Below are 68,742 nucleotides of genomic sequence, written 5' to 3' on the forward strand. Positions count from 1 at the left end.
TTTTAATTCATTGACAAGAGTTTTATCCATAGGTAGTCACTTATGTAAGAGGCTCTCCTGTTCTCAACTCCGTGCAGCCTTGACTTTGATCTTCCTTTCAAACTATGCACGCACCGTTGTGGGGAAAATATGTTCAAGCTTGACTTGGGCTCTTACGTCCCATTTTCAGCAGCTTTTTTTCTCGCTTTCATTGAAACAAGGGCTCTTAAGCGACTAAATAATTTCAGGAAATGGGACTCCAGTTTCTAGGTCACTTAGGCATTTCCTAGGTAAAATAATGCGTTCTCTAAGGCTTGTCATGGCTTTCTGGTAATTATCTCTGCTCAGTAAGAAACAGTGGGTCTCTTAGGTTTTTCCTTCCTTTCTTAAACTTGAATTATTTCTCTCTCCTGTAGTAGATCTCTTGCAGCGTGTTGTCCCTGCTGTGAAGAAGTACATAGCCGAAGATGTATCGCCGCTAATGAAGAAGCACAAGGCGACCCGAGAGCTGTAGTGCCGAGATCCGGAGGCTGCCTGCGTGCGTCCCGGAGGCTGCTGGGTAGAGGGTCTGTTTTGCTCCGTGTGCCGTCCTGCTGCAGGTTCCAACCTGCTGGAGGCGAGGCCAGCAGCGTTTCCCACCCGGTGATCTCTGCTCAGAGCTGCTTTTTTTTCTGCGGGCTGCGAGGGTTCAGTTGGTTGTGGCGTGAAGGGGGAAAAGAAAAGCTTTTTGCTTGAGGTTGTGGGGAAGGTTTGTGCTGCGTTGCTCTGGCTAGAGTGGGGTACAGGGCTGCTCTCGCCTGGGTTTGTGCTTAGGTTGTCACCTTGCTTCTGGTGACAGATGTACCCCTGGGTCTGGCCAAAGACGCGGGCTCTGCTCTGATCTTAGAGGTGACAGCAACGGTGGGATGTAAGTGGAGGCCTGTCTGACCTCAGTGGAGAGGCTTAGGGGCTTCCCTGTAGTTCCTCCCCTTTCGGAGGAGGTCTTGGAGCAACCAGTTGATGACAAACCGTGCCAGGAGCCTTGCTGCTCGTTGCAGTGTTGTGGCTGGATGCTGTATGTGATGAGAGCTGGCTCAAATACTCTATCTGGGTCCTACCAGTGAGTCCTGCTCTGTCCACTGTCAGCTTCTTGCAGTTTGGTCTCTCCCTTAGGGACATCCTGCAGAGTCCATCTTTCCTCCACAAACTGGGAGTGGAAGCCGAACTTTGGCATGTGAGTGATTTAGAGATGGTCTTTCTCCATGTTCTTGCCTGGTGAAGTTGCTGACTTGCTGGTTTATGTTGGATGTTGTCTCTCATTCATCAAAGGCTTCGAAACCCTTTGGACAGATGCCTTTTCATATTCGAAATCTGATACTTGGCACCGAACTAGAGAAACCTTGCCTGCGTTAAAGCACGTTTTGCCAAGCTACGGCTGCTTCGGTGGTGTTTGGCAAGGGTTCATTAAAGTAGGTATTTGAAGAGCAGCAGCTACTTCTCTCTCGGGAATGAGACTGTGAAAGGAGGAGCAGGAGGATGTGTGCTGTTAGTGAGATGAAATCTACTCTCCTCACACCTGGAAAACACCGAACCATGAGGCATCTGCATGCCAGGGGCCCTCAGCTTGATACCAGAGAGCAGAAGGACCTTCTGGAGACAGTTCCAGATCACTTGTTGGGGTTGGTCTCGCTTGCTTTTTTTCATCACGGTGTTCTGCAGAGATGAAAACCCCCCAAGAATCCTTCCCTTCGTGCTGCCTGTGATGTACGGGCAGCCCCGCGGCTCGGCTGGCGCCCAGCCGTGCTGAGATGACACGAGACTTTCTCTAACACCTTGCTCTGAAGTCGGAGGCCAGGCCAGATCTGATCTGGAGGCTGGCCAGTGCGAGGAGGCTCTTGGACAATGGAGCTTCTATAATAGTTTTTATCCTGCCAGACCCTAATGTGGGGGCAACGTTAACAAATTACACGTTTTGTTATGGTAACGGTAAACTCGTGGCTGTTTATAAGAGGGTTATAAACAGTGTGGGGTGTGTAGCTGGGAAGACTGGTGGAAGCAGCGCTGGGAAAAGCCTTCTGGCTGTCAGAGCTCTCAGCCAAGGGGGTTTGTTGCTCTAACTGCAGGGGAAAAGCTTTCCTGGTCTCAGCAAAGTCTCTCATGGCTGATGCGCCGGTTTGGGGCCCGTGTTATTCCTTTCGCTGGAGTTTGTTTTACGTCTGACGGGACACTGACAGTGCCGCCCTATCCCATCGCTCGCGCGCTGAGAGGAGGAGAGCGACTCTTGTTCGGGGCTGTTGCTCCGTGTGAGGTTTGACCCTTTGTCCAAAGCACATAGTCTTTGTGGCCGGGCTGTCGATTTGCTGCTGTGTGAGCCGAGGAGAGCGGCTTTTTTGAGTCACTTTAGGGCCAAATGTCACGCCTGGTAGGAAAAGGTCGTTCTTCTGGTAGCAGCAACTGCAGCTCGCTGGGGTGGTGAAGCTCCAGGGCTGTTGCAAGCGAGAAGCAAGGGTGTAGTGCATTTTTGATGTGCAATCGAGGAGATAGTGTCGCAGTTCTTTGGGGATGCTCCTGTGGATAGGGGATCCTCTACAAGCTTGGGAGCAGCGCGGAACACCGAGAAAGGTACAGTCAGATGGTAAGTGGTTGGACTTTGCTTTCACCCTGTGCTGTAGGTTAACTCGTAATGACATGTTAAATACCGTATGTCTGTTGGAGATTTACTTCAAGCACGCTCCTTGCCAATATTCCAGTTTATACAGTTGGATTTGCTTTATCAAGCTTATAAAGCATGAGGGTGTTGTGCCTCTGAAGCAGATTTTATAGCGTCGGCTTTTGGCCTTCTTTCCCAGATGACAATTTTAAGCTCTCTGGTAGCTTTTTGGTTACAAAGCAAACATTCACACTCCTTCCCTCACACCCCAAAATAACTTTAAAGTCAAAGCTTAGGGCTAAGAGCAGCCTGCACATTTTCACTAAGCTCGGTGATGGCCGCTCCCTGTAAAACTGAGACTCTTTCGCAATAGCTTTGGGTGTATAATAGCTGGCGGTAAATAGTCAAAAAGAGATCTGGGCACCCAAAGGTGCAGAACAAGCTCTGTTCCGAAGTCCCTGCAGGCACCTAATTTAGTTTGAGAGTCAGCAGTCATTCAGCAGTGAAAATGACTTTACAAAACACCTAAAAGCTGGTTGGGCACCTGGCCCTGTCTTGTAGCGCTAGTCCTGCCACAAGGAAGCCTGAATGGTAAAGTGGCTTGGTTTTTTGGTGGTTTTTTTTTAAGGAAGTACTTGACCTATTCATTTTTACCCCACTTTGCAAGGGATTATTGTGCTCTGAATCATCACTGCAGTCTTGTACGTTAATCTGGGGTGGATGGGGAATGCTGAGCTAAACGTCAGCCCAGTGCTGTGGAAGGACTGGGTGCCCCTCGGTGTGTTTTCTGGGTGCCGCTGCCTCTGTGACCCTGCTGATCCCAGCCTATTCAGAGCGGTGCGTGCTGAACGCTCCTTTGGATGGTCAGGAAGCTCGAGGCAGAGAGCTGTTAATGACTGCACTTAGAAAAATAATAAAGAGCCTTTCCTGGAACGGTCTCAAAGCAACATGTTTCCTTCCTTGCATTTTAGTGGGAAATCTCTTACTATTTTTGAGAGCTTGGGGCAGTGCCTTATGCTTCCTTCTCTTCTGGCTAGTGGAGTAGAAATGGCCCTCTTAGTCTGGCTTTATTTCCCTCGTACTTACCAAAAAGCAGTTTGGTTTTTGATTGCAACCAACCTCTCTTCCAGTTCCAGCTCCCAGCGGCAATTACGGATTCTGTCTCGAGTCTGCCTGCGATCGTGTATATTTTCCTGTAGTAAGAAGTATGCTGCAGCGCAGATTCTGTGCAGCCATCTATAATAATCTAGTTTATTGTGGTTTTATCTCTTCTTCCCAGTAGCAGTGTACTGCCTGTCCTTGGGGCTTGGTCTAGTGTCTTGAGCACTATTTGTGTTTGAATAGGCTTGTTTGTATCGCGGCTCTGGTTGTTAATGCTCTTGGCATGGCTCCCAGGTCTCAACAAAGTTACCCAAATTGATCTGGGATGGCCTTGCGACTCATTAGTCTCTGAGAATTAATCCCATGTAGCTCAGTCTCATAAAAAGTTAACTCCTAGCTCTGTTTTACCTTTTGCATTAAACCGGCATGCCCAAAGTAGAGGAGTAGCGAGGAGCAGAGCGACTTGATGGAGGAGAAAACAAGCTTTGCTTGCCATAGGCGTAGCAGTACTCAGGCTGTACCTCGTAATAATCTCGGGTGCCGAAGCCTTCTGCGGGAAGACTTTGTTCTCTTTTTTTGGGCAAATACGGGCATTATTAGAAGAACACCGTTTCTGATCCCGTTCTGCCTTTGCCATCAGCTAAGTACTGTAATTTTCCTGCAAGAGTCACAGCCCTCCCGGGATCCTCCACCCTTCTTGAAAACTCTTTGCCCTATTTAATAGCCTGGGACAACTGCAAACAGGTTTTCTGTATTGCCTGTTGGTAGAAAGACATCTTACCTTTAGCTGCACCTTTGCTTGGACTTGTTCCTGCACGCCTGAGGCTGGTGTCTGTGATGGGTTTTACATCTGACTGTGAAGGGTGCTTTTTCATTTTGGAGAGTAGAACAGTTATAATCTCTGTGCCAGTACATGTCCTGCAGTGATACAGGACGGGGCAGTTGCACTGTGCCGTCTGGTTATCCTCTTTGCGCTTGCAGATACCATCGCCCGTCTCCGATGATCTCCCTCATCCCAGAGCCCCTGGCAAGAGCCTTTTTGGGGTGCTGGGTGCCACAGTCACCGTGGTGTCGGCACTGATCCTGACACCGAGGCACCAGTGCCGTTATCCTGTGTGACTTGTCTGCTTTTCCTCGCCCCCTCTCCTTCCATCGTTGCCGTAACTCTTGGCAGGCTTTTAAAACCGTTGCTGAAAGTCCCTAAATTGTCCGTTTTCACAGTGCAGCGCTCAAGCGATTGTTTGTTCTTTTGGAGGCTGCAAATCTGAGGGGTAAGAGAGCACGATGGGAGATGGGAGCTTTTTACTGGAATCTGAAAAATAACTAGAGAAACTCATGCACAGACAGAATATAGAGCGAAAGAGGCTTGACCGTACCTGCAGGCGTCTCTTCCTCTCTTGGAAGCTACCAGCCCTTTTGTTTCTGCACCGCACCTTTCACTGACAATCTTAACTTACAGTTGGTTCCCTAGGTACGTCTTTTCTCTTGATGTCCCTCTCTCTAGCAATTTTCTTTCTTCTAACTCATTTTGCAGCTCCTTCTTCACTCAGGTCCTCCTAGGTGAGTAAATCCTAACAGAGAGAGACTTCTGTCAGCAGAGCATGCAGTTCGCTTTTGTTTGCCGTTCTACTTTAAGCCTATTTTTAGGAGGTTGTTCTGCAGCTCTTTTGGTTTTGTTTCATAGCTGGTGCAACCTCTAGCTTTAATTTTGTGGTCATATTAATGTAAAGTTTATCCTTATGATTTATGGGGCTAAACCATAAATGTGCTTGTACTGGTGTGCCAGTGAGTGCCTTTGTACTGGAGAGGGGAGCTGTGCTGGCAAACTCCAAGCAGAACAATTTTTGTGTACGCCCAAGTGTTCATTGGGATTTGAAGTATTTCAGCTTGTCTTGCAAGGCACAGATGCAAGAGTGTTGGGCACAAGCATTCCTGCAATAACAATAGTCACATGCAAGTACCACAATAGAGCCTTATTTTTAGAGCATTTTTCATACCGACTCTATCCCCCAACGTTCAGCAGAGTTAATGACCTGGGAGTTTCTTCCATCTTAACACTGAGTTTTAAGGAAAAGGGTTTTTTTTTGATGGAGATTTGAGGTGACCCAGGAAAAAAAAAGTGTTTTCCAGTTGGTGGGACCTGTGAGGGTGAGCGGGAGATGTCAGACCACCACCGAAGGCAGCTGGACATAGAAGGGTAAAAGCCCCAGCAACGTCCTCGGAGGGGATGAGGGACCAGTTGCTCGTGACTTTTGCAAACCAGAAGAGGCATGACTCAGACTTACAAATCTTGGCTTGAGACTGCTTCCAGACCTCAGCTACTTGTCAGTAGTTCAGCTGGAACGGGTCCGCAAGAGCTTCACGAACACGAACACCCTGCACTGCTCGAACCTGGATCCTGACACGTATCAGGGCGGTCGAGTGTACTTAGCACTGGGGTGTGGGATATTTGTGGTGACGCACGCTCGTGAACGCGTGGCTGTGGGTAACGATGCTAAAGGCAATTAAGAGTCTGACTGTGACCCTTTCTGTGGCATCAGGCTAACGCTGCCAACCCAAACCGTGACTCGTCCTGTGGCTGCAGGCGTACCTCGGAAACTCTTTTCCTCTGAAAAGCCAAACTGGTGCATTTGAAAGGCTCGAGAGCACCTCGGATGGAAGGATCCATAAATGCCAAATGTGCTTTTGAAGACGTGTATCCTGCTTCTCGTGTCTCTTCCTAAACTGTTTCCAAATTGAAGTTTTTAAAATGGGTTCCATGAGGTGCCAACACGCGTCCTGGGGGAAATCCTTTTCAGGAAGGCTGGTCTTTCATTGCTGTTGTTGATGCATGTAATATGTCTAATTCCTTTTAAGGGAGTTAAAATATTACCCCTCGGTGTCTGTCTAGACTAGGATAACGGGCTTAGTTTTTTCTTAATGGGTTAGTTAACATGCTTTGGGACCGCTTCACTTTATGGACTGATGTACCAGGGGGAAAGTAGCATACGGGCTGACTTTAATATCTGCAGGCAGAATTAAACTTTTACATAAGTGGAAATTGCGATTATTGAGGTAAGCAAAACTAGCTTATCTCCAGACCAGTGTCCCAGTCAAGTTCTTCATCATAAACAGAGGCTCTGATGGGCAGCTCGGTTCGTTTGGACAGGAAGGGAAGGTTTCAGCTTTTACTGGGTACCTGCAGCCTGTTCACCTCCAGCTCTTGCAAGTACCAAGAGGCTGTTTAGATGGCTAAAACGCATATTTTAATTGTAAAAATGACGACATCATCTTGTCTATGTATGAAGCTGGGCATCACTTAACCTCTCTAGAACTTCACACCTAGATTGTGGTTCATTGCTAAGTTTAAAATTACACCTTCTGTTGGTGTTTAATGTACCTGCCAGCTCATGCCCTTAGCCGGGGGGGCAGCAGGGGACTGGGAAGAGTAAAGCTGTGTGCATACATGGATGTTGGTGGGGAAAAGGGATGGTTGAGAAACTCGTCAGTGATGGTGGGAAAAGGCAGAACATTCCTATGAGACTGGGCAGAATTGTGTGCCAAAGGAGGGGGGGGGTGTGTGCTGAGCTGGGGGAAACGAGCTGCCTGCTGAAGAGATTCCCAAGTCCTGGACAGGACCCTCTTCCTGCTTCCCATCCCAGCAATTCATTTGTTTCCTGACGGACTCCCGTGAAAAGTCATAAGGAAGAGTAACAGCAAAGCAACCTCCAAAGCACCCATTTGAAAAATGGGTGGAGCTTTACCTCCCCAAAATGGTGGTAGTGGGGGGAGTGTGTGTGGATCTCCTCCAAATTACGGCATGCTTTGTCATCGCAGAGGTGGCAAAGGCTTGTCCAGCTCTGCCTGTGGCCTTTACGCAGCTCTTTGGGAAGACCCTTCCCTTCCTCTCGTGTAAAAGGAGGCTCAGTGAATATCGTGCCATGTAATCGCCCTGTGCTGGCACTGGTGCTGCTGGCAACACTCTTCACTTCCCTCTGTCTGCCTTCCCTTTGCAGGGGCTTGCCTAGATTAGGGATCCTCGTGGCTACCTCGGATTACGGTTGATCCTGTCTACCCCAGGCATTGCAAACAGGTTAGTTAAAACATCATTCTGAACGCGTTTGATCCAAGGTAACGGGTAATACTCTGAAACATGGAGAAGACCTTCTGTCAGGTTTAACCTTTGAGAGGACAAAGCAGTTCAGAAGTGGTAAGTAATCTCCTCTTCAGCTGTATCAAAGCCTGTAGGTCTCCTAATACCTGTTACAGGGCAAATTGCCACCTTCTTCATCACTGAGAGCAAGCTCTTGTGCCAGGTTCAGCCCATGAGAGGCTTTTCATTTATGAGCCTCCATGGTTCTAAGGGGATTTTGTATGGTTTGGGTCCTGCAGGTGCTAATTTGATCTTTTGATTTGTTTGAGGGGGTTCTTTTTGAATTCTCTGGACTCTTCACCAGGGAATTGTTCCAGCAAGTTTCAGGTGGGTCTGCTGACTGAATTATTTATTGAGCAATTTGCAGCAGGCTTGGTGTATTGCACACAAAATTGATGTGTGTGCACCGCCGCGTTCACACGCTTGACTCAGATTTTCCAAAGCCTCAGAGTAAAGTCGATGGTCTCCAATTCTTTCTTCATCAAACCAAGAATCGCCTCCGAAACAATGGCTTGTAGTCCTTCTGAACTCAGTAGAAGCCCTGTGCTATCAGTAAGGCCTCAGGCTGCCCCAAATGCTCTCTGGTTAATGGACATGTAAAACATGCGGCCTCATCGCACGCACAGCAGAATATTTAACTTCGTGACGCCTCAGCTGTAATGCTGCGATGCTGCAGCTGCTGCGGTGAGGAGTTAAAGTTGCGGTTGAAGGTGGGAAGGAGACCCACAGCAGCCCTGTGTGCTGGGACTCTTACTTTTCCCTTTAAAAATGCACGCGATCCCTCCCAGCGAGGGACCTGAACTAACAAAAGGCTTTCCTTGTGGAACCAAAACTTTCAATATCTTCCTACCCTGCAAATACTATTCACGCAGCCGTTGAGTAAGTGGCGCCCACGTGGGTGTGCGTTTAATCTCCAGAGGGTTCGTTTTTCTCCAGCCACAACGCCGTCGTGAGTGGGTCGAGATGCCCACTCGAGAGCTGGGAACAGGACTTGGGTGACGGTTGCTCTGGGGCTGTGCCTCTCAGGAGCCCCTCATCTCTCGGATGCTATCACAACCCGTGCCTCCCGTGTCAGCTCGGTATCATCCCGGCATCCTGGCACGCACTGAACCGCTCCACGTAATATTTCTCATTTATCTCCGTGCCAGAAGTAGGAAGAGGCGATGGCCCAAACAAATCGAGAACGAGATTAACTTCAGGAAAAAGTCGTTGCTCTGGCAGCGCTGACGCCCTCGGATAAGCAGCGCTGGAGAAGTGGTGAAGTGCGGCCGTTGTCCTGGCTGCACTTGTCCGGCTTTGCAGGCGTCCCCTTGCGGTGCTGCGGTTGCTTTGGTGAGGAGCTGAAGTGGTGGTTGAAGGTGGGAAGGAGACCCGCAGCAGAGCAGATGTGCTCTTGGATGCAAAGCTCATGTTTATTCTATTTTTTTTTTCCTGCATGCTGTGCGTGCTCCAGAGGAGTTGCTCCCGTTGAGAGCGCTGCTCTGTACAAGCTAGTCTTCAGAAAATTTGTATTCTTAAATACCCTGTGCAGACTCCAAGGGGTGCCTGATTATCAGCACAACGCAGGCTCGAGACTGCTGTGAAGTGTGGCTTTGGGTTCGCTTCTTTTTACAGGCAGCCTATAGGTTATTTGCGTCGGTTAATAAGGCAAGAGAGAATGAAAAACACATAGAGGCTCGGGGAGCACAGTTTATTTTGCTTGAAAATGTCTTTTCAGCTTTCCACGAGACGGCAGCTGCTTGTCAGGTCTGTGCTGACAGAACTTTGAAGCACGCTTCAGTAATCTGTCTGCATTTCTTCGCTTCCCCTTGCTGTTTCCAACATGCTAAAAATCATCAAAACAGTGAAATACTGTCCCGCGGCTGCAGGAAGAGGAATGAGAATGTGTTCCCAGTATCCAATCATCTGCTTATTCTGCCTGTTCTTAAGAATAGAATTTATTGAAGCAATTTATCCTGACTAAATGAGATATAAATCTGAGCACATGTATGTACATACCAGTCATATTCTGTAGTGAACGAGCAGCTAAATCTTTCTTTAAAGAATGAGTGAATCCTCCTGACACTTTGCAAGATCAAGTAAACTGAGGTTTTTGCAGCGTGTTGGTCCCGATTTTTTTAGTAGAGCTGCTTGTTATGCTATCAGAAGTAGCTGGCAGGCAGCCTGAAATGCCATTGGGTTTTTGTTTTGTTTTCCTGCTCTCCGTTTCAGTTAGTGTTAGCAAAGCCCCGGGAGTGACAGCTGATCCATTTCTTTAATTTCTCAAATAGCTTTTATATGCATCGGAAGCATAAATGTGAGGTAGAGAGACCCTGAAGTTCTTCATCCTGGCGAAGGCAGCAGGCTGCTTAAGTGCCAGCGGTAAGGACAGATCTCTGACCTGTGTTAATTAAAAAAGCAGAGGGTTGGCTGCCCTGTGAAATGCAGCAGGCTCCCTCCGTAGTAATTATGCTGCATGTTTAACAATAAGACTTGTTTGTTGATGGAATAAACACATCCCCAACCTCATCCCCCGCAACCGAGTTTAAACGTAGGAGGGTGATTTAAACAGCCTTCGAACGCTTCCAGCACCAGCCTGACTTTGACAGCAAGGGGCATTTCAGCTGTCCTTTAAAGTTGTGTGACTGCCGCTGTCTGCGTAACTTGGAGCTGCTCTTACCACTCGACGGGTGCTGGGCTGGCAGAGGACTTCTGGGTTTTGTGATTAGTTTGAGAACAAACTGTAAAAACTGATGCCCCAGGCTCCCTTTGTAGATCCGTTCACCTGCATACCTGGCTGCGAGGACTCCGAGAGGAGCTTTCAGGCTCTCGTGTGGCCAGACATTTCACTTGCCAGTGGCCAGTGTGGCCAGTCCTGGTGCTATTTACACCGTCGAAGTGCCCTTCAAACACAAACCTGTGAGCCCCCACGAGTGCAAAGCTGTGCCCCTCACTTTGTAGGCAGGTAATGGGTCTGTCAAAGCCTGCACGAGTCAGTGACTAAATAGGGATTAAGAAATCTGGAGCTTATGACTCCTGCTTCTGCCTTCAGCTTGCTGGGCACTGGCTGCAGCTCCCGGGAGCCTTGGCCGTGCTGAGAGCCGTGGGACAGATCCCGGTCTCTTATGGGTAAGGATGACAGGCGGAAAATGAGACTGGTCACCAGTCTGACTGTTGGGAGAAGGAAAAACAATGTCCAGGCTGCCCAAGACAGCAATTATTGACTTTTATTTGGTTTGTGTCCTGATACCATAGTCTTACCTGCCACCGTACTGCCCAGGTGGTGGGAAAAGAACTCTAGCAGTCATCGAGCTGATGTTTCCTTTGCGTCTGATCTGATTTCTCCTGTTATTTTCTTACAGAAAGAGTAGTAATTAGCCTGCCCTCTGCCAGGAGTGGGAGATGAAGGACTAAGCCCTGTCTCTTGGCTCATTCAGAGCTTCAGCTTTTTGTGGAGCTGACTGGAAGGTTTAGGTTGAAGTATCTTTGCACCTCAAGTGCAGGCGGTAAAAAGTGTTTAATCAGTTTTGTGCTTCTCTTCTTTGCAGTGTCAGGGAGTTGATCTGAGCAGTGATTTGGTATTACAAGAATCATCCCTCCTTGCTAGAGACAGCTCTTGCATGTTAAAACTTCCTGAGGAAGCCTTGGGCTCCTCTGTGACTTTGGAGCAGGCCGTGACAGCGGCTGGTTTAGGATGCAGCAGATGCTTGTAAGTCAGCTACTTCAGGGCCTGAAGGAGATTCCTCTTGGAGGAGGATCAGTTGGTTGTGGATGGAGGTGAGATCCCCATTTGTTTAGCAGGCAAGAGCAGTGGGTCAGTATTCTGGTTTCTCGAGTTCCCAGTTCGGAGCTTTGGTCAAGGTTCAGAAGGATGGTACGAAGAGTCCCGTCTCTCTGACATGTCCTGGTTCAGGCTCATCTTGTTGTCTTCTGCACCCAGGTCGCTTCAAGGCTAGCCTTCACCAGGGTTTAATCTTCCTGGTGAAAATACAGAGCTGCTGCCATCTTCTGCAAGCCCCACGTCGCTTCTGTGGGCTTCTCTGGGGGGCTGCCCCGGTGGGTAGATGCTCCTGGCCATCTTTATTGCCTTTATTATTCTGCTTGTCCTGTGCTAGGGAGCGTTTTGGCTCCTCGCCTGTTCCATTTGTGAGAGGGCTATTTATCCTTTATGAGTTCGTGTTTGCATAGGCCCCAGAGTTTTGCTTAATAAATCCAAACATAGTCTAGCGTTGTGGACGTCTCTCCCCTTTTTGTGGGAGAAGAACTGGCAGCTACTTTCTCATAACTCTTGGTTGTTGCTGTTGTGTGCTGCGGCTGAGCCAGCGCTCGGGGAGGGGAATTCCGCCTCTTGTAGCCACCCATTTTAGCTGCACGCTGCCCTAGCACATGCTCATCGAAAAAGAATCTTTTTGTCTTATTAAGCAAGAATTGATTTCTGTGTCTCCTCAACAAAAGCAAAAGGGGACTGTTTTCTGTAGCACATGCGTTCACCCTCCGCTGCAAAGTCGCATTCTTGGAGCGCTTTCTCATGTAGCGCCTAAAAATAACAAGTCTCCCCACCCTCTCGCTGCTGCTCAGCCTGTGTGTCCGTGTGTGTAGTAATGGTTAGAAATGCCGAAAGCTGACTAAAAGAGCCTGTGTCTTCGTGAACGCGTTTTGGCCGCCTTCTGGTTTCATTTCTGCTCTTGGCTGTAACAAGCTGACGTGCGTCGCCGGAGCCAAGTGCTGAACTCGGAGTAAGAGATGCTGGAAGCAACGTGAACAGCCAGAACATGTTCGCACAGTAAACCCCCTGAAGAGATAGCATTTGCTTTATTATAGCTTTTTAAAATCCTGCTATAAAAATATCAGTGGGTGGAGGGAACCATTATTTCTTGAATTTGAGGTGGTGGGGGTTACTTTATTTACTCTTATTTTTTATTAATAAGAATAGCTTCACTTGTAGCATAATAGGACTGAGTGTTTTGTTATCCTTGGCTATAATCTGTGATAAACTACCCCTGCCATCAGCCTTGTAGTTTACCCACTAGGGAGCCAGATTATTGCCTTGTAAAACGGAGCACCACTCCTATAATCCCTTAATTAATTAAATGACAAATTTTAGTTCTCTCCCATTGAAAATATAACTTGTACATAGAGAGGACTTGGATTTATTTGATCGCTTCTTGCTTGCACTTCTTTTTTTTTTATTTTTCCTCCTGTAGATTGTCGCTGTCTTTCCTTATGTGTCTGTGCTTCCTTCTGTAAATACTAAGGGAGGGTGAAGCAAGCTGGGCTCTTCCTCGCCACCCTCCGTCTCGGGGGGGTGTTTTGTAGGTCTTTGCTGCGCCGGGCGGTCCTTTGCGGGAGACGAGCGTTGGCCCCGTCTTGCAGGTGGTGACGCTGAGATGCAGAAATTCCCTTGACCCTCTGGAGAATTGGTGGTGGGCCCTGGTGGGAGCCCAGGCGTGGAAAACTCCTGCTCCTTTCTTACCCGTTGGCCCGCACTGTCTCCCTGTCACGGTTCCCAATGAGCCCTTCCAGCTGCAATGCCGCGCTTTCTCTTTCTACGTGAAAAACCAACTGGGCCCTCCAAAGTCTTATTGAAACTTGGGTTGGATTAATTCCTCTTCCATGATTGTGTCTAGGGCGCAGAGAGATCCTCCTTCTCTGGGAGCGTGGTGTTGATTAATTACAGCTCTGCAAAGGGCAGCTTCTGCTCTTGATATTTTTAATTTTTGTAGCTTATTTAACAATTTCCTCTTCTCTCCTCTCTCCTCAGCTTAGCTCAGCTGCATGAAATATGGGAGACGACAGGCCGTTTGTGTGCAATGCCCCCGGCTGTGGACAGGTACGTTTACAGTATACTTTATTGTGAATGTGTCGTTGTGAATCAAAGTGGCTGTTTTATCACTGAGGCAAAGAGTTTAAAGCCGGTGTTTTACGTGATCACTGGAGGTAATCAGATCAGAGGATTTGCAGTGTGTAAATCCAGGTTATGAGCAAGCGCAGGCACTCCAAAGTAATGAAATCTGCCTTGCTTTCTGGCGTATTGTTATTCTGCTGGTGTTTTCCCTGAGACCCACACAGCCCAGAGAAAACATGCTGATATCCCGTTAATGTTTTCTGATAACATTGCTCATCTTCTTTCAAGGCTGTTTAACCAAAGGACAGGCACTCGTTCTCTGTCGGGATGAGTTAGCTGCTATAGCATATTCTGTAAAGCAGCTGAGAATGTGACAGTTGATGGTTTGTGTTACGTGAACCCCAAACTGCCGTAGTCTATTTTGGGCTTGCAAAAAAAAAAAAAAAAAAGACCCATTGTGAATTTTTCCCCCATGGGCAGGGGGCTGGAGTTGGCTACGGCCTTGCAAAACTTTTGCTGGCTTTCCTAGGGCCAACGGTTGTTGCTCAGAATGAGTCACGTCGCCTTTTCAGTCCTACGACCTTTCTGGTCGCCTCGCCCGCCGGGGAAGGCACCTTCCCGTTGCGTTTTGCTTGGCTTTGCCATGAAGTTTGGTTTTGCATTTTTGCTTGGCTTTGCCATGAAGTTAGCGCTTTCCCACAGCCGAGCTCGGGCTCTCTCCGAGGCTCGGCGGCGCAGCGTCTCGGTGGCTCGCGCGCCGTGTTCATGGGAGCAACAGGGGGATGGTGCAGTGATTGCTGGGGCTGTTTGAATGGGAGCGATTAGAAACTGGGGCTTCTGTGGCAGGACAGCCCAGTGCCGAGTCCAGGGAGAACTGGGTTGGGCTGTTCTGAAGCGTTTAAACTTCCAAGATGCTGAGGTGCCTTTTGTAGGGGAAGGAGCTGGCGGTGGGGAGGGGGGGGGATTGTGGCTTTTAATTAGATATCAAGTGATGCGCGCACGCTTTGTTTCCCTGGCTGCAACCGTTGGATGTCGGGTTGCCAAACTGCGATGGCTGTGACGCGTTTGGGAGCTCTAACCCATCCCAGGGTGCTCCCCCTGGGTGTCGTGTCCCCCCCCCAGTTCTTCAGTGTATTTAATACCTTAACGACTCTTGTGGGTCTCGCAATTGAAATTAAAGATAATTCTGCATCCCCAGGGCACGTCCTCCGAGACTGCGTGTGAATTCTGTGACGCATTTATTTTTATAGCACAGAAATGGGTCAAAAAAAAATTCTCATCTGGCAGCTCTTGGGGGCTGGGGCTCTTTAAAAAGACACAGTTAGGACTTCTCTGCTTTTTGGTCATTCTAGCACTAGTCTCATCTTGAAGCATTTTCTATCCACCTGCAGGTGATCTTCCTCTTTTTTCTTCTTTTTTTTTTTTTTTTTTGGTAGGCTGCTTTTTATCTTGAACTTCTTTGCCTGTGAAATTGTGCAAGTCATTTATAAAATGTATTAGCTGTATTTGAGCACTTAATGATGTGAGGACTTCAATCATACAACCTTAAAATCGGATTCAAACAAGCAATTAAGGCAAACAACAATGTATTTAAATTTAATCTCCCACAATCTCCCACAAATGACATATAAAGGTGGTTGCTTCCTCCTTTCGCTGTTCCAGACTGCTGCTTATGGGTAATTCTGACAATTCTTCATGTTAATATTGAAATGTTAGAATCCGGGTAATTCATACCGGTATGATTCATTGTGATCTAACCTGACCTCGTGCACAGTTTCCTAGAACGTCCTTCAATACCTGTTCAAACCAGAGCATGTATTAAATAATGATGATCCAAGCTTGATTTAAAATATTTCCAGTGATGGAAAATTCACCACAGCCCTTGGTTAAGTTGTTCTAATAGTTAATTGCTCTTGCTGGTAAGGAAAAATTATGCCTTATTTCCAGTCTAAACCTGTTCAGCTGCAGCTTCCAGGCTGTGGATCTTGTTAATTTTTGTTTGTTAGACAGAAAGTCCTTCCTATCAAATTTCTGATGTCTGTAGGTGTTTACTGACTGATCGAATCATCCCTTAACAATCCTTCGGACTAACTAAATACACGGAGCCCCGAGCCTCTCCCTGTAAATCCTAGTGGAATGTTTTTTGTCCTCTCTTCTGTACCTAAGCTTCACATTGAAGGTTTTTAAGAGCCTTTACAGATCCTCCTCACGGCTAATGCACAGCAGTGGTACCCGAGAGCTGTACGGACCGTCGTGGAAGGATCATCAGCTAAAATTAACGTTGGGCGAGCTGCGCTTTTTGGGGCAAGCGGAGTAAAATTGGATCGTCGTGATGGTGTAGCGCAATGGGTAGCTTTGAATATTAAAAATAAATCCGAATTTGAAGTCGGGCGGCTGATGGCGGCCAGCAGCTGTCTGCAGGGCTCGACCTCCGAAGCACGTGCTGCATTGTTTCCCCAGCAGCTTGTCCTGCCTTTTGGCACTAAACCCTGACCCTTGACAAGCCACCGTGGATCATCCCATCAGAAATGGCTTCTTCACGTGGACTCGCGTTAAAGTGAAGCCTTAATAAGGGTCAGAGGTGGCTGCCCCTATCTCGGTCCCTTCCCTCATTCCTAAAGATTGAGACCTTTGTCTCCCAACGCAGCGGATGAAAAGGGGCAGTCAGCTCTGCGTGACCTGCTACAGAAACATCCTGACCTTCCCACAGGTGCTGAGTGCCTACAGCTCCCGTCAGGGTCTGTATGATCCAGGGCTTTGAGCTTTCTAGAAGGTAATCTGATGGGTTTTTTTTCACCCAGGCACGCAAATACCCGCCCAGGGGGTGCTGTGCTACTGCTTACAGCACAGGAGGCTTTTTCCCACCTCAAAACCAAGCCAGGCTGTGGCTGGCACGGGAGAGGGAGCCTTCCTTGCAGGATTCAGCCTTTTTTTTTCTGATTCTTTAAGACCTTTGGGTGCATCTTGCTTAGGAAAAAAGCCATTTGAATGGGAGGGTGTCGGTGGCTGTTGAGCCTCTTGGATTATCAGGGTCAACATTTTTGGGATAACGCCTGGCTCACTGGGTCCCTTCACTACCGTAGCTCATGTTGCTTTTCCTTTCTCTCATTTCTAAACCTTTGATCCTGTGCCCAATCCCTTGGTGTGGTTTTATCCCTGCGGATTCCTGCTCTTCTGGGTATTCCCCTCTTTGAGAGGTGCACTCCGGCTTTGGTGGGCTGCTCCCACGGGAACAGGCTGCTTTGGTCCTGAGTAAATCGGGGTGGGCTTCTGGATTTCGCCATCAGCTGGGGCAGCGGGCACGGGCACAGATCGCCCAGTCCTTTTTCCACTCGCTAAATCTGCCTCTTGCAAACCCTGCGTTGAGACGTGCAGGAGCACGGGAGGTCACGGGAGAAGAAGGGACAGCAGAGCCAAACTGACTTGAACAGGAGACTGCAGGCAATTACTGTGAAACCAGTGGTGATCTTCCCAGTTTAGTTTAAAGGAGGAAAAAAAAAAAAAAAAATTTTGCTTCCCAGTGTAATTTCTTTGAACCATTAGCTGCTGCTTCCCCTCTGTAGCTGGCCCTTTTTTTCCTCCTTTTCCTTCACCGTTTCTATGCAGAAAAAGGCTGTAAAGCCAACTTTTCAGGGAAGTGAGGAGGGGGAAGAGGGAGCGGCCACCGAAAATAGATGAGCCGCTCTTGCCGTGTCCCCGTCCCCCCCCCATATCATCACAGCTAGTGGGCTTTCGGTAGGTATGTAAACATGTTTTGGTTGCTAGGTCTTTAATGGCGGTTATTTTTGGATTCTGTACGCGATCGCTTCCCAACAGTGAGTCTGCTGTGACACAGCTGACTTCTAAATGTGCCGCATATACCGCTTTTAAAACAGATTCTTCTCAAGGTCATTTGTTTGGTTTCTTCTCTAAGAGGGCAGGTGACACGTTTTTCCCTGACCCCCTTCCCCCTGGCCCTGCCTGTGTAGAGGGAGAAGAGCCGTTCTCTAGCAGGGACGTGCCGCTGAAGGTGAGGAGGTGGTGGAGGCAAGCCCCTGCCTCTGAAAGGTCTGCAGAAGACGTAGCGCAGTGCCTCGAGTCAGGCTTTCATTGAATCTGTTCGGTGAAACTAATCTGGGGGTGGCGTGCGCTGCTAATCGTTATTAAAATCTTCTAATCCCATTTAAAACACACAGAGTGATGAAAGGCAGCCTTAGCGCAACCAAGTGTTGGCTGTAAACTTCAGCGTTGCCATTAAAGTTGAAAGGTATTAGCTAAGTCTGTATAATGAGACAGCTCTGACTCATTAACACAAGGTAATTAAAACTTCGGCCGTCCTGTCTAAGGCATCCAGAGCAAAGGTCTGGAGGGAAGGCGGGGGCTCGATGCTCTGGTGCTGCTTCATTACCGTGAGCCAGTGGTGGCGGCGGGGAAGTCACCCCGTGTCGGGCTCCCTATCCTCCCTCATGAAACCGGGTTAAAGCCCTCTCGAGGGTGCCTGATCTCTGGTTTGGGCAGGCAGGCTGGCAGCACGAAATGCAGGTTCGTGGCTGGACGTGCCTCTCCAACGGTTGTGCCTCTTCTGCTCCGGCAGCACTGGCTGCTTGAGGCTTTATGAAGTGTCATAACAGAGGAGCATCTTTATTAATAAAACTGTTTGGACCACTCCTGTTGCCCAAACTAATGGAGGGGCCGTAATATTGAATATATTCTACTGGGAGCAAGACTTTCTGTAGCCCCTGCCTCCCCACTCCACACCATTTCACTTTTTATAAGTGACACAAATCATCACTCAGGTCCTAATTCCAGCGCTACAGTTATACAGGCCATTTCCTCAAACAATCGTTTGCTTTTTAAACCCACCCTTAATTTAACAATTTATTCCCCTTAAACCCGTGCCACGGAGGTGATGCTCGTGCAGTGTCCGAGAAACGCGGAGCCCAGAACTTTCACGAGGCCAGAAAATGATTTTTCTTCTTTGTGGTTTATTGTATCCTCTTATCTTGTCATATAATAGAAATAATGTTTATGGCATTGAGGCCTCAGCATCACTTGGCATTTAACCAACCTCAAAAGCAGTTTATTGCTTTGTATACTCTGCCGCCATGACCATTATCCCTTAAATCTCTATTGCTTTGTAATATACGAGGCAACAAATGGCTTCTGCGATTGGTTAAATGTGGAACTGAAGCTAAGGTGTGTTTTGTAGCTTGTATAATCCAAACGAATATAGATTATTCCTTTTATATGAGTCCCGGTGTAGAGTGGAAAAACTGGCCCGCTTCTCTTGCCAAGAAGCCACGAGCTCTCCTTGTCACCGTTCAAACTTTCCGGTGGCCCAGGACAGGCGCAGCACCTTGGCCGTGGGATTTCCAGCCGTGGAGTTGTCGTTCTTGGCAGCCTGAGCTACGATTTGTACCGCTGTATCTTCATCCCAGTTTCAGGTAGGGACCAGCTCCACCAGTAGGAGGAACGAGTCTTGCCCCTGTCTCTGCAGGTCTGTCAGTGGCTGAATGTCCTCAGTGGAAGCAGATGGTTCAAGATGAGCTGTTGTGATTAAAAGAGGCAGAATAATATAGTGAAGCCAGTAGGTAGGTGGGAAGAGCAGCCTGGAGGTGAGAGGAAGAAGGTGCCCGTGGCCATTCGCTTTACAACAAAGCCTCTTTCCTTTGCTCTGATGACAAAGGTTTGCTTTGTTACCGTCCTTCTCTCCTTCCAGTTACGGCGTAAAGCAAGAGGTAAGGCAATATTTAGTGTCTTGAAGCTGCCAGGAGCCACCTGTACTCACATGAGAAAACCCAAAGGGATGTCTCAGCCCTGCTGGAGCTTGCTGCCAGCCCCGGCCAGGGCCACGCGTGCGCAGGACACGAATGTGTTCGGTTTAAATATGAGCACGTATAGAAAGAAACACTTGTGCGTTGATTTAACAGCCTCCTTAGGGTCTGCCTCTCGAGACTTTGTTCCTGAAGCTTATGAAGGGAAGCCAGACAAACTGCATAAGAAATTCAGAGCGTTAGAATCGAATCTTTGAGAAACTTCAGCCCAATTGGCTACCTGCTGTTAGAGCAAACAGGAATTTAAATGGTTATTAACCAGAGTTATGACACCCTGTCCTCCAGTAGAAATTGTTACTGTCCTGGCACGGGAACTGAGTGGGAATGGACTTGGACACAGGCGCAGGGTGTTTTTTTTCCTAAAGAATTCAGCTCCTAACACCCACTGATTTAATGAGGTGGGAGCCGTTGTGTCTTTGGAAATCAGAGCCTTATTAATCAGGAGAATGGCTTCTGTGGAGCAGGGTGGATGATGCCAATCACCGAAGCTGGACGGGGCCGGTGAAGTGGCAAGCCAAGAGCAGGACTTGCAGCAGCCCCTGCCAGGGTTCCGTGGCACAATCGACGTCAGGTCTCAGCTCCAGGGGCCCCCAGGTGACGCAGGCACCCCGATGCCGTGGGGCTGGATGTCGTGTGTCGGCGGGGGACCCAAGCGAAGGGCTGGATCGCGTGGGAAGCAGCTCCCATCCCCCTGCAAGCCCTTGCAGGTGGCCCCAGGCGGTACGAAGCCTTCCCAAAAGGGTCACCTCCTGTTGGGGTCGAGCTGTGGCTGACGCCCCCCCCCCGTACCAGTCAAATATTAAAATGAAAAATTATGTGATAGCGAGAATAAAATCCTTCTCTGAGCTTTTGTTATGCTTGGGCACAGATACCCCTGGTCTGTAGTTAGCATGCAAAGTCACGTCTGTGTTGCGTCCCTACTGCACCCAAGTGATTTGAAGAGCTGAGCCATAAACTAGAGTTTCTTTGCTGTTTTTTAAATTGAAGGAAACGTCTGAAGCTCTGTGGCGAGGAATTCCTAGCTGTATACGCCTGCTTGCTTCACATCTGCAGCTTTTTATTTGAAGCTGCCATAGCTGAAATAAAATTCTACAGAGAAACATCTTAGTTAAAGGTCTTCTGTTATTTTACAGGAATGCAGGTTTCCAGAGTTAATTATTTATTTCAAATTAAGGCCTTTACAGCTGCAGTACCTGTACATCAAGCGCAAAATGGCAGATGCTGCACAAATCTCGGAGCGTTTACAGTATGTAATGGGTCTGCGTAAAAGTAGTGGTTGGTTATAGTAACTCTTTAGGTTGTTAGCATCAAAAGAAGTGAATTAATTTGAATTGTAACTCATGTATTGTCAGCAGAGTAAAATGATATCTCCCACCTCTGGCTGAAGGTATTTTTGGAGGTGGGGAGAGGAAAGCTAATTTTGAATAATAATAAGCTTGAGAAGGCATCTGAAACCAGTAAACGTTTATTTTTTACACTCCTATAACTTAAAAACGGCCAAACCAATTTAAACCAAATTGGATAATAAAAAATATTGCTCCTAGGCTGAGCCCCTGTATGCCAAGTTCCAGTCTAGAATGAATTTTTATGACCAAATTATAAACCCCCTAGAAATGAAGGTTTAAAATGGAAATGTTGACAGACCTTTAACTACAAAAGCACTATAATAGAACTTCTTTTTTTGTAAAATGGCTGTTTTAAAATATAATTAAGACTTAAATATTATTTAATAGCAGCATTTCCTGTAAGTTAAAATCTTTATCATTCCTATGGCTGGGATTCATTGCCAGTTCTGAGAATGCCAGCTCTGCTTTGCATTTGAAGCACGTGTGCGGTGCTGAACCGACACAGACACTTGTCTGTCAAATGGAAATGGGTCTGGACAGCTTTCCAAATTCCCCTTTTCTAAATAAGAGCCTGGATGCCAAAGGACTCGCTGGACCTCCACGCAAATCCTGCGGCTCCGGGAAGAAACTGCCGCGGAAGCCTCTGCCAAAGACTCAACTTTTAATAACGCGGAACGCCGGTGGTTCGTTCTTCGCAGGGAAACACGTTTGCCTCCCCTCTGGCTGATTAGGTATTAATTAGGAGTTGTGCTTTTAGCACGACGGCTGCTTTGGTGTTCTCATGCTGACGGCCTTCCGGGGCGCTTTGGAAAGCCGGGAAGCGAGCAGCCGGCGTGGCCGTGGTGAATCTGGAAGCCCCTCGCGCTGCGGAGCAGTGGCTCGGGGACCCGTCCTCGCAGGGAAAAGGCTTTTTTTCTTTTTCTTTCACAAGGGCTTCACGCAGGCTTCTCCCCCCTCCCCGAGGGGTGCTCATGCCGCCGCGGTCCTCCCCGATGCCCGTTTGTCGGCGCTGGTGCCGGGCGATGGCCTGGTGCCACGGGGCAGGACGGTGCTGCGCAGCTGTCACCCCCCCCCCCAGCCCCAGCGTGGGGCTTGGTTTCCATCCCTGCCCCCTTTCTTGGACTTGCTAATCCCTCTCTTTTGCTGCCTTTCTTTCCCCCTTCTCCTCACGTGAAATGCTGCCGGTTAAAAATAACCCCGGGGTGGTTGCTGCAGTGCCACAGATGCAGCGATTGTTGCAACACCCGGTTTCTGGGCTGGCACGTGGCCGGCTTGAAAGTGGAACTAGCAGTGGGAGGGTGACAGTTACTGCAGGCTGCCCTCTCCCTTTTCCTGCTGCTTTGCTTGCTCTCTGCTGTCCTTTTTGCAGGTGAATAAGCTTCCTGGCTTGAACCCTGCTGCCAAGTACCTTCTCAGGACAGCCTTTGTTCTCAGGGGGTGCTGATAGCAGGATGCAGAGACCCGTGAGATCTTTGCCTTACTCTGTTGGGGTGATCTGTTTTGTATAAGGGTTTTTTTTAAAGTGTTCATGGGAAGATGACGCTAGGTAGAAAGCAACGTAACCTGGAAATCGGGAAATTCTGCGGTGCCACAAGCGCGCTCGTACGTGCACGCTGTCGCTCGCCCTCCCTCTCCTTCCTCGTGGGAGCCGCCGGAGCTGCTCTCCCTTCTGCAGCCCCGTGTGAAGGGCTGGGTGTGCAAGAGCAGCTTTTCCCTCCTACGGAGGGATGGCCCCAAGCTGGGACATCCACCCCTAAGGCCATTCTGGGAGGGGGCTATTTTAAAGGGCAGGGGTTGAAGCAAAATTCATCCAGAAACTGTTCTTACACGTATTTTAGGGTGTTGCAGTGTCCTCCTCCTGCGAGTACTGCACGTGCAGCGCTAGAATTTGACTGGCAAAGGTCTCTGGTAGCCGCAGTGGACATGCTTGACAAGGCTCTGCTGCATATTTCACTAGAAACCTCCCAGATGTGGTTGATGAAATATATCTGTGGGGGTATTTTCTGTGAAGTAATTGCTTACTAGCACGAATTGGTTTAATGCGTACATAGAGGAGATAAGTAACTTCAGCTCACGTTAGCTCCTTTCTAGTTCAGATTTTCTCAGAAAGGTCTGTCCTGTGACTTTGGCTTCTTGCTCTGGAGATGCAGTGAGGTTTGGCAACGGCTTTTACCTTTCTGTTCGGGTGAATGCTTGTTCCAGAACAAGCCCTCGTTAGGGTTTCTTAGCCATATTGGCTGCTGCAGCAATTAAAATGAAAAAAGAGCACCTCTGGATCTGAAGAAATAGCTTCATGGTTTTCCCCTCTGTCGTCTTAGAGATGCTGTGCCAAGGCTGCAGAATACCTAATAATGGCTTAAAATATGCAGGAGCCGGCTTTAATGCAGGTCCTGTCAAAGAAAACGCTATCGGAGGATGAGCTGTGCTGCAAAGTGTTGGCTCGCCAGCCGCTGCCGCCGTAGCAGGCACGCTCTCCAATCGCTTCATTAGCATACTCGTTCATTTTGGCGTAAAACGGAGTAGATGAGGCGGCACACAACTAGTAAACCTATTTCATGTGGCAATAGAATAGCCGGTAATGGATCTAATTGCCCTTTTGGAGCACCTCTTGTCCCAAAGGATTCTTCAACCGGTCACAAATCACATCAGAAACGCACCTACCGCTGGGGAAGGTGCGTTTCTGGTCTCCCGTGCGAAGGGAGCCCCTCCTGCCCGCGAGACGGGGGCTGAGGGCGCGGAGGCAGCGGCACGGTTTTCTTCAGCGCCGCTGAAAACTTCGTTTAACCTTCCTCGTTCCCGAGGAAGGGCGCAGAGTAGCGCTGCGGGGCGTCAAGCCTTATTTCCAGGGAAAGCTGGACTGCTCAGCCATCTGCTTTTCCGTGGGTGACTTGCAGACTCAGCAACTATAAATGTATAGAGAGAGCGAGAGAGCGCGCACGCCAGGATACGTTCCTGTATAGACAGTCGTGTGTGTGTGTGTCTACGTATGTATTTATATGAATGTGAACGTATCCTGGCTACCAGTCCCCCTTTATTGGGGCTGTTTGGTGCCACGGATTTGAGGGCAGCAGGGAGGAAGGCCGGAGCAGTCCTTCCTCTGGACGTCGCTGTGGGAGAGCGTCCCCCGCTTGCAAAGCGGGCTCTGCACGGCGCCGGGGGGGTGCAGGTTTTGCAGGGTGCCGGCTGACGCGTGTGGTGCTTTCCTGGGAGGGGGGGGTCTCGCTGTTGCAAAGAGGGTCTCGCCCTCCTCGCCTCCCCTCTCGCAGAGCCCCCGTGCCCAGCTCGCACCTGCAGCACCGGTTGGTCGCGCCGCTCGCAGGCCAGCGACGCCCAGCGAAGCGGGTCTGGAGTTTTTCCGATGCTGCCAGGTTTCTAATGATTTCAATTTCTGTTTGTTTGGTTTGTTTTTCACTGAGCCGTATCCTCATTGTTCCCAGCTTATGGGATGGTTTCCACTTTCTGCAGCCAAGGGGGAACGAGGAGGGAGGGTTTCCCCTTTCTTGGGAACATGATCAGGGCTGCAAAAATACCCACAAAGGAACATGGCCGTGTACTCGCAGGGAATGGTTTCTTCTCTTTTTGATTTAAGGGAGTTTCACAACCGTGGAGTTTCTGCCTTGAACGAACTAATCTCAGCCCAGTCCTTACCTAAAGCTCTTGCTCTATATCAGAAATGCAAACTGCGTGTGCTGCGAGCACGAAGCCATAAATTGAGCCAGGCTCTTTTATTAACTTGAAATTAGACGGATCTAAAAGCTTGCTTGTGGTCTTGAGCTTAATAGGAGCAGAAAGCTGCCGGTGGCTGCACGCTCCTGCAGCCGAATGCGAACCTGCGAGTGTTGCCACGTTGACCGTGGCTTGTGAGTTTAACCTCCTGTGATCTTATCTCAAGAACTGCAAAACCTGTTTTTCATCCGTGCTCTGTGGCAGCCGCCGGGCCCTCGTAAAGCAAATGAGAAATAGGGCACTGGGTTTGGAGGTTGGAGAGGGAGGAGGGCTGGTTAGGAAACGAGAGGGAGATCTTGAGGCACAACCAAAGCCGGCCTTACGCTCAGGATTGAATTTTTCCTGCCTCTCTTGAGCTCTGGGTTTTTCCTTGGCCAGTAAAATATTTCCTTATGTTAAAAGCAATCTTTTGAAGACAAGACTGTTTGGTTTTGTGGGGTTTTGTTGTTGTTCAGAGCCTCACTTGCTACCTGTCTGCTAATCTCAGAGAAAATTATGAATGCTTTGTGTTTTACTGCATGAACAGATAACTTATTCCCCAAGTGCGGATGCAGCACGGAGCTTTGACAAAGGCCTCGTTGCCATGCCATCACAGATCCATTTAATTTTCAAAAAGATGCAAGAGTTTACAGGATTTTCTGTAAACTTCTTGCATAAAATCCAGCTGAATTGTTACTTAAGGACGAAAAAAGCAAGTAGGGGGGACTCTGCCTGGGTCTTCCTTCTCCTTCCCCAGCCAAAACGATGCTGAGGAGGCTGCTGAGCCCCTGCACGGAGTTCTTAGTAACCAACAAGCCTGTGACCTGGTTTTATTTCAATATCTAAATAACCGGGGGGATGTTTTTTTTCATGGTCTCACTTCCCCTGTTCAATTCTCTAACCCCAGAAAGACACAACTGAGCTTTGCAACGGCACGAGGAGGCAGCTAGAGATGGCTCTCGGTAATTGGAAAGGCAGCTAAAATCCTCTCTTTTTCTCCCAAGGATGCTCTCCGGGCCGGAGCCGGGCATTGTTGGATGGCGGAGGCCGCTCCGCCCCTCTGCGGCAGCCGGCGCGGCTGCAGAGCAGCGCGTCGGGCGATCGATGCGGCTCTCGGTGGTGGTGGCGGCGGCGGGAGCGGTGATGCCGGAGCACGGGCAAGCGGGAGACACCGTGTCCTAATGCACTTGGTGGGGAGAAAACCCCCCGAGCGTCTCGCTGCTGGAGAGCAGCGTGGGGAAAAACCCTTAAGCAGTAACATCTCGGGTCCTTTGTAGAGATTTCGTGTGAGACCTGAGAATGAAAGCAGCGCTATTGATAGAAGGGATTTGTAGTCGTGCTTTTTTTAAGCTTTAGGGGGTTTTTGGCTCCTCTTCTCTCCCCTCGGTGGTTGCTGCTTTGCATGAGAACCTTCCTTAAAGAGTCGGTTCTTGGGTTGAGGTGTAAAAGCTCACAATAAACGCATTTATTTCTAGGAGCTCTTTTGACGCGGGAGGAAACGTGAGGTTTGTAAAGGAGTGATGGATTCTTTGGGCAAGCGCTGCGTTATCCTGCCGCTGGGGGCTTGCGATGCTCTGGCTGCACAAAGGACTGGCGGGTGCGTGTCGGAAAGAAAAAAAAAAAAAAAGTACGTTTTGGGCTTTTTCTTCCCTGTGCGTAAAGAACGGGGCACGTGGCCGATGTGCAGAAGTCCCCTTTGTGTACAGAAGGTAGCAAGCGGGGATTTTTTTCTTCCCCTTCCCTGGGTTAGTGGTACTGTCTGGAGGAATTTAGGCTAAAGTAGGTCCTGGGTGTCTTGGCAGAAAAGCGAAGGTCCGTGCAGGAGGTTTGGTAACATCCCTGCCGTGCTTAAAAGATCCCCTGCCCGTCTCCGGCCGTGGTAAATCTCGGGAGGAGCGTGGCATCGTGTTTATTTAACACCTGCTTAATGATGCAAGCTGAGAAACTGCACCACCACTTTCCAAGCACTTCTACCAGCTGTTTTGCTCAAATAATTTTTTTATATGCCGGATTAAAACAATAAAAACATTAAAGGCCTAAAATTCCCCCTGAGAGTAAACATCTAGACAATAAAGAATTGTGTGTGCATAGGGGATGGGGTGGGAGAGTTTTGCAGCAGTGCAAAACAGGCTATAAATTAATCTCGGCTGTAAAGCCTGCTAAATTAAACCATTTCATAAAATGAAGTTCTTGCAAAATGTTGAATCAGTCTGTCTTTGGGGCAGTTAAAGATTTTTGGCTTCTTAACTTCTTCCGGTTATTTATAAATGGTAAATGTGCTTTGTGTGGCTGTGTCAGTCGCTGCTTTTAGGCGGAGAAGCGGGGTTTATTTTGGGGGACAGACAGGGAGGGTTTTATGGTCCCTGGAATAATTGACAGGAATTCAAAGCATCAGCCATCCCCTTTATCTGCTTAAACCCCCATAATGTGGGCTTCAGACAGGGAGACGAGCGATTCAGTCTCAAAAAAAAGCTCGTTTGTGCGAATAAATTTTCAAAGGACTGGATTTTAAGCAATCCAAGCTAGACTTCAAAGTAAGGAGCAGATCGTTCCGCTGCTGCTGCCTTGCTCGTCTGTGTCTTGCTGGCGCTTTTCTTTGCTTTTTTGTGTTGCGAGGCTCCTGCCTTCCCCACCGCTGCTGCTGCCCCAGGCACCTGCAAAGTCACTGCGCGGTGTGTTACCAGATATCGCTGAAAATACAGGTGCGAGCTCTTCGCTGCGCAGCATCGCTGTCGACATCTTAATTCGGGCTTCTGCACTTGTAAAAAATCTGCTAATTCACCTGCTCGCTGGGGTATTAATCCAAGCTTTTGTTTCGGCGGCTGGGGGAGGCGTTTCCTGCGCACGTTTTAGATATTAAAACCAGTTTGTGATTGCTGTGTTAGCTTGTCTCCCTTTTAAGAGGCTTGTGTGATGTTTGCTATAAACCTCAAACATTTGTAAGCTTTAGAAGAAAATTTAAATGCATTTTGCTTTGCCTGCATGTGAAATTTTATTATCTGCAGCCCATAACGAAGGCGGAAAAATTGTTAAGACCCTAAGGATGCGAGTAAAGCGATTTTGGTGACCTCAGCTATATATTTCTACATCGCTGAATCATCACCCAATTGGCACCTCAGCGGGGGTAATCTCTGCTTGCGGGGCTGGGAGCACAGACGGGGCTGGGGAGGAAGGCTGTAGATCAAACGACGTGGGGAAAGGCTTATGGGCAAGCTGCTTGCGTTACGCTTGGCTCTATCTCGTCTGATTTTTCTTGCACTTAAGAGTTTATCCACTTAATTTTTATTAAGGGCTGCAGGTGGAAAGTAATGTTAAAAGGGTTTACCATTAGCCAGGAGTGGCTAAGGAGGCAATTAGAAGCGAGCTAGAGCCCTGGGCTGGTGCGAATTGCAGCTGGGGAGTCCGCTTCAGCCGCAGAAAGGCTTTTGCTGGGGATTTTGTCGGGTCACTAAGTACACAGCCCAGCGCCGGAGAGCTGGGGGCGCGTTAATGCACTCCTCGAACCTAATCCTGTCGTGTAGGCGGCTGAAACACCACCCCACCCCCCCCTCCCGTCGCGAGCTCCCGTCGCGGCAGGCGTCGCGAGGAGTTTGGGAACGGAACGTGAGAAGAGCAAGGAGACTTGCTTCCCCGTAAACCTGACCTGACTTGCTGGGGAAAACTTGGCACCTTTTGAAAGACGATGCGGTTGCATAATGATTGCAGATGATTTGGGGATTAAAACAAACAAAAAAAACCAACAAGGATCCAGGTCCTTGGTGTGGGAGATCTCCCTGCACTCTGGGTGCAGGCTGGAGTCAGGCAAAGAGCTTGAAGAGCTTGGAGTTAGACCCCTCTGCAGTAGTCTGCTCTGAGAAATCATAAATCTCGAGAGAGAAGAGGGTCACTGAGAACCTCATCAGGGTGGGAGCAGCAGCGCCGCGTTAATATGCCCATAAATCTACCTGTTACGATAAAACAGGTGGCTCTTCCAAGAGACAAAAATAGTCAAACGCCCGGAATTTTTTTTTTCTGCTGCTGCCTATCTCCTTTTAAAAGCTTAATTACCGCGGTGCACTGACATCTGACAACTTATCACGGTCCTTTGTAAAATACAGGACTTGGTTTTGCATCCGTGTCTGGAAAGCAGGGGCAGAAACAGAGCGAAGGGGCTCCGCAGGGTAGCCAAAATCTCCGGGAGAAAAGTGTGGAGTGGCACAAAGAGAGGATGAGTTTCCATGCGGGGTGTTGGTGAGATTGGTGCTATAAAGCTGTTCGTGCTTTTAAGGGCTCCTTTGAAATAAAGGTGATGAAGGGAGCTGCGGAATGGGTTAGTCGTGGGGGGAAATTATGCCCTGGGATAAGATCTGGGAGCTCCGTGAATAAGGATGGATGGAAGGGATGCGAGGGCAGGACTGGCTCTGGCCTGACGGGAGTCGCTGCAGGGGTTTGGTGGATTCCTCCGTCTCTCGTTTCACGTCTTGCACCGGGACGTGTGTGGAAATCGAAGCCAAAGCTGTCCCTGCTGCGCTGCTGCCGAGTGCTCGTACCTCTCGGTGTAGACACGGCGGGGTCAGACCCCTCTTATTCCTACAGCTCCTTTCCAAAATGCCCCGGTCACTTCTCAAGGTGACCAAGGATCCCCAAATCTCAATTTTCCTCCTGCTGCGTTTTGTCCCTCTCCACTTGCTGTTGTCCCATCTACCACCCTCAGTAATGACCCTCCCTCTTCTTGGCCTGCACGAGCGTATTTAAATCCTTCCCCCGCACCTCAAATTTTGTGGGGCCGCGCTTCCTTACAGCTCGTTCCCTCTAATAGCAAATGCCAGCATTGAAGGGGGAAAAACTCTAAGCCACTTGAATTCTGTCTTCATTTAACATGGTGCCCTCTCCAGGCTGTTGCTGTTGGAGCTTCCCCAGGAGAGATCCTAGCTCAGGTCCACAAAAAAACACCCCTATTTTTTTTTAATTTTTTTTTTTTTCAGGCAATAAAGCCCGTAAGGAGAGGCTCGCACACCATGAATGGGTGGGCGCATACCCAATATTGCAAATGAATTGAAGGAAATCACCCTTCCAGTGCATTAAAAACCTGAATGGGGACCATGGCATCCTTTTTCTAATTGTAGTGTTGTTCAAAGGTCAAGGCTGAGTCACGTCGACTTTTTCAAGCTGCAGCCTCCTGGCACAATGAGCGCTTTTTTCCATTGGAGCTAACTTTTTTTTTTTTAGGGTCGGCTTTTCTCGTAGCCCTGAAACAATAGCGCGGCGGAGAGGATCTCATTAGCTTGGGTGCAAGGCATCCTCCGAGAGGACAAGCACCAAACCTCTCGGACGAGACCAAATTTAACGGCCCTTGAGAATTTGCTTTGGAAATGACCGTAAGGGGGTTGGATTGGAGTTGAGGGACCGGCTGCTTGGAGCAGAGTCCGCTGCTGGAGTCCCGCTCTCCCAGCACAGCTTTCTCTTATGCTCTTCCCAGGGTAAGTACGGAAAGGGAGACGGCGCCGTCCCGCGCGTGGGCACGGCAGCTCCCTGCAGCCCTGTCCTGCTGCTCGAGGACCCGACCGCAGACCCTTGCTCTGACACGGCTGCGTGGGGTATCTCAGGTCCCACGGAGACACCCGAGTCCTGCCTTTGGCTCCGTCCCGCTGGCTCAAACCACTCTGGTTCCCTTTACCTACGTTTGGAAGCTCGCCGCCCCGGCCCCGATAGCGCTGCCTTGCTGGGGGAGCATCGCCGCGGCCCCGCCAGGTGCAGGGGACGTGCAGGCTGCAAGACTCCCCGTTGTCACCCCCCGGGCTGCGTTTCCAGCGAGGCCGAGCGCTCGGCTGCGATGTATGGCTTGGCCGGGAGCGGGGAAGCCAGAGCGGTTTGTACCGCGGCGCTGCCGGAGCGGCGTGTGCTCCGGCACCTGCTGCCAAAGCCTCTCCTCGCCCGTGCCGTATTGACAGACTTGGCCACCATCCAGAGACTTTTTAAGATCCCCGTGCAGCCTCCCAAAGCACAAATCCTCAGCCCTGTAGACAAATTAATCGACTCCAGTTCGGATTTAATTATTTTTACGCATACATTCTTGTTTCTCGGGGTATGCGGAGAAGGAGTTTCCTGTTATTCTTTTCTTTTCACTCTATAAATTATCTCTCGCATGCATGCCTTGCGCGGGGCTCGCTGCCGATGCTGTTTGTTTGCCGAGAAAGGAGTCTTTGCTCCCAGATTATTCATTCAGGAGCTGTCGAGCGTTCAAGGCAGGAAGGGTGACTCATTTAGTAAACAGCAGAGGCTTGCAGGGGAAGGCAGGAGCACAGATTGGGTTTCTGTGGTAGATCCGAAGTCTTTCGGGGGGGATTTTTTTTTAAATTTATTTATTTTCCCTCTTTTTTTTTTTTTTTTTTTTTACCCTTTCTTCTCTACCACCAGCACCAGGGGCTGACAGCTCTTCCTCCGCCTGGCACGAGGGCAGGGCCCCACGAATAACGCAACAGCGCGGCTGCACAATTCACCCCTTTTCCTCCCGCAATGCCACAGAACTTCCTAAACCGCTCAGCCCCAGCAGCTCGCTGCGGTAGGGCAGGGCAGGAATTTCGCTTAGCCTGAGCTCCCTGCCCTCCGCCGTGCCTCTGCCCGTTTTCCTCGGTCTCTATTCCCCAGCTCTGGTGATGGGAAGAGATGCTGAGCTCCTAATGAATCACCCAGCGCCCGCACTTGAAATACGGTTAGGGAAACACAGCTGTAATTGCCTTTGTTAATACAATTTTTTTTTTTCTCCTGCAGTGTTTCTCACATGGCTCCCGGTACTTGCATGCGCGGTCGGCTTCCTCTCCTAACGCCCTCGTGAAGTATGGTGCCTTTTCCCTTTTTATTTGCTCTGTCTGGTAGGTAGGGGAAGAATTGATGGCTTGCCCAAGGTCACACTGAAAACCTGTGGTGCTGCTGGGATTCGAGCCGGGGACGTAATAATGATTCACATCCACACTGGAGCTATCTGGGGGTTCCCATGGGGCAGGCGCGTATCCGTAGGCACAAGCTGTGGAGGCGCTGACGCTCCGCAGCTCCACCCCCTCGCTCACCTCTGTTAATTACCGCTGTGCCTCTCCTCTTAAGTTATGTGGCAGCGGTAATTAATACATGGATTTTAATAACCTTCACTTTCATCGGAACGAGGCTAAAAACGCTCCACCGTGTGGAAGTCAATAATTATTGCAGCTCCGGGTTCCCAGCGAGCGCCGCAGGCTTTGTGCGGCTGCGGGCAGGTCCTCGCAGCGCTCGTCCGCGTCTGGCTGCAGAGGTGTGCTGCCGGTGCCTGCGGCCGGAGCGCTCGGGAGGAGCGGACAGACCCCTCGAGGAGGTGTCTTAGAAAATCCTGCCTGCTCTCACGTAGTGTAGACCCGTTGGAGATTCAGGAGCCTGGTCTTCCCAGTTCAGGTTTGCGTCCCAGGGTTTGGGCTGTAATTCCAGCGGTCGAGCCAGAGGAGCTGTGACTACGAGGCACTGAGGGCTCCTCGTCTGCGGGCCTGGGTGTACTTTGGGCAAAACAAGGGGCTGCTTTCTTCCCAAGTGCTCCATAAACCACCTCAACCATCTGCTATTTTTCTACATAGGCCCCTATTGAAAAAGGAGAGAAGGCTGGTTCACGGCCCTTCGTGGCGCTGCAGAGAAACGCCTCGGTAGCCAGAGGGTTGGGTTTAAGAGCTGGGATATTCCCGGTGTCCAACCCAGGTTAAATCCCTCTGGGATAAATGCCTTCCTGGCCAAGCAGGTTGGCTGCCCCAGAGGGTTGGCAGTTGGTTTTGTCCGCAGCCAGATGTGCTGATGCTCAGCTTAGGTGCGCTGGAGATAAAGGAGAGGCTGTGACTACCATGTGAGACTTTATTAAAATAAATTAAAAAAAAAAACCACCAAACCCAAAAACGTAAAGATGCATGTAGAGTTTATTAAAGAGTTTGCCCCGTATGTCCTTGGCCGAATGCTTCCCTCCTCACCGCTACACGGTGTGCTGTAGGCCAGATGGTTGCTGCCTTCCCCCCTGCTGAAACACCTGCATTTCAGTGGAGGGGCATGTGTATGAGAAGCCCTTTGGGATAAGTGAAGCTATAGAAATGTAAATTAAATTATTTACCTACTCCGAGTTAAATGCTCTGCCCTTCTGGCCAAGGAGGAAAGGGATGGGATGGGCTCCAGAACCTGATTAACTCTTTGTTTAAATTGCAGGGAAGTTTGTGGAGCAACTGGCGTGTCTCGGCGCTAGTTGTCAGTGATTTGGTGGGAGCTGAACACTGAACTGCCCATAAAAATCGGCCGGGTCGTCGTTACCTTATAAAAACGTAGCTGGGTGTCACCTCCCAGGCGCTGATCTCGGGGAAGGCGAAGTGTCCTGTGTCACACGTTGGCATCTGAACCTTGCTGCTGCTCTCCCTCGGCTCGCTGGCGATGGGAGAAGCCCGACGTGGAGCTGTGTGCGTTTGGAGGGCAGGTTGTGTGACACAGAGGAGATGCTGCCGTGCAGCGCCCATCTGTGATAACTGACTTAAAACCAGAACGCAGGGTCCCTCTGAAAAACGAAAATCTGAAGGTTCTCTCTAAGCAAAAAAGGAAAAAGAGAAGAAAAAAAAGGCCAAACAGTTGTGGTTTGCACAACGTTCATCCCAAACAAAGTGCTCCTTAAAGGGCTTGGACGTGGCTTCCTACCACCAGCGCCCAATGGTGCCTGTGAGCGGGCTGAAGTTTCTGATTATTATTCTTTTTCTTTCTTTCTTTTATTTTTTGTATTTTTTTTTTTAAACAAGGAAAGGAACGTGAATTAATCACAGGGCAGGATGTAAGCAGATTTTTGAAGTACAAGGCATAGCCACATGGGTCCTTGGAGTTGGCCTGAGCCAAAACCAACATTTCCAGGTTTAATCTTGATGCAGTTTGGGGCAGGGGGGGAACTGCAGGGGGGCATTGCACAAAACGCATCCAAGCCCGCTCCTTTCCAAGGTGACTGAGCTGGCTGTGGCCTTTCTGACTTTCACAGGACCTGAGCGAGCAGAAATAAGCTTTTCCTGCTGCCTGTGACTCGGGAAGGACACCGGGCGCTTGGTGCCCAAACGTTTTGCAGCCGAGCATCTTGCTGCAACGCGAGAAACGGCCTCGCTGCGGCAGCGACAAAGCCAAAGCCCTGAAGCGGACGCTGAGCTGACGGCCCCGCGGCCGTGGAGGTTACCTCTCGCCCCTCTTGCAGGTTTTTGTTTCTCCTCAGCGTGGGCTGGGGTGAGGTGACCTTGGCTCAGGGGCGTTCTCGGTGTAAAGCCTGTGCTCGCAGCCCACCGAGCAGCCGCTCCCCCTCCTGCAAAAGGCTTTGTGCTCGAGCGAGGAGCGACAGAGCTCTCTTTGAATACCTATACGTGGCGTTTTTTGTTCTTGATCACTCGTAAACCTTCACTCTTCCTCTCGTTTGTCCTCGCTCAGGCTTGCAGAGGTGCTGTCTCTTCCCTCCTCTAGCGGAAGGATGCTGCCACTGAAACCAGCTTCCAGAAGCGCTCGGTAACCATAGCTGCTGCGGCCACCTTCGAGCTGCGCGGACTCGGTGCCTTGGCTGCTTTCAAAAACACAGCCACGAGCTTTCCCGTGGGAGCAACTGGGCTCCGAGCTCTTCTGAAACCTGGCCCGGTGAGCACTACCTGGTGGGGAACCCTCCGAGAGGACACGGGTCCGAAAACCGTGCGTGTCTTCTCTCGTAAGTGTAAAAATCAGACAATTGGGCTGTGCGGTTGTTGCATTCTTGCAAACCAACAAGTCTTTGCGGCGTTATCCCCTCGTCGTCTCGTGACACCTCCTTTCCTATGGAAATGGGCCCATCTGGGGATTCACGTGGTCCCGGGCAGATAATTGTAATGGTCCCCCCGGCCTTTAAAATCTATGAATCACTCCAGTATCGGGGCACTTTATGCACATTAGCGAATTAATCCTTACAGCCTCTCTGCAAGGGAGGGAATTATCGTTGTCATTGCTCAGATGGGAAATGGGTGAGATGGAGCCCAGATCCGCGCAAGAACTGGGGGGTCACATCACTCACAGCCGTAACAGCTAACCTTTGGGCACCCAGCCCTTGGGGGCATCCGTGACCCTGCATTAGTTACCTCTGCAGTTGTGCCGAGTGAACGGGGAATATCCATCCAGCCTGCCACGCCGCTAGAAATCCATCTGAGCCCTGTCACGGCGAGATGTATGGATGGGGCGTAGGCAGCGGGTCTGCGGCAGCCGGGAAGCGTGGGGAGGCCGCTGGGTGGGCTGGGGGTGCGTGCAGGAGGGCCAGCATCTCCCCGTGGCGTCGGCCTTGCCCTCCGTACGCCGCGCTCACCCACCTCGCGTGGGTGTCCTGCTCACTGGGAGGTCCCCAAATGAAGGAGGTAGGTGCCCCTCGCCCAAGGCGGTGCCAGGAGAGCGAGGCAGACCCGGGACATCCCCCAGCCCCCTCGCCCCGGGCTGATCACACCGTGATTGCTCGCTGTAGGGGCATCGGAGCAACCGGATGGACTTTGGAAGTGAAACCTCTTGGGGCTGCTCTTAAAGTCAGTGACTTTGAGCTCAGCTTATCCACGCTGGAGCGCCTTGCGCAGTCGTTCACCTCCAGCGCTGCAGTTGCAAGACACGTGCTCATTTCTTTTGTTTCCCCTGGTATTCAGGTGTTTCAGCCCTGTCACGGCGGTACCGTGGTGTCCATGGGCAGAATAACACACTTCTGTGCTGGAGTTAAGGTCGGAGCAACGTTTCAGCCTCCCTGTATTAAGGACAGCTTATTAATTCAGCCATGTGATGAGCTTGATGGAGACAGGTTTGGCTCCTCACCCCTTTCACGGCGGGTGAGACTACCAGAGCTTGTGCTTTCAGCAAGGTAAAGTCTTTTTTACAAGCGTGCGCCTGTGGAACAGTTTGTGCTGTTGCAGCCTACACCCGGTCTATATTAAAACTGAATTTTGGCCAGGCGACTGGCTCGGAGCGCAGCCGGTGTTTATGTTCTCTGAAAATTACTGTCAAGGTTAAAAAATAGCTGTGCAGCTTGTGCGCTGGAGCTGCCGGCAGAGCCAGCGAGCACCTGGGCTCCCGCACAGCCGGAGGGTTGGATGCGGTGGGTTCGGCGCTTGCCTGACCCTCCCTTTGCCTTAAACGCAGTCGTAGGCTTTACGAACGCAAGGAAAAACCCTGAGCAAACCCCTTGTTTCTCGTGTTGTGCTTATTAAACCGATGGAAAAAATCTCCTTCTGAGTAAAGATCCAGGCTTCAGCCTACTACGTTTATTCTCTGGCTCTTGCTCTGGTGGAGATGGTGCGTTGGTCCAGCTGGAAGTATTGTGTCCTATTAAATAAAGATTTTTAAATGAGCACATTTATTCATGGAGCTGTCACAGCCTGTTTGGTAAAGAATGCGGACTGGCCAGCCTTAGTCTGCCTCAAATCTGTTTTCTCCAAAAAAGCTGTTACAGTCTCTGGGGTAAATACACCCAACCCCTTGTTTACCCAGACCCCAAATGCCATCCGTGGGCTCCATCCTCTGGACCAAAGGCAGGGAGAGAAGAGCAGAAATGGGGGCTGCCTGCCGTGCTTCAGCTCTTCTTTCACGCAGCCCTTCGCCATTGCAGCGTGAAGGGTGGCTGCCGCTTTCGGGGCCGGTTTGCAGCGCGGAGGCAGCGGCGTTCTCCCAGCGCCTGTCCCTCACCCCAAAGAGTTTACAGTCTACATCTTCTTTTTAATTCAGACACCCGCAAAATAGCAGGCTGAAATAACACTGCTATATGTCAGCTGCTGATGGAAGGAGATTAAATATTAAAGCCAGTGCTGTGGCTTTAACTCATTCCATTTTTTTTTTTTTTTTTTCCCCTACTCTTCCCCCATTCTCCCCCCCTGCTTTTCTTCTCTGTGTAAAATGACATGATTTAGAACTGAAGTGCCAGACTCAGCCTCTAGGTTTCGGCGTTTGGAAATGTATGTAGAAAGATATATTGTGTCTGTGAGCATTTCTGTGCAGAGAAAGAGAGAGCTCCCAAGCTAGTGAGACCACATAAAGATGTTAAATAGAGCTGTAACGCACACCGAAAGCAGGAAAAGTGCCCTAGAAAAAAAAAAAAAAAGAAAAAAAAAAAAGGGGAAAAAAAAAAATCCTGCAATGGAGCAAAATGAAAGATTAAAATATATTCAGAGGCACCGAGGCCGGGCTGAAACGTGCCCCTCATAGAGCCGGGGCTGGAGGGGGGAGAGAAATGTGACCCCATTCCCTACCTCGCCCTCTTGCTGCTTCCTTCATTGACCTAAAAATCTCCCATTTCTTTACCCGCTACAAAACGGAGTCAGAGAATTGGGAATTTTCTTCCTTTTCCCTTTTTTTCCCCTGTCTCTGCATGTTTAGTATTTCGAGACGCTGGAGCAGCGGCCGCCTGCCTGCTAAATATTCATCTGAAACCGGCTGCTCCTCCGTCCTCACAAAAAAAATGATTTATTTTTCTCCGCTTACTGTAACCCACCTATTTTCCTCCGCTAACGGCTCGTCACCGCGTCGCAAGGGGCGAGCGGGCTTGGCAGCCGAATATGTTAAAAGCCAGGGTGGTTTTGGGCCAGAAACATGACAAAGTGGCGGTGCCCACCCTTTCTCCCCGGTCCCCCCTTCCACGAGCGCTTTATGGTGCGATGAAAAACGGCGCCGCAAATTTCGCCTCCCTCGGAAAACGGCGGCGCTTCGCTCGCTTCTCCTTTGTTTGGTGGCGTTTTGGCGTCGCCGGGATTTGTAACGCTGTTTGGAAACGAGCGGCGTTGGGGCAGGAGCGGAGCTGAGGGGTTTGGAAGCTGCGGGGAGGAAAGAAACCCAGAAACACGTGTATCTTTAGCAAAACGGTCGAGAAACGTTGTTTAAGGTTTAGTCACGGACCAAATCGGGGTGCGGTGGCTGGGAAAGCCGTCAGGTGCGTGCCCGGGGTTACGTGGGCAAAAACCTCTTTGGTTTTCTCCCCGCAAGCGTGTTAAGACCCACCAGCTCTGAATTTCTTTTAATTTGAGCCCCAGTTACGAGTCACCACCAAAAGCACCTCCTGATACACCGTGTTTGAAGGACGCTTTGCATAATACACTAGTTATCGCGCCGAAGGGGAAGATGGATGGGATGTGTGTGGGTGCACCCGTTGTCTCGGCAGTGCTGTCCCTTGTCTCTGTGAACGCCCCCCCCCCCACTGCCGCACGGCTCCCGGGAAGGCGCCGCGGCGGCTTCCAGCCTGGAAAACGCAGATTTGCTCGATTTTTTAAGAAAAAAAAAAAATAAAAAATGAAGTCGTAAATAAGGATTGGAAAGAGCGAGCGAACCCGGGGTGTCACGCTTGAGCTAATTCACAGAAACAGGTGGCTTTGGGTTGGTTTGTTTGTTGGATGGTTTAAAGAGCGAAAAAGGGAAGGGGAAAAGGGCAGAAATCCTTTGCTGCAGCAGCAGCTCTTTCTAGAAACAACAAGCCCGCTGCTGCGCGGCTCTTGGATGCATAAAAATCCTGCAGTACGGCCCGTGCGGTGCCCTCAGCCTCCCCGGTTTGTCGCAGTCTATTAGGAGAGGTGCAATCCATCCTCGGGTCTTTATGATTATTTGCTTTAACCCCCTCCCTGCCTCTCCCCCCCCCCCCCCCCCGCCCCCGCTTCCCTCCATCTCGGTGCTCGGGGCTGGCGGTGGCCGTTCAAAGCAGCCCCGCAGTGGGCGATGCTGCCCTTTTGTCTGGGTGTCAGCGACGGCCCCCCCGCACCCAGCCCTGCCTCCGTGCTCTGGCAGGGGGGAAGGCGAGCCCCCCGCTCCCCAGCGCGTCCCTAAAGCCATCGCAGGGGGGGTTGTTTTTTTTTTTTTTCATCCCGCAGGTGGAATTTCAGACGGCGGCGTCTTTAGGGCGTGCGAAACGCATCCCCCCCCTGCGCACACCCCGGCTCGACGGCGGCCGTGCTTCGGGCTGCTCCGTGCCGTCGCAAAGAGCCACGGGCAGGGAGAGCGGGCAGCCGCCTCCGTCCTGCTCCATAAAGCCCCGGCCTGAATTGCCGGGCGGGTGCCAGCTCTGTCGCACGCCATCCGAAAAAAAAGTTGCCTGACCCCTAACGGCACCTAATTCCTCCCTCCATTAGCCAGCAGTAAAGCGGCGCATCTCGCCGAGCGGGGCGGATTTGCATTTCCTAGATCGGTGGCGGCCGCTGCGTGGCCCCGCCGCTTAAAAAAAAAAAAAAAAAAAAAAAGGATTATTAAAAATATTTGTCCCCTGTTCCCCAGAAGCCCCACGTAATGGCCTTTTCATTTTGAGCAATGTGTTCACACACCGCTTCTCAAACAATCTGTCCCGCTCTGGTTTTGCTTAACGCTCGGCAGCGATTGTGTTACAGTCGCTCTCCGGGCGGCTCTCTCCCCCCACCCTGCTGCAGGATGTACCCGTAAAACACAAAATGCATTTATTCACGATTTTCTAAATTGTTTCATTTCAGAGGTTTACAAACGAGGACCACCTGGCGGTTCATAAACACAAGCATGAGATGACATTGAAATTCGGCCCTGCTCGAACTGACTCAGTCATCATAGCAGGTATGTGGTGTTCAATCCAGGCCAGCTCTGAAAATGGTGCACATTAATATAGCATGACTGCAAGATTAATACCAGGGACCAGATGCACTGAAAAACGTCTCTACCTCCCATAAAAAGCTCTTGTGATCTGCATTTAATCAGGAGGAAAGGAAAGCCAGAGGCTTCCAAGTTTCTATTTTTTTTTCTTTTTTTTATGGTAGTATCAGGTTTTGTGGGGTTTGGGGTTTTTTTTTTTTTTCTTCTTTTTTTTTTTTTTTTTTTTTCTCTCACCCTTTTTATTAAGACTGGAAGATTTATGGACAAAAGGTCTTTCACGTTTCTGCATGTGCTTTGAGGACGATGAACAAAATCTGACAAAGCCAGCTTCCTCTCCTCAGCCCAGGTGTCAATTTTCTTGAGCTTTTAGGCTAGCAGTTAATAAATTAAAACACCATCGAGTGCACCAGCTACTGCCCAGAGTGCATTTGCAAGAGCCCAAAAGAGGCGTTCTGGCAGCGCACGGTCAATGCAGCCTTTATAAGACTGGGGGGAAAAAAGAAAACCCCACATATATTGTTGTCTGGCAGCAGATCATTGCCCGTTACAGATACTCTCCTGCCTTGTCAGTCCCCTTTCATTTGGGCTTCTTAAAAGGGCGTGAGGTTTGTGTTACCGCTGGATGAAAAGGCTGTTGCTGAGAACGAGAGGAGGAAATGCTTTCTGAAGCCTTGAGAGTTCATAAGGGGAAACGAAGCGTCTGCTGCGAGAGCCTGGCACCCTTTTCCCAGGTTCATCTCCAGCCCAGTTTCGGTGTTGAAGGAGGAAATAGCAATTCAGTCGGTTTCTTAGAGCTTTCAAGTTAATTGTAGCTGTGGGTAGGATCGTAAGAGAGCTCGCGCAGCCTTTGGTGGAAGGGCGGAAAGCCTCTCCTGGGGGAGGGCTCGCAGAGGCGAAACGGGCTCCCAGAGGGAGAATTCATTTCAAATGGGATCAGGCTAATGGGAGTTGACGGCGAAGAATTTGGGGCAGGGGCTGAAAGAAACCTCAAATTCCTCAAGGTCGTTTTTGCTTCGGTTCGCCCCCTTTCTAAACAGGGTGCGCAGCGGGAGGGTTAGCTTCTGCTTGATAAACCCAAGGTGTAGATGGGCCTGGCAGTGATGGGGGAGCAGAAATGGGGTACGGTCCTGCCTCCAGCTGAAGTCCTACCTGCTCTAAATGGGATGCAGCACTGAAAGCCCTCATCTTTGCAGCTCCCAGCGCTATAGATCCCTCCTGTGCACAACCTCTCACAGGTAAAACCGTGAGTGGGATGAAATGCTTCGGTTTTAGCCCAAGGAACAAGGTCTAGCCCCCTTTCCCAGCTCCTCTGGGCTGACGCTTAGTGAGTTGCTCCGGAATAAACCACAAAGCGGAAAAAAACCACCAACCCCAAACTCATTTAGCTGTGGTCAGTGCGAGACCAGCCTGTTTAACACAGGCTTTCCCTGGCTGAGATCTTGACGGCAGATAGAGCTGCCGGGGGGGGGGTTGCGAGGGCTATAAAGCACGCTGGCTTTGAGCACTGAGATCCGGGGCATTATTGCCCTACATTCCTAATGTCCCTTTTTTTTTTTTTTTTTTTTGTTAGCCACCATTTTGTCTCTGGGTTTTCTTGTTCTCTCCCTCCCTCTTGCTTTGTGCAGAGTCCAGGGCAGCAGCCCGTGTGTTAATGAGCAGGAGGATTCAGCGTACGTCTCTTGCCGTTAACTCTGTGGTTAAGCTAAAGAGAGTCGTAAAGAATCTTTCTCTCTCTGCCAGTTATAGCCAGCAGCAGAGAGACTTATTTAAACAGGAACGTGCACTTCTGGGGTGATGCTGGGGGCGGAAGAGCTGCCGCAATTCCCGAAGGTACAAATTGGGGAAGGGTAGGACGAGAGAGGTTATACGGCTTTGCTGCGCGGCGTTGTGAAACCTTCTGCTGGAGATTTGGGCCCCGGGCTGGCGTGCGCGGCTTGGAAGGACATTGCTAAACGGGGAACGGTCCAAAAAGAGCCCTGAGAGCTGTTAAAGCGCTGGAAAAACAGCCTCCTGCTGAGATCTTTAGTTGACAAAGTTTCTTGGTGTCGTGAAGAGAGATCTGGGGGGAACCAAAGTGCGCTCAGAGGAGGCCTTTGCTTTATTAACAAAAGCAATAGGTAGGGTTTGAAGTCAGGCTGGAAGTAAAGCGTGGTTCTGCGACAGCAAGGCGAAGTAATCGCCCGATTCGCTTCCCGAAGGCTGCGGGAGCCTCTCCACCACGGGCCGGTTCGAAATCCAACGGAGTGTTTTCCGTAGACGCTTCGGCTCGAGCACAGCTACTGCGCTCGAACGGGGAGCATCCGTGCCAAAGAGCCGATGTTTTATGCAAGAGGTCAGGCTAAACTATCCCAGGGATCTCCTTTGTGCTTAAAAATCTATGTAGTTTTCTGCCAGACGGATTCTTACGGTGTAACAGGCTCCCGCCGGGCTCCCGCTAGTACCTGGACTCCTGACCTAACGTCACGCAGAAAAACGAGGCTCGCTGGGCTGCGGAGATTTCTTCCTGCTTTATAGCCTGGGTGATGGCCAGAGAGATCATGACTCAACGTGTTAATATGGTGGAAAACGGGCCCCAGAGGGATTGCTTTGGACAGTGGTGGTAATTATTAGCACTCCCACGTAGCCGTCTGTCCTAGGATGCGCGTTAATGTACGGAGCAACGGGACGCGGCTCTGCCCAGCTCTGTTCCGCAGCAGCGGTGGAGCTGCTCCGATCAGCCGTTTCCCCTCTCATCACTCCATGTTTTTAAGATCTGCTGTTGCAGGGAGATCGACCCCCACTATTTCCCCTCCTTGCAGCAGCGATTCAGGTGAGGACAGGCAAAACCCCAGGGTGGGAGGGACAGGACATGACCCACAGGCAGGAATTTCACAGGAATCGCTGCCCGCCTCGCGCTGCGATGATTTATCTTTTTTTTTTTTTTTCTTAAACAGCGTTCACCAGGGAAACAAAATCAACCAGAAACTCTTTCCCCCTTGATGAATTGTCAGTTGCTTTACGAACATGACAACACACCTTAGCAGAAGAGCATCCAGGCTTCCCCACAACAGAGGCCACGTTTGCCAGGGGTCCCCAGAGAGGACTAAGGTGGTTAAAATGAATTTTCTAGCCTCTCTTTGACCGATGCTTGGTGTTACAACCCCAACAGATCAGACTCCGACCCCAACTCGGTTCTTGAAGAACTGCGAAGAAGTGGGACTCTTCAATGAACTGGCCAGCTCCTTTGAGCACGAGTTCAAGAAAGCCGCAGAGGATGACGAGAAAAAGGCAAGAAGCAAAGGCCACCGGTGCCGTCAAACTGAGCCCGGGCGCATATTGTGGGGGCTGGAGGGGGGACGGTGCTGCTCTGATGAAAGGCATATGTTGTAGGGTAACTAAGTGTGGTCTCGGATTTAATATGCTGGCTTATGTGGGACTATTTTTTTAGCTCGGGTAACTTTGGCTGGGTATCTTGCAATCCAAGGCCTGGTGAGAGCGGATTTTAACGGTTTATTATTCCTTTGGCTTTTCACTTCAAAAAAGGAAAAAAAAAAAATACTTCAAACAAAAAAAAAATGCCTCGCACCTTGGGAAGGAGATGCAGGAAAAGAGCAGGGCTCTTAAGCGCTTGGGATCTGAGCAAAAACTCCCTCAGAGCCTCCTTGGGGATGGAGATCCTGAACGGTGATGCCTTTGAGGTGCAGTCAGCGGGGAAGGGACCCGGGTGCCTTTAGCCTCTGAAGGGTCTCACGGTACCTGCAAATACAGAGAAGGGGCTCCATGGAGGAGCGAGGCTTTTTCTAACAAAGAGCTCCCTCAGCTGCGAGCAGTATCGATTCAGGCTGCCCCTGCCAACCTCAGGAGAGCAAGGGTCTGAAGGACAACGGGATCTCATCAGAGAGCAGCTAATTAAGGACATTTCGCCCCACCCCTCCCCCCTCCCACCTTCCCAGGATCTGAGGAGCAGCAGATGCGTATGGGGCTCTTAGACTGGCACATACATTTACTAAATTGATATATGTACGTACATACGCTCGCAGTCAGCGGCGCTGCTCGGAAATAAACTGCAGGAGCACAGCCGCGTAAATCTTTGCCGAGATGGGGAACGGAGGAATTCGGAATTAAAACTGAAAACTGTCTTTCACCCGCTCTCCTAATAACAGGGCTCTTTAAAGCATAAATTGATCTCTCTCTCATTGGTATGCTGCAGGGCCTTGGCGGGGCTGCGTGGCATTTTATGCTCTGAATTCCCTGCCTTTTGTTCTCCGCAGCCCAGACCCCGAGCGCTGGGAGAAGGTAGCTTTTCGTTTGTGGTTTCACATATAAATGGTTGAGCAGCCCACAGTCTAGCCAGTCGGTTTATATGTAAGACCACCCATCTCCTGGGCTGCGCTACCTAATAGCTGCAGCTAAGATCCTTCGGCTGTTGGATGTTTTCCTTTTTTTTTTTTGCTTTAGGATGACTGCAGTCTAAATATTTCCGCCGGCAGCCGGGCGAACGGGGCGGCGTGGCGCTTGGGGTGGTTTCAGGCATTAGGGAGAGCATTCATCCCTCCTAGAAAATCTCTGCACAGGTCCCCAGGCCCAGATGGCTTGTCGCTCACCGAACCTGGCCAGAGCTGCCTGCTGCATTTCTGAGATGCTTTCAAACATTTGGCCTCATCCAGCCCAGTTGCTGCTGCTGTTGTGTTTTGTCCTCCGGGTTCCAAGGGTGGTCTCGATACCAGCATGTTAATTAAAAACATAGGCACAGCAGGAGCTTCCCTGGAGGCACTTTAAGTGGTTTGAAACTTTCCTGCATGTTAATCCCTTCTCCTTTGTGATTCCCAGCGCAACATCGCTGCTTAAGAGGGCAGGTAAATGGTTACTGCACGTACCCGCAAGCAAAGCCCCTGCATAAATCAGTGCAGAGCGGAGGCGCTGGAGCCGCACCCCACTCAAGAGCAGCGAGAACATCCGTAGATGCCCGGATTTACCCTCTTGCCGCAATTCTCCCTCCCTTGAGAGGACTTAAGATGCGGCAGAGGAGGAGGTTTAGGTTGGATGCTAGGACGAACTGTCAGCAGTCGGGCGAGTGAAGGAAAACGCTGGGATTGTTCGTGGAGGGAGGGAGGGAGGGAGAGCAGGTTGGACAAACAGCTGTCAGGACTGATTTAGGGAGAGTTTCTCCTGCCCCGGATGGAGGGAGGACCCGGGTGATTTGTGAGGTCTGGTGGAGCCCCGTAGAAAGCAGCATCCCGCCGTCGGAGCCTCGCTCCGTTGCGTGCTCCTCCGGTGCTCCCGTACGCCATCTTCTCCCAGGTCTTCCCTTCCTCCAGGTCAGGGGAAGGGGAGAGGTGGCCGCTCAGTTTAGTCCCCCTCTCTTGTCACCCTGCCCTTTTCCAGTCCCCAGCAAGTCATTAACTGGTTAAAATGGGGCACGTGGCACTGCTGGAACCCAGGGCAGTGGCAAGTTGCCAGGTTCAGGCATATGGTTGGGTTTTATTTTAATGGGGCGCTCATAGATATTTAATAACTTGCATGGCTCTTTGTTTGCTTTTGATAATCGGGTAATAAAATAATTCAGGCTGATTTATACAATGCTTTACAGCTCTTCTGTGAATGAAAGTGCCTTCTGTAACTCGCAGGCATTTGGCTTTGTTACCTGTTCTCCTTAGCAGAGCCCTTTTATGAAAAAAAAAAAAAAAAACCAAACCCCAAAACTAACCCATGGAAAGAATTGTGCGTGCGTTTTGTGAGAAACCACAAAATGGTGCCATCTGGGGCAGAGACCGTCTTGCCTAGGCCTCCGTCTCTGTTTGGACGGGGCCGGCGCGGCGCGGCACCGCTCTCCGCCTCGGGCTCCCAGATGCTGCTTCAGTACAAATAAATAATAATAATTTGGCAAGAGCTCAGAGCTGTAGCTCTTCCTCTGGGAGCAGCCGAATGTTTCACAAACAATATGAGCTAATTGTCCTTTCAATCCGTGGCTGATTTTCCCGTAGAGTGCCGGAGCCCTGGACATGTCTCTACCCTCCACCCCGGACATCAAGATAAAGGAGGAGGAGCCGGTGGAGGTGGACTCTTCCCCGCCGGACAGCCCTGCCTCTAACCCGCGGTCACCGCAGAACAAAGAGAAGGTGAGGTCTCCCTGCGGAGACGTTGGTCTCTCCCTCTCCGGATGAGACCAAGCTTTTTCTCCACTTGGCTGCCAAGGCCTGATTTGGGCTTGTGAGGTTCCCTTCGTTTTAGAAAGAAAGAGAAAAGTTTGTTCGCTAAAATGCCCATTTGTTGCCCTCAAACCTCCGCGCAGATTTGGCTAATGCAGAAATCCTTGCTGATCACCCTGGGAATGCTTTTCCAGCAAGGCAGAAGTGCCAAACAAGTAACACATCTTCTCCAAGACCAGCTCCCTGTGTCCTGGGGGGGGGGGCTGGTGATTCAGAGCAGATTAGGCCGGGTGACTCGGTCTCCATCTGACTAACTTCCCGCCCTAGAGATGCTAGCTGGGGCTGGAGCAGTAATTCGGAAAGGGGGATTGTTTCCCAGAGGCTGCTGCAGGCAGCAGGAGTCTGAATTTCTGTGCCCCACTCCCTGCACTGACATCAAATCAGTGTGGCTTTGGGTAAGTTGCTCCCCTCCCTGCCTCAGTTTCTGTGGCGAAGGCGCCTTAATTTTCCCTAAATTGCGTTGAAGCCGCCAGGAGGAGGAGCCAGCCAGGTGGTTATTAAGCTAATAAGTACCAGCATGTCTCCTTTTGTCTGTTGATCCTCTTCAGGAGATCACCTCCAAGCCTGTCATCATTTCTACACCTACTCCAACCATCGTGCGTCCAGGCTCGCTGCCACTACACCTGGGTTATGACCCACTCCACCCCACGCTGCCTTCCCCAACCTCTGTCATTACCCAGGCTCCCCCTTCCAACAGACAGCTTGGGTAAGTACGGAGGAGGGACACGTGTGCTGAGGTTTCTCTCCCGTACCGTCAGGCTTCCTGGGCAGTAATTAGGGACCTAAATAAGTTCCTTGATTGTCAGAACAACCGAGGTGCCGCGATTCCCGCTGCGGCTGCTTGGGCATAAGGGCCTCATTGCAGCACTGTCTACAAAAGCAGAATGGGGTGTAAGTGCAGAAAGCAGGAACTAATTGTCGTAGTGTAACGAAACGAGGCAAAACTCACCGCGGGGAGAAATTAAACCCAATCCCCAAACACGTTGACATGACACTCGCTGTCTGCGATGGGAGCGTGGCCTGACTGGGGACTCCCAAGTTGCTTTTGCAGCCTGATGCGGTGGAGAGAGCTCGGCTAAACCGGCGGTAGGAAATTGTCTGGATCTTTAATGGCTTTGGGATTTTCTCAGACAGCTGTTGCCTCTGAAGTGTAACCTCTTCTGCAACCTGCTGGCCTCCTTCATGGTCAGCTTCTGCCGCGGGAGCTGTTTGTTTCAGCAGATCTAATGACCTGCTCCTTTTTTGCCCCTTTAACAATCTGGATCGGAGGCTCCAGAGCACTCGCCGCAGCGGTTACGAGCCCGCCACGCTGTGAGGTAGCTCCGGCCCTGCACATAAAGGGAAGGAGACGGAAGGATGCAGGAAACGCATTACACTGAGCCCTCGGGAGACGTGTATTTAGCCCCACGTCTATTCTCTGGTGTCAGGATGCTTCTTTCTGGCCGTGGTCCTGGCCTCTTTCTAATTACCCTTGTTTGAGGCTGGCTCCTTACATTAACCAGGCCATTTTTTCAGCTGTCAGTTCATATTTTTGTGTGTGTTTTTGCTTTGACCCCCTGGCACCATCAATCCAGACTTCCTGACGGAAAGTTTTAAATCCTGTCTTGAGGTATTAAGGGGTTAAGTGATTGTCCTGGGGTTTTGAAAGGGCATTATCTTCCTTCTGTAACCCCGCACAGGCAGGCAGAGGCTCGTGGGGCTGTTTGGAACCGAGTCCCCTCGCACTTGGAGGCACAAAAAAATCAGAACTGGAGTGAGCTAGATTTTAGTACGATTTTATGTGCCCTTTGCAGCCCACGGGGGGTAGATCCCTCCTAGGGCGTGAGAGTCGAACGGGCTCTACGGAGAGGTGGGGCTGCAGCTTTAAAGAGGGTCCCTGCGTTAGGGCCACTGCGGAGGTGAGGGGGTTGTCAGCGTGAGGGAGATGGAGGGGAGGCTGTGACCTCCCTGTAACTCGGCTTGTTAGGCTGGGATTTTCAAAGCAGCCTGGAGGATTTGGGATGCCCAATCGAAATGAATGAGAGTCGAGCGTTCGCGTTCCCAAGGCAGCCTTAAAAATTCCAGCCTGAGTTATTGGCACGGTGAACTCCCCTCTCTGACCCGCGTCCCCTGCTTCTCCCCACCCAGCCGTTACTCCATGCCCGTGCGGCATCCTGCGAGGATCCCAGGCAGCCCAGCCTCATCCATCCCCTCCCCTGGGCTCCGCAGAGGAGGCAGCAGCAAATGGGTTTTCTCCCTCCCCCCCAAAGTCAGGCTCCCCGCGGCTCTGCTCTTCGCTTCCTGGCTCGTCTCTGCCTCCATTCGGTTCCTGGCTGTGCTGTCATGAACGGAGGAGGAACAGGAGATCAGCCCTTGCTGGCAGGGACCGTTTCCTTCCTCTCCCCGTCATCCGGAGCAAATCAGCTCCGGCTTTTCCTCCGCTCTCCTAGAAGGACTGAGTCCGGAGGGTCAGAGCTGGAGCACGGTGAGGTTTGTGACGCTCCGAAATGGAGGCAGGGGTGCGTGTGCCTGTTTGTCACCACGTGCAGAAACGCCGCCTTTCGCTGCAGAATGATCTGCGGCGGAAAAAGTTGTTGGTATTTTTTAATTCTGGGTCACAATTAGGCTCCAGCGCAATCGCCTCCTCCCCCAGCCTGCAGTGAGTGGGGCTGTTCCCATCTCCCCGAGCCATTGTCTGGGCAGACCCAAGCCAGCCCTGCGTCCGCTCCGTATTTAGGAGATTTTCTCTGGTGTGAATGGAAAGCTAAATCCTTGCAAACCCTCTCGTGGGAGCTCAGCAGACGTGGCTCACGGGCCAAGAAGTTACCGGTGGGCAGGAACAGCTGCCCCGGATCCCCCGTCCGCCCGGTGACAGGCTCAGCCCGGGAGGACGCTTCCAATCACCCTGAGGAGGAGTTGCACCGGCCCCTGGTTGTGCTTTTCAGGTGGGCATCGTCTCTCGGGGCTTTGGCAGCCGTGGTGTTACTTGGCCGGCCCAGGAGTGAACCGGGGCGCACCGCGTCGCTGCCAGCCCCAAGCGAGGAGCAGCCACCTGGGTCGCCTCGGTGTGACCTTGGCACGTGCCGGCTGCCGTGCAGGGGGTGTGCGGGGGGCCTGAGTTACCTTAGCACGTGCCCAGCTGGGCTTTGCACCCACCCGTTCGGAACGTGCCATTCCGAAATGGGAAAATGAACCCAAATCCACTGACCAGAGTTAATTCGTGCTTCTGCCCTTGAGCTCGTGGGGCTGCTGGGACAGCATAAACTTGAAATAATCCACAAGAACTTGAATTGTTTCTCCAGGTCTCCCACAGGTTCCCTCCCGCTTGTCGTGCAGCTCGCAAATGGACAGACCATGCCCGTCCTCCCAGGCCCTCCCGTACAGATGCCTTCTGTTATATCGGTGAGAGAAACTTCCAACACAGCTCGGCGCGGCAGAAGAGGGGACGGGGTTTTTCCCCTGCCAAATGTACGCAGACACTTCCATTTTGTAAAAATTAAAATATATCTCCCCCTCTGTGTAAGATACGGCTGGAAGAGGAGGAGGAGGAGGAGGGGGCCCAGCTCTGGCAAGGTAGTAATAACATGTCGATCACACTAGAGGGCAATAAGTCTGGAAAAAAACAAAGCCTTGCCTGGACAGATGGCTCATGCCGTTGAGCCGGGGCTGGGAACTGTAGGATCCCTGATTAGCTGCTTCCATTTGGAACAGCGTGCCTCAATTGAAACCATTCAAGCTTGCAGAGAACATGTTGGTCTTTGCAGGCCAGGAAAGCCACCCTAACCTCGCCAGCGTGCTAAAGAGCTGCTTGAATATCAGCCTTGCGGGTTCTGCTCTTTGCATATGGAGAATTTTCCGTGGTGCGGAACTCACAGAGTAGGTTTTGCCTGGTGGGTGGCTTGTACGTCTTCCGAGCGCTTCAGCTCCCAGCCTGTGTGAATCCTGTCTGTCCTGCTGGGCATGTCTTTTGGGTTTTGAGTGAGTAATGGCCAAACCCTTCTGCCTCAGGTAACGGGAATGTTGACATCAAAGTAGGCAGACCGCAGGCAGCTCAGCGTAGCTGGCGGGCAGGGAAACGTCTTCGCGCTTTCCTGATCCTTCGAAACACGACTTGGCTGTTTGTAGTGCTTCGCAACAGCGTACCTGAGGGGCTTATAAAAGCAGGTGCAAATGCTGGTTTTTCCCCTCTTTGGTGAGGGATGAAGCTCTCCATGTTTAGGAGGGGATGCTGTGACTTTACCCTTGGTGTTGTGGCAGCTTTGCGATAGGGCAGAGAACCAGAGGGGATCTCGTACCCTCCCTCTCCATCCGCCCTCCTGTATTTGTGGGGAAAAGCCCTCTGGGAGGGAAGGAAATCTGGGAGGAAAGGAAAGGAAAGGAGGCTTTTTAGCTGCCCTTCTCCCTGCCCTCAGCGCTAGGCTGGTATGGCTGGGTGTTTCTGAAACAGCCGCCGTGGCCACCAAAGGAGTGGCTGCCGGCCTCCGGTGACAGCAGGCGGAATTGATGGCGGTAGTTAAACGCTGAACGTTTGTCAAGATTTATAAATGTGCTTGGTCGGGGAATTATTACAAGAGGCGCTCTTGCGAAAGCCCCTCGGCTTCCTTCTTCCCCGATAGCTGGCTCGGCCGATGTCCATGGTGCCGAACATTCCCGGTATTCCTGGGCCTCCCATCAACAGCAGCGGGTCCATTTCACCATCAGGACTTCCAGTGCACTCAGAAGCCAAAATGGTAAGTGTCCAAATACATGCTGGGGCGGGTGTCACGTCCACAGTGACGTCCCTAAGCCTTCGCTAGCTCCTCCAGAAGAGGCTCCTGGTCTGGAGGCTTTTTCCCTGCAGCCTTCGCAAAGAGCCGCTGCCTCTCCGAAATCCTGCGCAGCCGTCGGAGCGGCTCCCGGCCCCGAGAGCGGGTGTGATGCGTGCCACCAGGAATATCGGCCTCATCAGTGCCGTGGCTCTGGCAGGCGCTCTTATTGTCAAGGCAAACCTCAGCCCCGTCCTAAATGGGGCTGTTTTGTGAAGCTGGTGCTTCGAGTTCCAAGGTAGCAGATGGGCTGGAGGTGGGCTTGAGGAAGGCAGAGCCAAGAGATGTTGTGCTGTAATCCAAGGATCCTTGGTAATGGTTTTCACGTAGACCCTTTGAACTGAAGTCTACGAAAGGATTTTCCTCTTTTGGCTCTTCACGGCTCCAACTAGATGCACCCAGAGCGGGGAAGCAAACCCAGGTTTGTGAACAAGGAGCAGTGAAACCCCCTGGGTTTGCGGCTGAGGCGAGGTGGAGGTGTTTGCAAACCCACCTCTTAACGGTGGTGCCGCTCACCGTTGCTGGTGCGTTGTCCCTGCTCCCTTCGCACCCTGTTGAGGTGTCTGCAGCGTTCAGAGCTACAAGTGGGGTGTGAGATCTTAAACTCTGAGGCACGAAACAGCCGTCCTGCCCCTCGGGCTGCCCAGAGACGGAGCTTGCAAAGGCAAGGAAGGGGTCGTGATCGCACGTAGGTCCTTCTCCATCCCAGAAGGACCCCTCTGCGGGTGCTCAAGGACAGTTGGGCTCCACAGCCTGCTCGGTCCGCGGTCTTTCTGCAGAGCCTGCCAGCTGGGCAGCGGAGCGGTGCCAGTTGCAGCAGCGATTTTGGGATGCGGACACCTGTCCGCTTGGACCTAAGTTGGAAGCTGCTCTCTGTCCTTGGGTAGGCCAGATGGTGGTGGCTTTCAGCTCAACTGGCATCAGCTGCACTCTCTGAAGAGCCCATTCCCCAGCGGCCTGGCTCCTTGGATGACAGAGGAGCTGGTTAAAGCCTTAACAGAACGGCAAACAGATCCACTGATGTCCTTTTTTCTCCTTCAACAGAGGCTGAAGGCCAGCCTGACGGCGTCTTCCTCGCTGAACGGCAGCAACCTGGTGGTGGGCTCGGCCAGCACGATGGTGACCGCGCGTCCGGAGCAGAGTCAGATACTTGTCCAGCACCCTGATGCCCCTTCCCCAGCTCAGCCGCAGGTCTGTTGGTTAGCCCACGAGGCTGGGCTGGAGGTGCTGGGGGTTTCTGGGCCTTGGGGAAAGAGGAGGGAAACCTTGCAGCTTCCTGGTTTGCAGAACGGGTTAAAACCCTTGTTTTTTCAGTGCCGCTTCAGCACTAATGCTCTCCAACACCACCAGGCAGAAAACTTCAGCAACATGTTAATTTGCTTGACAAGGTCTGCAGTTTCAAAAGAATGTTTTCCTCTCTTCTCCCCGCTCAATTACTGGGGTTAAACGCTCCCCTCTTAGGCAATCAACTCCACTGGCTCCTGCCAGCTAACCAAATGCCAGCCTTCCATCAGGATCGCCACCTGCTCCGTCAGTTAGATAGGCTTCCAAAAGTTTAATATCCATATGCTGCCTGACAGCGAGTACCCAAGTGTAACTGCGCTCCCCGATTGTGGCAGTGTAATTACAGAGCCCTCGCAGAAGCGCCGGCGAGGCTGTGTCCGCAGGACCGTTCGCCCTCGCTGGCTTTTCCTTTGTTCTGAAATAAAAACCGGCGGCGTTACGAAACCTTTTTTGTACCAGTCGCCTCCGAGAGCTTGTTTAGCCGAAGATATTCAGGGAAAAATTAACCCAAATTAATTTTTAAAGCAAATTGCCCGCTCCAAACTAATTGGTTTGTGCTCCGCGAGCGAATCACTGAACCCAAGTGGAGACGGCGCTCTGGCCGCGCGTGGTCGCGTGCGTCAGAGCGGGATCGAGCCCTCCCAACCCTCCGTCAGCTGATCCGTGGTCACTGGCCGCCTGGGAATCTCCCAAGTCATTGCCGCTCGAAGTGCTTTTTAAAATCTCTTAAGTGAAATGAAAAGGAAGGCTGTTGCCTCTGCGTTGCCCATGGCCATTTACCACGTTCGCTCCTCGGCACGGAGGGGAGGAAACTTCTGCTGTTGGTTAAGTGCTGTTAGCTGACTGCAGGAGTTTGGGATTTAACTCGTTCCCCTGACATTCCTACGTTCATTGGGTCCAGGATCTCAGAGATTCCGTGGGGATTCACACCTGAAGTTTGCAGGGCGCTTCAGCCTCAGCTGAGGAAGGGCTGCCCAAAATGCCTGTGGAAGGGGCTTTGTCCCCAGCTCCCCCCCCCGGCGCAGCCAGGGCTGCCCTCGCTCCGGCCCCGCAGCGTGCGGTTCTGCCTGCTCTGCAAAACCAAATCCCTTTTTGCCCTGGCCGGAGAGCTGCCAGTCACCTCTGCCAAACCTTGGTTGTGCCAGCGTGTGCCTGCCTCTGCCTGCCTGCAGCAGAGCAGCTTTTCAGTCTCTCTGTCTTTTCACCTGCCCCGTCTCCAGGTTTCCCCTGCCCAGCCCACCCCCAGCACCGGCGGGCGACGGAGGCGCACGGTGGACGAAGACCCGGACGAGCGCCGGCAGCGGTTCCTGGAGCGAAACCGAGCTGCCGCCTCCCGCTGCCGGCAGAAACGCAAGCTCTGGGTGTCTTCCTTGGAGAAAAAAGCCGAGGAGCTCACGACCCAGAACATCCAGCTGAGCGTGAGTATGTAACCGTGGAGGCCGAGCGCAGCCCTCGGGCAGCCTTAGGACCGTCGCTCCGGAGGGAACGTCTTCCCTGTGCTCCAGAGACGACGGGCGTTCGGATGCTGCTCTCTGGAGCGGGATTGCTGCCTCGGTGCCTGGATTTCACTCCTCGCTTTCTATCCTGATGCTCTGCCTCGAGCCAGGCCCGGGGGGGGAAGAGCGCTTCAGGGCTCTGGTTTCTCTCCCCCTCAAAAAGGCTCTGCCTCTGCCCGTCAGGAGCAAGGCCAGCCTCAGGAGCAGAGCACGGAGACCCTGGGAAGCAGCTGTGGAAACCTCCCGTGGGCGAGGCAGAGCTCTCTGCTGGCACTGGGTCAGCAGAAGCCGTCCCAGTTCCCTTCCCTGCACGGCGGGCCTGGCGCTGGGGTGAGCAGGGAGGCTCTGCAGCTGCGGCCCGCAGCCGTGCTGGGCTTTTTTTTTTTTCTGGAGAACTGGGTTTCCCTGGCTCTCCAGCAGCACCCCCAGCTTGCCTAGCAGAAGTGCAGCACATCTGAAAATGCAGACTTCGCTTCCATGGGCCTTTGTGAACGCTCTCGGCGCTGGCCGAGGATTGAAGGGTCTGCAAAGACCGAGCTCGTGTCCGTTCTGGGCTTTTTCTTTCGGTGGTGACTCATGTCATGGGATTTTTTTCAATAGCACTGATCATGGTATTTTTAATCTCTTCCCAAGATAATTATAGAAACTGTTCCCTCGGGCAGTTTGGAAATACAATTGAGTGTGTTTCAGCTGTTTCTCCAAACATTTCAGGAGGGGAATGCTATCCTGCCGAAAGTTTTCAGGGGAATAGACCTGGTTTACAGAAGCAGCTCCCGGAGGTAGCGAGAGCTCAGAGGAGCTCTGATGTTCCCCGTGGCCTGGTGTGGGCTGAGCAGGTTGTACACTCAGCTTCTGGCTGTGTTTAGTTTTCCATCGGAGCCAAGGGCACGCCGGAGGGTCTGATTCAAGCAGTTGGCATTAGCAGGAAGGCTCAGGCAAAACTACATCCAGGATTAGATGATTAACATAGCGAGGGGCTTTCCCACCGGCGGTGGGGGCCGCTGGAGGGAAATGCTGCGCTCCGTGTCTCGAATTCCCCAAACCCAGAAACTTTCCTTTGGTGTTCTTGGGCCAGAGGCATCTCACACATTGTAAGGTCGCAGGGCACGTGGGTTAGCAGCCTGCCGTTGCTCGAGGCTGCTGTCGGGAGCGTGAGCGATGCCCGTTTGTTTTTCGCTCTCAGAATGAAGTTACGCTACTGAGGAACGAAGTGGCTCAACTCAAGCAGCTCCTGCTGGCTCACAAGGACTGCCCCGTCACTGCACTACAGAAGAAAACACAGGGCTATCTCGGTGAGTGCTGACTTTTCCTGGTCCTTGCTGCCCTTGAGGTAGGTCTAAGCAGACAAAACGGCGTAAGAGGGAAAGAGAGGGAGCCTTCACCTTAGCCTCTGCTGTCACCCTGCGCCTGGCAGGGCAGGACAGACCTCGGTCCCGTGTCTTCTGCCGATGTGGCCTCCACACGCTCCGTATCGAGGAGGATCCCCCCCAGGCCGGACCGGCAAACTGGCGCTTTGACCTGGTGTAGATCTTGCAACCAGGCAGCGGGGGCGCCGGGCGGTGCGAAAGCGCCGAGGGAAGGAGGGAGCGCGTCTCCCTCCGCGTCTCCAGCGTGGAATATTGGACGGAGATCCCCAGCTCCGCTGCTCCCGGGAGTGCGGGCCAGCGCCTCCCCACCCGCTCCCCAGGCAGCCTGCCAAGCCCTTGATATTCTCTTTGAAGTTAAAAACTATTGCTGCTCTGAAAGCGAAGCCAGAGTCAGAAAAGGCCAGACTCTATAAATGACATCATGGGGCTCTATATCTCATTCTCTGCAATTCACATCAAATTGGCTTGGGTTGGGAAGCAAGAAGGCTTCTTTTTGTCTTCTTTGCTTGCTTGCTTTTTTTTTTTTTTTTTCATGCTGCCTATTTCATGATAATCAACCCGGGAGCTAAACATTATGTCTGGGTTCTTATGTCATCTCTGCAATATCAATTCCCCGCCGCCGTATTGGCGCAAAGACTTTCGGAGGATGCTGGAGTCCCCTAGCGTTGCCTGGATGAGCGGGGACGAGAGGCAGGGCTGGAGGGAGATCAGGAAAGGAAGGGGGAGACCCCAAAAAGCCGAGGCGGCAGGCGCTGGCTGTCCTTCCCGATTCCTCCCCGGCTCCTGGGTCCCCCAAAAGGCTCCTCTCCTGTGCGGTGAGGCACAGCGCCGTGCTGCGCAGGGCCTGGCACAGCCAGTTTATTTTCACTCGTTACAGTGACTCAGAGCTTGAGTAATGGGCTCGTGAAAATCCTCGCTGTCCCCGAGCCCTTGCAGACAGGTGTTCGCTCTGTGTATAGCGCAGAGAGGCGACATGATTTTTCCTGTTAACTTCCGAAGTTTACAGTTCCTATTATTATTCCTCACAGTCTGTCTACTCCAATAATAGTCTACTCCAATAATAGGAATTCATCACACATCTGAATAATAAAAATGAAATTCACACCTCCTTCCCCGTGCCCCCCCCCCTGCCCCCCGGCTGCCTTTTTTATTATTGAGATTTGTGACTAAGCAGGTCCTTAAACAAAACCGCCAGATTCCCTCGATGGAATTACAGCTGCCTCATGTACAGTTGGGTTGTTTTATTTGTAATACCTTGTAAATCTCCTTTTTGGGATGCCAAACTATTATATGGCGCTGCTCGACCTTCTCTCTCACCGCCAAGTCAGTTTGCAAATCTGCTGTGCTAGCCGCAGCCTCGGCAAAGGCCAAGCCAAGGTTTCACAGGGCTTGGGAAGGGGGTTCGATATTCAAGCACCTGGTAGAAAGCTGAACCCTCAGACACATTTGCCGGTGCCCAGTAAGGTTGTAAACCCCTTCTCTGATTTTTTTTTTTCCCTAATATCATGGGGTTTACCCTCTTGATGCAGAAGAAGTATCCCAGCTCATGCCATTATTTTGCTCTTTTAAAGGAAGGTGACCGCATCTTACCCGTAATTCATCTAGCCAAGTGCACAGGAGGGAATTTCCTCCTGACATCTGTAGATAATGAGTGTATACCCCTAAAGAGAGAGGTCTGATTGCTCTCGCCTTGGCATTTGATAGGTCACAAATTATCCTCGGTGTTAGAAGCTCTGCCTGGGCGCAGTGGGCTGTTTGTGGGAGAGAATCCAAAGTTTTGGAAACCAATCTGCGTCGCGCAGAAGAAGGTCTCTGCCTTTGTTTGCCTCCCATCCCTTCAGTCGCAGCGCTTCAAGTTACCGAAAGAAATCGAGCGAGCGAGCAGTTTGTAATGGGCTCTAATTGATTTTAATGTTCTAGAGGACAATAAAGAGCAAACCAGGTAATTTATATAAAAAATGGGGGCCCCCCTCAAAAAAAAAAAAATCCCCCTGCCTTTGCAGAAGGATTTCGTTGCACGCTTTCCTGCGTGCCCGCCCAACAGATGGTGAGGACTCTGAAGGAACTGTTCGGTCTCTGGGCTAAATGGCCTTGAACCAAGTACCACGCCAGGAAACACCATGTAGGAAAGTTCATTTCTTATAATGAGGAAACAGATTTATTGCGATAAAGGTTACGCTGGGTCTGCCATCCCCGGTGTGAAGCCTGTGCTTTATGCCTTGCTGGCATGAATTCAGGAAGATTCGGCGGTGGTTCTCCGAGGGACGGGGCCAGGCGGCCCCGGCGGGTCGTTATGTCCCGACTCTAATCAATTTTATTGCCAGTCCTCACTTGCTTTTGCCAAGCAGCTGCTTGAGAGGGGGGAGCCCAGCTTGGGGGTTGGAGCTGGGATTCCTGTAGGGCTCAGCCTCCCCTCTCCGGGCTGCTTTGGCTGGAAAGGTGAGTGTTAAGGAAATACCCGCCTGATTTCTGCCCGCCTTCAGACGCAGCCTCCGGTCCCCAACATGCTCAGCCTCTCTCTAACCTCGTTTTCTTCTCTTTTCCACCCCTTTCTCCTTCTCTGGCCGAGCAGAAAGCCCAAAGGAGAGCTCTGAGCCCACCGGCTCCCCTGCTCCCGTCATCCAGCACAGCTCCGTGACGGCCTCCCCCAACGGGCTCAGCGTCCGCTCGGCGGCGGAAGCGGTCGCCACGTCGGTGCTCACGCAGATGGCGAGCCAAAGGACAGAACTGAGCCTGCCGGTACCGTCACACGTCATCATGGCCCCACAGTCGCAGTCTGCTGGCAGATGATGTCCCAGCCCGGGCGTGTGACACGGAGCTACCCGCGAACTCGCAGCCGCAGAGACTGACCGTCACTACGTCCCTGACGAGTCGGGGCCGATAAGGATTTTTATTTCTTTGGGGTTTTTTTTTTGGTTTTGTTTTGTTTTGTTTCGTTTTTGGGGGTTTTTTGTTTTTTTTTTTTTTTTTCCTTTTCAAGGGAGTTGAGGGCAGCTAGGGCGCTCCTTACGCCGCAGAGCCCGTACGGATCCCGGCCCCCGCCCGCTGCCCTGCCACCGCCCGTCCCCGCAGGACGGCCGCGGGTCGAGCGCTTTCTCTCCATCCTTCCGTTGACGAGCCGTCGACTCGCCGGGTCGCCCGAACACGCGGAGCCTCGCTTCGAAAAGCACCTTGAAAGGTTCACTTTCAGGTCGCAGTTACATTAACACTAAACCTCCGTGCTTGGTGGATCCCCTTGGCGCTCTCACTCTTCCGAGTCGTCCCCGTCCCTCCTCCTCCCCTCTCAGCGAAGGAAAACGTAGCTCCTGGGAGGCCGTGACATTTAGTCGTGCTGCCGATGTATTTTATTTTTAACAGCATGCTGCTTCCAGGCATCTGCTCCCCGCTCTGCTCTGGCTACCTGAAACATTGCACCTTCGCACGAGAAGCCTCCTTGAGCGCTGAGGTTAAAGGCATCGAGGTTAGTCTCGTCACACGCTCGCTCCCAAGATGCCAGCGACAGATTTTGGACACGATGGGAGCTGTCAGTCGGTTGGGAGAGGGGCATGTGGGGTTGGGGACACACACACACACACACACGTGTTCCTGGTCACTCGTGCCGCACGGGGAGCTGCAGATCTTCACGTGTTGCCGTCGTACCGGGATGCTGTGGTTGCTGGAGGAAAGGCACCGTCTGTCCCAGCAGCAGAGGGGCCGCTCTCAGGCTTCCCTACAGCGGATCGGTGCTGATCTGCCTCTGCTGGGACCGGTGCAAAGGCGCTCTGGGAGGTGTGGGAAAGGCTAAACCGGCCCAGCGGGCGATAATAATGCGAGTCCCAGAATTCATTCATCTGCTCCCAGCTCCGCTTAGCAAACAGATCCCTCCGTTTCCAAGGATCATTTCCTTCCCACGTAACCCTGATGACCTTAATAATGGTGGCCTTAAATCATGAATTAGTTGCCTGGTCCAAGGAGAGGGAGCGTGAAGTAGCGTTTCTGTTGGCCTGGCTTTTTCCCCCTTCCTCTTCATGATTTTCTTCCGCTCTTGGGGACGGAGCGTCCGTTGCTTCCCAGCCAGAGCAAACAAAGGATTCACGGAGCTTCCAGGTTCATGGGACAGGTTAAAACCCCAGCCTCGACGCTCGGAATCGGGTCGGCTTTGCTGCCGGGCGGGCGTAGCATGTGTCTGCGCGTGCTTCCCGAGGCTGCCGCTGGCCCTGGGCAAGCGATTGGAGCGGATGGTTGGGAAAGGGGAAGGGATGCTCCAGGCGTTCAGGCTCTTGGAAGGACCCTTGTCAAAGTCCGTGGAGCTGCATCAACCCTTGGTCTTCCTCCTCTGCTCGGGAGGTCCCTCCTCGCCTGAGCTCTCGCCCACCTCAGGTTGCACTCGCCACTTTTGAGCCAAGTTTGTCAGTCAAAGGGATTTCGTTTGGCTTCTCCAGACTTGGAAGGTTTCCAGGGACAGCAAAACCCAAAGCAAAGGCCGAGCAAGGAACCGGCTCCCATTCTGGACGGGGACGTTGAGCGGGTTTTTATAATCGATGGCGTTTGTCTTCCCCTTCCCCTCTTTTTCACGTGTCCCCCCCACTTCTCGGCAGCATCGCCCGCGGCGTTGCCTGGCTGCGGTTTGTCTCGACGCGGCGCTGCTCTGGCGCTGCTCTGCTTCCTCTTGCTCATCTCGAGAGTCGTCTTGTGCTTCATCGGGGTCACTTCTGTCCTCGGCAGTTTGTGCTTCTGGTTCAGAGCCTGTGTGGGCCCCCCCAGACCCGCCTTTTGTTTCTGTAAAGCTCTTTCTGCAGAGCCCCTGGGCGGACAAACGTCTCGGCTCTTCCACCCCCGACACAACATGTGTTTCTGCGGCGAGAGCGAGCTGTGAGAAGAGGACACGGACGGGGGGGGGGGGGGGGGTTCAGCGTGTCACAGCCCTGCGACCTGCACAGAAAGGGCTTTCAGCCAGGGGGATGCCCAGCGGATGTTTTTGGGGGGCCAGGATGTAAAGTGGAGGGTTTGCAGGAGGTGCAGGACCCAGCCCGGCTCTGCTGCCGGCTGTAGCGCTGCGACAGGGAACGGCGAAAAAAACCACCCCCCGTGGTCCAAAAAGGTGTAAAAATGACCCATCTTGCAGCAAAGGGCTTTGCTCTGGTCTTCACCTCCTCGGTTTGCTTCGGGGGGGGGGCTTTGAAACGAGCTTCTCTCCGTCTTTCTGTGGCCGGGAAGAGCAGGAATGACAAAAATGTGTTGTGAACATATTTGCTTCAGCCCTTGGGTCCCTGGGTGGGAAGTGCTGGGAGCCAGGAGCTGGGCCACAGGCGGGGAGCGAGCGGTGGCGTGTCCGGCGGCTCACCAGCTCCTCCTAGGCCGGCCCAGCGTTGGGCTCTCCAGAAAAACCCCGTCTGTCGAGGAGAAGCGTTGGTGGAAAGGAGAGAGGAGGGAAGAACCGAGCTCTGGGCTGATCCCCCCGCTGGGTCCTTGTTCGCTTTGTGCCATCGGGGGGGATCTGGTGGGGGAGGCAGAGGGGAGGAGCAGCCGGTGGCTTTGCTGGCAGGGTTGGGAGGAGGGAGCGAAGGGGGACAGAGCGAAGGGGGACACTGGAGAGGCAGCGAATTCAGGACACAGAGACCCCCCCGGCAGCGTTCGCCCCCAGTGCAGCAGCTTCCCCGACCCCTCCTTTTTACCCTTGGGGACTCAAAGTGACCCGATCTGGGGTGATGGGAGAGCCGAGATCTCCCGGTGACTTGCCCTGCCCTGCCCGCTCCCACCCTTGGACCCTCGTAGCACCACGAGGGAGCTCCGACGCGTCGGGGGGGGGGGACGCAGAGAGCGGCTTTTCTCCCCATCCCTCCGTGCCTCGGTGCTCCCGGTGCCGCCGGTGCTGCCCCGCTCCAGCGTCTCCCCGCCTCAGCTCCCCTCCTCGTGCTTTAGTGCCTTGAAAAATCCCCGAACCCCTGAAAACGCGGGTGGCAAAGCTCCAAACCCGGGCAGCAAGAATCAGGGAACAAGCGTCTGACCACACCTTCGCATTTCTTGTCTTTTAATGCGCAGGGTCGCAGCTTTCCCGTCCCCCCTTCGGGTGTGTTTTACCCCCAGCAGCGTTCGGTACCTGCACCGCTGCCCCAAAAGCGGGTCCCAGAGCGGGTTTAACGTCCCCGTTTCTCTTGCCGACAGCGTCCCTGCTTGCAGGGAGGGAGGGCGGGTGGTGCGGGGCAGGAATCCTCCCAGCCCGGGCATGAAGGCAGCCAAAAACCTCAGCATGACCCTTCGCTAATGCACCCCCACCCCCACACCCCCCATCAGCGATTTTCGGGTCCCATCCCGGTGCGATGGGCAGATGTCCCCAGCCATAAATGTCACTTTGGGGCACAGGAGGGTGGGGGTTCATCCCATGTCGGGCTCGCAAAAGGCGTCCAGCAGAGACGACGTTAAACCTCAGAAGGAGCCGCGCGTCGCAGCGCCGGGGTGGCTGTCGCTTTTCCAGCGGGAGGGACAAGTTTGGTTTTCCAGAGGGGACTCTTTCCAGAGGGGACGGAGAGAACGTGTTGTTCCACCAGCGCTTTCTCCGGCGCCTCGCCGCCGCCGGAGCGGCCGCGTGTGGATCCGCCGGGCTGCCCAGGTAGTGAAAAGCCGGGGGGTCGGTGGGGTCTCCTCGCCCAGAGCCAAGCGGTGGGTTTCTGCCCCACGTCCTCTCCTCTTCCTCCTCGTGTCTTTCGGAGGCCGTTCCTTCGCTGGGTCAGCGTGGCAGTGGCTGTAGAGGCCGTGTTTGGTTTCGGTGGTGGCTGGGGGTTGGTTTTGGTGGGGGAGATGTGGAATTCCAGGCAGGTGGGTGATGCAGGGTTCCCCCGGACCTCTGAGGACGGGTGAGGTGGCTTTTTCTTCCCATGCTGCTTCAACTCTTTGCTTGAAGACTTTGCGGACGTCTTTGAGTGGGACAAAAAAAAAATGATTTCTCCTCTAGGCTGATTTCTGCTGCTTTTCAGAGGCCCCCGGCGGGTGGCAGCCACCCAGCCGGCTCCCGTCGGCCGCTTGCCGGGCTCCTGCACTTTCCTCCGCCAGCCCTCGGGCCCCGGCGCCTTGACCGAAACCCCGGTGGGTGTCGTGGGTGTCGGTCCCCTGGTGGCTTCGCGCGCGTCTTCCCGCCCACCCCAAGCTCATCTCCGCGGTTTGTGTCGCCTGGGATCTCCGTCCCACCGCCGTGGCCTCGTTGATGGGAGGGGGACAGCGGTGCTGGGGCTCCTCGCAGGCGCCTGGCAAAGCCCCGCTGGGTTCAGGGGTGGCGTTTTGAGGGGGAGCGAGTCGGGGGGGAGCCCCAACGGTGGCATCGGTTGTTGGGGGACGGGGGTTTTTATCGGATCCGTCTTCGCTGTAACGTGGAATAGAAACATGGCTGAAAAGCGCCTCCCGGGGCAGCCGTTCCCCCCGCCCCAGCACGGTGCTGAACCCCGGGGGGGCTCGTGGTGGAGGGGAGCTCTCGTCCTCCCCGGTGCAGATGAAGATCTCCTCACTGGCCTTCAAATCCCTCGGGATTGGAGGTGGCTTGGGAGAGGGGGGAGGTTTGGTGCCACCTTTTTTCCCCCCTAAAACTAGCTCCTTGGTTCCAGATTTCGTTGGCTCAGCCGGGAAATCTGTCGGGTTTGGGTGGTTCCCACCCCGGTTTTGTGCACACGCCGGCTCTGGCAGCCGTGATGCTCTCCTGCTCCGAAACGAGCCCGGGAGGTGACAAAGGGACCCAACGGGCCCTGGAGACATAGGAGGAGGGTCTGGGGTGTCGTGTCCCCCCCTATCCCCCCCCCCCCCAGCTGCTTTGTATGGTGAGCTTTGACGATCAATAATGGAAGAAGCCAAGAAAAAGGAAACCCCCCCCAAAAAAGCGTAACCACGAGGTTGTAGTATCTATAAAAAAAAGAATAAATACGTATCTATGAGTATATACAGACCTATATAGACATATATCAGCGTCCTGAACGGCTGCGCAGCTCCTTACGCCACGAAATGGTTTCCTACCTGTCACCCCTTCCCGCGGCCCCCCCCCCCCCCGGGCCCCAAGGGACCCCCTGCGCACGGGCTCCTGTGAGCGGGTCCTCACAGCCCCCGCGGGGGCCCGGGGACACGGGGAGGGGGAGGAGGAGGAGGAGGAGGGGGGGGGGGGGGGGGCGAAACGCAGAGGGGGGACACACACACATCCCAGCTCTGCCCCCCCCCCCCCCCCGCCCCCCCCAAACCTCAGCCGCGTCGTACCAAACATGTAATGTGCCTTTTATTTATGCTGCAGATATAACATTAAACTATTACCCAGGAGTTGGCGGCTGCCGCCCTTTGCTTTGGGGGGGGGGGTCAGGGGGTCCCGCTCGGTTGGGGACAATGCTGGTGTCACCTGTCCCGGAGACATCCTGGGCTGTCACCTGCCGGGGGGGGGGGGGGGGGGGGCGGCCGGGGGAGGGACGGGACGCGGTGCGGTTGTCGCTGGGCAAGGGGTGACAGCGCGGGTGGTTGTGACAACCCTCGGCCGTCACCCGGCTGACACCGTGCGGCCGTCGGACCTGCGAGGGGACACTGCGGGGCTGTTGTCCACTCAGGTGAGTTTGCTTGGGGGGCGGGGGGGTCACCCGCAGGATGAGCATTTGGGGCGATTTCAGGTGGTTTGGGGTCGAAGGGAGCGGGTGAAAGCCGGGCCGGGGGGGGGGGGGTGGGGGGGTGGACCCGGGGAGCGGCGGAACCGGGGCCGCCCCGTCGGGGCTGCAGGAACGCGGCGCGGCCACAGGGTGGCGGCAACGAGCCGCGGCGGAGCGGAGCGGGACGCGGTGGGGGGCGCCCGGGGTCCCTCTGCGGGCCGGGGGGGGGTCCCGGGGATGGGAGGGGGTCGGGACGGGGCAGGGGACCCTGTTTCAGACGATCCTGGTCCGGGAGCGCGGGGAGGCGGTCGGGGCGGGGCGCAGAGGTCCTGGTTTCGGGGAGTCCTTGTCCAGAACGGGGGTGTCCCGGGGACAGGAGGGGACGGGGATGGGCTGGTGGGGGGAGGGGGTCGGTGTCACGCTCCGACGGGGCGGGCAGCCCCGGTGGTGCCGGTTGAGGGTTCCGGGCGGGGCGGGAGGGGTGCGGGGTCGCGTCCGTCCGTCCATCCGTCCCCGGTGGCGGCTGTCGTGGCTGGTAAATGGGTTTCATTAGCGGCGCCCGGCGGCGGCGGCGGGGCCAGGATTGATCCCCGCAATCTCCTTCCCGTTCCCCCGGGACCCCCCCAGCGGCCCGGCCCGGCCCGGCCCGGCTATAAGAGGCGGCGACGGCAGCGGCGATGGGCGGCGGGGGGCGATGGCGGTGCGGCTGGCGGCGGCGCTGCTGCTCCTGCTGCTGGCGGGGACCCTGCGCGCCGCCCGCTGCTGCCCCGCGGCCCTCGACCCCGGTACCGACCCCGGCACCGACCCCGGTACCGACCTTGACCCGGTCCCGGTGAGCCCCGGCCCGCGCCGCGCCGTCGGGGCTGGGGAGGTGGGGAGTGGGATGCGCTCAGGGCAGGGGTACGGGCCTTTTGGGGTTGGGAGGGGGGCGGTTGTGGGCGCCCCCCCGAGCTCGGGGCTGCCGTGACATCCCTTCCCCACCCCCACCCCACCCCCCCCCCCCCACCCCCCCCCCCCCTCCACAGGTCGCCGCCGGCCCCCCGGGGTCGCCCCCCGCCGCCGCCGCCGCCCTGGGCGCGCTGCTCCGCTCCCTGCAGCGCCCCGGCCGCAGCCCGCGCTCCCCCCTCCAGCCGCAGAGGTGAGCGGGACCGGGGGTCCCGGGGGGCGGGGGGGATGTGTCTGGGGGCGCTGCGGGGCTGGGGGGGGACCCGGGTGTTTGGGGACGCCGGCAGAGGGGGGGACCCAGAGGGTGGGGAAGGACCCGGGTGGTTTGGGGGCACAGAGGGTGGCCTGGCCAGTGCTGGGATGGGCGGGGGGTCCCCGTTAGTGTCCGTCTGTCCATGACTGTCCTATGTACGTCTGTCCGTGTCCCTCAGTCCTGTCTGTGTCCCTCAGCCCTGTCTGTCCATCTGTACGTCTGTCCGTCCCGCTGTCCCCTTCCGTCCATCCACAGCACCGAGTCTGTCCCCGTCTGTCCCTCCCTGTCCATTTGTCCATCCTCTTCCACCCTTCTGTCCCCGTCTCTGCCCGTCCATCCAGTCCTGTGCGTCCTTGTCCATCCATCCCTGTCCGTCTGTCCCTGCCCCGGTCCGTCTGTCCCCATCAGCGGGTGTCAGCAGTGACGTGTCCCCACGGCAGGTTCGGGCGGGGGCTGCGGGGGGGGTCCCAGGCCCGGCTCAGCCCCCGCAGCTGGGACCCTCCAGCCGCCCCGTTCTGGACCATGGCGACGCCGCAGCGCTTCGGCCGCCGCCGCTGAGCGTCCGTCCGTCCGTCCCGGGAGCCATCCGTGAGTCCGTCTGTCCCGGGAGTTCATCTGTGAGTCTGTCCGTCCGTCCACGGGTCCACCCAATAAACTGGTGCCACTCACCCCCAACGCTCACTGTAGTTTTGCCCCTTGGGGACAGGAGGGGACCTGCCCCCTTTCTGCCCCTCAACACCCCCCCCAGCGCCCCCCAACCCCCCCCCCAAAAAGACACCAACGCGGGGAGTTTACAAAACCCCCCAGCTTTATTCCCGGGGGCTGGTTGGTGCCTGGGGACCCTCCTTGCCCCTCACGGGGGGGGCCAGGACAGAGGGTGCCCCCGGGCCCTGAGGTCTGTCCGGGCTCCATCTGGGGGGGGGGGCCGCGTGTCCGTCCGTCCGTCAGCAGGTCCGGGTGCCCCCAGGGTGTGTCAGCGGGGCTGGGTGTCCGCCTGGGTGGCCGTGGGTGGCTCCGGGTGCCCACCAGTGGGTCCAGGCACCTGTCCAGAGGTCCGTGGGTTGGTCGGTGAGTCCCGGGGTCCGTCTGCGTAGGTCCGGTCGGGAGTGTCTGTGGGTCCGTCCGGGTGTCGGTGGGTGGGGTGGGGTGGGGGGGGCGCTCACTTGCCCCCCGCCATGATGCGGAGGTACTGGAGGGCGTTGCGGGCGGCCTGGGAGCGGGCGCCGTCGCGGGAGGGGGCCGCGCCGTGGCACACCGTGGCCGGCTGCGTCGACAGCTCCACCAGGCACTGGTGCAGCCCGCTGAGGCTCAGCGCATCTGGACGGGGGGGGGGGGGACACACACGAGGGGGACAGGCCATTGTCACCTCCGACCCACCCCCACCCCCCCCCCCCCCCCCAAAACCACCCCACAGCACCCCCTGAGCCCAGGTTGGGGCACCCATGGGGCTGGAGGGGTGCCCGGGGTGGGGGGCAGCAGGGGGGGGGGTGCTCACCGATGTCGAGGTAGCTGATGGCGAAGCTCTGCTCCTCGGAGAGCTCCTGCAGGAGGGCGCAGGCGCCCGCGCCCAGGGGTGCCAGCGGGTGGCTCCGCAGCTGCACGATCTTCTCGCCCGCCGAGTTGCGCAGCGAGTCCCAGGTGCAGCCGGGGGCTCGGCCCCGCAGCCCCTCCAGCCTGGGGCCAGCCTGCGGGGACAGGGCGCTCGGGGACCGTCCCGATCCCCCCCCCCCCCCAGGGGGGCGTAGGGACCGTCTTGACCCACCCCCCCGAGGGGATGTGGGGGCTGCGGGACCACCCAGAGTCTCATGTAGGGACACCCAAGGGACACGGGGACTCAGACCCCCCCACATGGGGACGTGGGGGCTCAAGAACTGCGAGGGCCCTGAAATGGGGACCCCCATGGGGGCTCGGGGACCACCAGGACCCCCCACGCAGGGACACCCTTGAGGTACAGGGGCTCAGGAACCTTGGGGACCCTCCATGGGGACACCCAAGGGACACAGGGGCTCAGGGACTCTGCAGACCCCCCACATGGGGACATGGGGGCTCAAGAACTGCGAGGGCCCTGAAATGGGGACCCCCATGGGGGCTCAGGGACCACCAGGACCCCCCACGCAGGGACACCCTTGAGGTACAGGGGCTCAGGAACCTTGGGGACCCTAAGTGGGGACCCCCAAGGGACACAGGGGCTCAGGGACTCTGCAGACCCCCCACATGGGGACATGGGGGCTCAAGAACTGCGAGGGCCCTGAAATGGGGACCCCCATGGGGGCTCGGGGACCACCAGGACCCCCCACGCAGGGACACCCTTGAGGTACAGGGGCTCAGGAACCTTGGGGACCCTCCATGGGGACACCCAAGGGACACAGGGGCTCAGGGACTCTGCAGACCCCCCACATGGGGACATGGGGGCTCAAGAACTGCGAGGGCCCTGAAACGGGGACCCCCATGGGGGCTCGGGGACCACCAGGACCCCCCCACGCAGGGACACCCTTGAGGTACAGGGGCTCAGGAACCTTGGGGACCCTCCATGGGGACACCCAAGGGACACAGGGGCTCAGGGACTCTGCAGACCCCCCACATGGGGACATGGGGGCTCAAGAACTGCGAGGGCCCTGAAACGGGGACCCCCATGGGGGCTCAGGGACCACCAGGACCCCCCCACGCAGGGACACCCTTGAGGTACAGGGGCTCAGGAACCTTGGGGACCCTAAGTGGGGACACCCTGAGGACACAGGGGCTTTAGACACCACCAGGATCCCCACACATGGGGACCCCCTTGGGGTCTTTGGGGCCATTATCAGGAACGTGGGGGCTGTTGGCACCCCCCCCACAGGGTACCCCAGGGGACTGCAGGGACCCCCGCTTCAGGGACCACACCCACCCACCCAGGCACCCTAAATCCAGAGGGCCCCCCCCCCAGGGATGACCTGGGGGTCCCTTGTGTGTCCCCCTGCCCTACTTCCCCCCCAAACTTTAATCGCTGGCGGGGGGGGCCACAAGCCCTGAAATAGGGGGTACGGAGGTGCTGGTGTCCCCGAGGGTGCCTGCGTGTGTGTCCCCCCCCCGCGCCGGGGGTGATTTTGGGGTGCCCGTGTCCCCCCTCGCCGGCCGGTACCATGGAGAACTGGTCCTCCTCCACCTCGGCCTCGCTGCCCTCCCGCGGCTCCATGGGGACGTTGTGGATCCGCACCAGCATCTTGGCGGCCGCGTTGCGCTTCGCCAGCTTCTTGGAGGTGCCGCTGCCTGCGGGGAGGGGACAAGGGACCCCGAGGTGAGCCTGGGACCCCGTCACGTCCCCGTGGGTGGGTGTGTCCCCCTCCCAGGGGTACCCCAGCCCCGTACCGATCTCCACGAAGCGCTCCACGCGGCAGGTCATGGTGAACTCCTTGCGATGCGCCGGCCCCGACTCCTGCGTCACCGTGTACTCGGGGAGGCGCCAGCCCTTCTGCACCACCAGCTCCTTGGGGGACACACACACAAATGGGGGGGTCCCAGGAGGGCAGGGCCACGGATTCGCCCCCCCCCACCCTGAAACGGGGAGAGCTGCCCCCCCAGAAAGGAGCTGTCAGCTCCCCAATGGGCAGGGCCAGCGCCAAAATGGGTCTGCTGCCCCCAAAATAGGGATAACCGTCCCCAAACCAGGGATTTCTGTCCCCAACACAGGGAGAACCATCCCTGAAATGGGGATAACCATCCCTGAAATGAGTAACTGTCCCCGAAACAGGGATAACCGTCCCCGGAACAGGGATAACCGTCCCCAAAACAGGGATAACCATCCCCAAAACAGGGATAACCATCCCCAAAATGGGGATAACTGTCCTTAAAATGGGGATAACCATCCCTGAAATGAGTAACTGTCCCCGAAACAGGGATAACCATCCCCAGAACAGGGATAACTGTCCCCAAAACAGGGATAACCATCCCCAAAATGGGGATAACTGTCCTTAAAATGGGGATAACCATCCCTGAAATGGGGATAACCATCCCTGAAATGAGTAACTGTCCCCGAAACAGGGATAACCGTCCCCGGAACAGGGATAACCGTCCCCAAAACAGGGATAACCATCCCCAAAACAGGGATAACCATCCCCAAAATGGGGATAACTGTCCTTAAAATGGGGATAACCATCCCTGAAATGGGGATAACCATCCCTGAAATGGGGATAACCATCCCTGAAATGAATAACTGTCCCAAAAACGGTGATAACTGTCCCCAGAACAGGATAACTGTCCCCAAAACAGGGATATCTGTCCCCAAAACAGGGATATCTGTCCCCAAAACAGGGATATCTGTCCCCAAAACAGGGATATCCATCCCCAAAACAGGGATAACTCTCCCCAAAACAGGGATAACCGTCCCCAAAATGGTGATAACTGTCCCCAAAACAGGGATAACCATCCCTGAAATGAATAACCGTCCCCAGAACAGGGATATCTGTCCCAAAAATGAGGATAACTGTCCCCAAAAGGGGCAAGAGCCCTCCCCCCCCCCGCCCGAGCTGGGGAGAGGCAGCCCCCAAAGGTCACCGCCACCCCCAAAATGGGTAAGATCACCCCCAAAAAGGGACATGCACCCCCCCTGCCCCCAAAATGGGGACAGCCAGCGAGCGGGGGCACAGGGGGGGAGGACACACATGTCCCCTCTTGTCACCCACCTGCAGAGCCCCCACGGGGTTACACTCCGACTGGGGGGGGGACACGGGGGTCTTCATCTCCAGGGGGGTGCCC

The 68,742-nt window shown here is 53.6% G+C and overlaps 2 protein-coding genes across 5 annotated transcripts in view; one reads left to right on the top strand and one right to left on the bottom strand.

Moving 5' to 3' along the window:
• The first annotated feature begins 13,602 nt into the window (after positions 1 to 13,602).
• Positions 13,603 to 57,018, top strand: LOC104346124 (cyclic AMP-dependent transcription factor ATF-7). Of its 4 annotated transcripts, none has more exons than XM_086478624.1 (11): positions 13,603 to 13,650; positions 38,977 to 39,073; positions 42,258 to 42,396; positions 45,075 to 45,207; positions 45,846 to 46,003; positions 48,579 to 48,678; positions 49,893 to 50,006; positions 51,126 to 51,272; positions 52,586 to 52,783; positions 54,045 to 54,153; positions 56,801 to 57,018. In XM_086478624.1, exons 1-11 carry the CDS (start codon positions 13,603 to 13,605, stop codon positions 57,016 to 57,018), a joined length of 1,461 nt encoding a protein of 486 aa, XP_086334750.1. The 4 variants fall into 4 exon arrangements, with proteins under 4 accessions (XP_086334750.1, XP_086334754.1, XP_086334753.1 ...); XM_086478628.1 differs by having other exon boundaries at positions 45,075 to 45,144; XM_086478627.1 differs by having other exon boundaries at positions 42,258 to 42,376; positions 45,073 to 45,207; positions 56,798 to 57,018.
• An 8,152-nt stretch (positions 57,019 to 65,170) lies between these two features.
• Positions 65,171 to 68,742, bottom strand: part of TARBP2 (TARBP2 subunit of RISC loading complex) — a 7,022-nt gene continuing 3,450 nt past the window's right edge. Inside the window, exons 5-9 of the mRNA XM_086478645.1 lie at positions 68,670 to 68,742; positions 67,357 to 67,474; positions 67,130 to 67,257; positions 65,507 to 65,696; positions 65,171 to 65,328 (exon numbers count right to left, since the gene is read on the bottom strand). Coding sequence (XP_086334771.1) covers positions 65,171 to 65,328; positions 65,507 to 65,696; positions 67,130 to 67,257; positions 67,357 to 67,474; positions 68,670 to 68,742 — 667 coding nt within the window. The remainder of the gene's footprint in view (positions 65,329 to 65,506; positions 65,697 to 67,129; positions 67,258 to 67,356; positions 67,475 to 68,669) is intronic.

Source organism: Leptosomus discolor, chromosome 27 (assembly GCF_034619465.1).
Source record: "Leptosomus discolor isolate bLepDis1 chromosome 27, bLepDis1.hap2, whole genome shotgun sequence".
NCBI lineage: Eukaryota > Metazoa > Chordata > Aves > Leptosomiformes > Leptosomidae > Leptosomus > Leptosomus discolor.

What these genes read in the sequence shown, in the direction of transcription:
- LOC104346124 (XM_086478624.1), top strand. Translation starts at nt 13,603, where the DNA reads ATGGGAGACGACAGGCCGTTTGTGTGCAATGCCCCCGGCTGTGGACAG. An exon ending in TGACTCAGTCATCATAGCAG is followed by an intron (nt 39,074 to 42,257) that starts GTATGTGGTGTT and finishes CAACCCCAACAG; the next exon opens with ATCAGACTCCGACCCCAACT. An exon ending in CCCAGAACATCCAGCTGAGC is followed by an intron (nt 52,784 to 54,044) that starts GTGAGTATGTAA and finishes TTTCGCTCTCAG; the next exon opens with AATGAAGTTACGCTACTGAG.